Below are 69,181 nucleotides of genomic sequence, written 5' to 3'. Positions count from 1 at the left end.
TCTTCCTTCACGAACTTTGTCAAGTGAGACGTTTTGTTGATGACCTTTTTATTCTCAATATTCTTGATTTCCAAGACTTTATGTATTTAAACCCTACCTCTCTAGGTGAAGGAATTTATCCCAAAAAGTTTTGTGAACTTAATTGTATATTCTCTTTTATAAAAGGATTATTGCTTTAGGAAGATTTTAAGCAAAGTTCGTTGTTTTTTTGAATTGAAGTAAATATATATTTGATATTTTTGCTTTTGGAATGTTAAGATTATCAATAATAAGTTTCACAAAAATGGGGAGCTTAAAAGCTCATTTTTTGTTTAGATCATTTTAGCTCTTAGTTGTTATTTATCATTTCTTCTAGTCTTGCTTAATCATCCCTTTAATAGGGAAGTGATTGTTTTACTAGTCTAGTTGTAAGTGCTAGCCTTCATCATGGTTGAGTTTGTACTTCATCTTCAGAGAAGTGATAGAAACTCTCTTTATATAAAAATTGTGTCCTCTTGGCTAGGATAATAATTTTCATATGTCAACTTGCACCTACTCTTGGGAATTGATGACATGAGTAGGGATGTCTTAGCATCTAGTCCATGCTATGCATGATGGAGTTGATAATCTTATAGTTCATGATTGGACAATCTTTGAGGTAAAGTTTGCACTTTTTGTATTCTTGTCTTTGCTTGTTTTGTTTTAGTGAATTAGTCATTTAAAGTTGTTTTGTTGTTGCTAATTAGTCATTCAAAATTTGCTTAGCTTGTTTATTAGAAATTCTTTTGTTGTGGAAGAATTTGTATGTGGGTGTTTGTGATTTAGTTATGTATTTGTCTAGTTTTACGTGTTATTATTATTATTTCTTCTCGGGTGTCTATATTAAGCTTTCCTACCTTGTATTTGTTTTTTTTTAGTGATTATCTTCTTTCTTTTAAAATTATTTGCAAGTTTAGATTCATCTGGCCTCATGATGGTATATGAATTATGTGTATATATGTATGTATGTGCGTACGTACGTGTATATATATATGTGTGTGTACATATATTTATGTATATAAATATATATGTAGATATATGTGTGTGTGTGTGTGTGTGTGTGTGTGTGTATGTGTGTAAGTACGTATGCACATACATACACATAATTCATGGCCAAACTACATCAATTGTATAACAATGCAGAAAAATTGATTTCCAATAGACAAAGAGTGAGCACAATCCATTAAAGAACACAAGGTGAATTGTAACATTGTCGCCACGCTTGGGATCTTTTCCTCAAACCTATGCTAATGGTGATTTTGTTTGCTTAAAGTCTTTCCACTCAAGTGCTCATTACCCTAGAGCAAATCCAGGATTGAAGCTTCATAGTTGCTCCACATTGACAACATAAGTTAAGTGATGTGTGAGGTGATGCATGAATTGGTGAGGAGGGGTGTGTGGAGCACTGTGTGAAGGTGGCTAGCGATGTGTGAAGCAATGAGTAGTGTGTGAAGTGGTATGTGAAGCAAACCCAACACCACTTCCTCTCCTATGCATATCTTTCTTTCATCTTCTTGAGTTCACTCACAGAGACATGTTGACTTGAACAAGAGATGGCACCCACAAGCCCTGGTTGAAGTGGACCTAAGTAAGGAACTCCTAGAGAACCTAGTCATTAACTTTGGTGATTTTTGTATTGAGGAGCCTATAGTTTTCAAAAATTTACCCAATGCTTGCTTCCATTGCCATAAGCAGGGAACATTGTTTCCCCCACCCCACCTGAAAAGGGTATGCAAAGCAGAGCCTCCTCAGGAAAAGGGCATCAAGGCACTAAATTCCCAAGAAAATGATGTTTACAAAGATTCTATTATTCAATACTAAGGGGCTGACTGACCCGAACAGAGCTACAATAATCAAGAATTGGTTGTTTGGAGAAAGGATGGCCCTTGATTGTATTTGTTTGCAGGAAGTTAAGGTTACTAGTTTGGCAGGATCAAGTGCTGAGCTATGGCACTCTCTGAGATAGCTCAACCGGCCGGCCTATGGTTATGGTAGGGGATTTCAATATGGTGGAGGAGCTACATGACAGATACATCGGTTTGGGGCTTGCACTGAAAGGGAAGGAAATGAGCTTAGGGCATGGTTACATTGCAAAAACAACAGCATGATCTGGGAGATATGGATCGCAGCCACATGAGTTCACCTGGTCTAATGGCAGAACTGGTGAGCACATTAGAAAGGCCAGATGTTATGCCAGCAGGTGAAAGCTCTCAACTCCATTCAGTTGATCTCTTTAAAGAAGTTAGAACAATTCACTAAGGCTGGGTGGTTCCATGCTGATGCTAGCGTATTTCACCTCCCTTTGGTGCAGGCTGGTATTAAGGATATTTTTGTTCATGTCTTAATTTCTCTGGATTGCCTGCTCAGGCATTGACGCCTGTGCCAAAATTGCTCAATGCAGAAAAAAGACAGTGCCTCCTTCCCTTAGAGCTTTCTTGGAGAGAGACATTTCCCTACCTCCATTAATGAAGGGGTCATCAAACTCATTCACAAAGGATGACTTGGCAATTGGAAACCTATCACCATGCTATCGTCTACCTACAAAATATTTGCTAAAGTCTTAGCTTGAAGGCTTTCTTGTCATCTTAATGATTGGATCAGGAAAGAGCAAAAGGGGTTTATTAAAGGGAGATTTATTTTGGATGCCATTATTAGTCTTTAGGAAGGGTTTTATCATGCCCAACAAACAAAACAAGACTTTATTTATTTTGATAAAGCTTATGACAAATTGGAATGGGGATTTGTTCTTCAATCACTCACTGCATGATATGGGTATAGGGCCTAGATTCATTAAGGTTGTTCATACCCTATTTGGTAATGCCAAGACTAGGGTTGTTATAAATGGGTCTTTATCTGAACATTTCTCCCTTAAAAGGTCTATCAGACAAGGATGTCCCTTGGCCCCCCTCCTCTTTGCCTTGGCAGGTGATGCTCTTGGCTAGTTGGTAGATGATGCCATGGAAAAGAATCAACTCAAAAGCATTTCTTTACCGAGGGGCAAGCAGATGTGCCTTCAACAGTTTGCAAATGATACCAACAGTATGGTTAGTAATGACCCTCAATTTATCAAGGCATTCTGGGAATGTTCGCACACTTTTTGTGTTGCTTCTAGTTCTAAAATAAATCAAACAAAAACGGGGATCAAAACTCTTATCAAAGATCCTTCTACTTAGTTGTGTAAGCAAGGGTGTAAGATTATACCTGAGGGTAGGATTTTCAGACTGTTGGGCATTCCGGTGGCATCTAGTGTTAGCATCCACCAATGTTGGGAATGGGTCCTTAACAAAATTAGGGCTGAATTTGATAGATGGAAAGGGTACTAGCAGGGATTTGCAAGAAGAATTCTGGTTCTAAAGCATATTTTGATCCCCTCTAGGATTTACTTCCTCTCATGTTGGAGGCCTTCCAATGCTGATATCAAGACCTTGGAGACCCTGTGCAGAAACTTCCTTTGGAGTGGGAATGAAGATTCCTTCAAAGTCCCTAAAGTTTCATGAAAGGTGTGTACTTTGCCAAAAAAAAAAAACAGGGTGGTCTTGGAATTCCTAATATAGAAGAGATGGCGGATAGGATGTCTGCAAAGTGGATTATTAGAAGTCTGTCCCATGCTGATGAGGATTGGGATATTCTTTTGCATCGCCATATGTCTTCCTTCTCAGTGGTTGGGTTGCCTAGATGGAAGAACTTAACCTTTCTCACCCTCTGTGTCAGTAAGGTTGCATTTAAATAGAAGGGAATTGAATTGGTCACGATCTTGTGGAAGGTATTCATCAGAAGTGGCTGTCTCGAATAGAGTTGAAAGAAATGTTCAGGTTGAATAAAGATGACCTGGACACTGTGTCTAATAGAGTGGCGCTCTGGAATAAAGAGTTGGCTTAATGCATTCAATTGAGAGGCCTCTTCTTAATTAGGGCCATCACCTGGTCAGGCTATGATAAGTTGCTTCCGATTTCACATTTTACAGAGACGAACTTGTTGCCTGTCCTCAACAAGGGATGGGTGATTAGCTAGAACAACCATCAATGGTGCTTTAGATTTGAGCATACGTGGGCCAAAGTGATCCCCCCAAAAATGTCATGTCTTCTTTGGCTCATCTTGCATCAGGCCCTCTGGACTAATTCTAGAGCTTTGAAGCTTCACCTAGGCAAGGAAGGTGCAAGATGTGCATGTGTGACATTGAATCCATCCCTCACATCTTTCTCAACCGTGGGCAAATTCAGAATGCGCGCCTTTTTCTCCAACAGTGTCTCAGTCTGAACCACCCAGGCCCTTCATGGAAAGAAATTCTTCTTGGAGAAGCTCCTAGCTATTCCACAATACTTTTTTTTTCAAAGAAAAGGCTATTTATATTAAGAAGTTAGAAAGAGTTACATCAGATAAAGAGCTTTCACCAGCATAATATCCTTGGTGATAATTGTCTCTCTCAACAACATCATATCCTCGATTGAATTGATTAGCTTGTCATCCTGTCTGACCTTTGCTCTCTTGTGTAGCTGGGCTATCTTGGTATCCAAGTCCCACAATTTCCCCTGCATGAATCTTTCACTTGCATGTTTCAAATGATCTTTTAGCCATATGTGGTGAGCAGGCTTACTGTTATAAATGAAATCCAATTTGTTTAACCATATGCACCAAAGCGTTTCAGATCTCTACACAGCCCATAATTCCATAGAGCACCCAATGCTTTCCCCCATAACCAGGTTTTTCCAGCCTAGGGACAGGCCATTCCAAGCCTGTATACAAGATGCTAGAGAGCAAAGCATCTTTTGGCTTGTGGATAGGATGAAGATATGTAAGGACTATCCCCAATGTTTATACTGAGAGCTCTCTGATGGGTCCAGATGGCTCTATGCATTACCAGCCATGCCAGGTAGGGTTTCTTTGGCTCAACATACTTATTCCACAGCTTACCAAAGAGGAAGTACCATTGTGATCTGTCCCACATAAGACCCCATCTCTTGTTGAGTTTGTAGTGCATTGAGGGAGCCCTATGCTCGTGGGTAGCAGGTTAGTCTGTGACCTCCACTTGAAGGCTTTAGGGTGAGGTAAATCACTAATAGAGAGCAACCAATAATCTGTCCCCGACATTGTCAATCCTTATCAACTCTACTCTAGATAGCCAGGTGTTATTAGAAGTATCCCACACATCCCACCAATTGCATATACCTTTCTTATGCATCCTAAGAGCAGTCTCAACCTGGATATCTTCTACTGGGCGAAGGCGCACACAAGGCCACCACAGAGAGTCTCTGCCATGGAGGCCCCATGTATAGCTAGATTTTTTGGACAGGATTAGGTCCCCTTCCACTGCATTCCATGCTGACCAAAGGGACATGGGGTGTTTTTTAAGTTTGAACTGGTTAATATTCCTATTAATCACCCAAGCCCATTCTTTTGAGGGGTTGAGAAAGCTTCTCATGATCCACTTAGTAGCCATTCTATCAGCCAAGTTTGTCACATTTATGAGGCCTATTCCCCCTTTTCCAGTTTTTATACAACACCAATCCCATTTGACCTTGGGGACTTTCTTAATCCAAGGGTCCCCCCTCCATAGGAAGTTCCTACACAACCTAATGAGTTTTATTAGATCGACATCTGGGGTCTCCAGCAGCTCAGAAAGTAAATGACTGAGGGGACTATGAAGTGATTGATAATCATTTTTTTGCCTACAAGATTAAGCCGCATTTTTTGCCATCTAGTGAGTTTATATTCAACTTTGTTGAGCACGCATTACCACCTCTGTTTCAGATTGACTTTGAAGCCCATTGGGATGCCCAGAAGTCTTAAAATCACCCCATCTTCCAAGGTTTACATCTTGCCTGAATCAGCCAGTCTGGAGGCATGTTATTTATCGTCTATGTGGTTATTCAGGAATCTTCATGTCTTTCAAAATTAAAAATACAATCTGTTGGCAAGTGTGAAGTTTCACATGAATGTGCAGATTAGGAATAACTTGAAAGAATCTAGAAAGAAGTTGGCATTAGATATTCAAGACTTGGAACTCTCTCATCAGTATTTTATGGACGTGGACAATGCCAATGCTGATTCCTCATTGGAAGCTGCTATTCTGGCAAAAGAAGGAAGTGGTGGCATCCTCAATAAAGGATAGGAAGTTGGAAAAGCACATTTTGGAATTAGTACAGTTGCAGGCTAAGTTAGATGCTTAAGTTTTTGGTTCTTTTCTGGTGGATAAGTTGGATGTAACAAAATGGCATTTTGCCTAGCTTTCCTATATGTGGAAAGGAATGATGTTGCTTTTTTTTTCTTTACCTTTAATCTAATTTTAAGGCCTTTTCAAAAAATAAAGTGAAAAATAAAAGAAACAAACAAAAATACAAAGAATATGTGTGTGTGTGTGTGTGTGTGTGTGTGTGTGTGTGTGTGTGTCTATATATATATATATATATATATATATATTCATTGATTTATTTAATTAAAGAAAGGGAAAATTGAGAGGGGGGTTATGAAAAATAAAAAATAAAAAATAAAAAGAAAAAAGAGGAGAAAGGGAAAAATATTTAAAAAAGTAACAAGAGAAAAGAAAAAAAGAGAAAAAGAGAAAAAAAACATTTTTTTAGGAAAAAAGGGAGGAAAAAGAGGGGAAAAGAGAGGAGAAAAGAAGAAAAGAGAAAAAACATTTTTTAAATAATAAAATAAAACAAAAAAGGTAAAAAGGAAGAAATATTAAGAAGAAGGATAAAAAAGTAAAAAAGAAAATTTTAAAAAGGAGAAAAATGGAAAAAATAAGAAAGAAGAAAATAACAAGAAGGAAATTAGAAGAAAGGATAAAAAAAGCAAAAAATGAGAAAAATTAAAGAGGAGTTAATGAAAAAAATAAAAGCAAAAGAGAGGGGTGGGGGGGAAAGATGAAAGAGGGGGGTGACTATGTGCGCACAGGCGGGAGTGCAAGTGTGGGGCACATATGCATTTGAGGGGTGTACGTGCATGCGCATGTGCAAGCAGATGGTGTGTGCATAGGTGTAGAAAGATGGTGTTATTTGAAGGTCCTTTGTTCGAGTCTAGGAATGGTTTGTTTCTTCCAAGGACGGGTCCAGCCACCCCTAACCCCATCTTGAAAAACAAATAAAAGTGTGAAGATGGGTGCCCAAGGTGCAAATGTGAGTGTGTGGGTGTACATGCATATGGGAGTGTGGCGTGCAAGATGTAAAGGAGTAGGTGCACGTGCAGGTGACTGAATGCGTGTGCATGGTGCAAGTGCACATGTGGGTGGGTGCACACGATGTGCAAATGTGTACGCGCGCATGAATACAAGGTGTGTGTGCATGTGAAGGTGTGAATGTGCACGAGAGGGGGGTGTGATGTGCATGCACGTGCAAGTGGTGTGTTTATATACATAAACACGGTGCACAATGTGCAGAGGTGTGCATGTGCAAATGAGTGTAAATGTGTTAGTGAATGAATATGCACAGGCGAGGGGTGTAGATGTGTACACGTGCACGTGTAAAGGTGTGTGCATGTGCGGTGTAAATGCATGGAGTGTGTGCAACTGCAGAGGTGAGTACATGTATATAAACAACGAGGTTTTTAAGACCCAAACAGACGAGTTCCCTTTGCACACACCAACAATCAAGGAAGCAAGAATAAACCTACACAAGCCTACCCCCATAGCCACAAGAGAGAGAGAGAGAGAGAGAGAAGGAGAACTCCAATGTGATAATGGGATTGTCCCATTTCATATTTCATAAGTCACTTATATACATGAGCTCTCTTTTTACAATGATCGGCCACCCATTTAACAATTGGGGGCCCAAAACTGATTTCCTAGCTCTATGTACACCTAGGCTTATTCTTATGCTTAGCATTACACAAGTCATAAGCTTGGTCGTCCCATACATCTTTTACATATAAAGTGCTTAGCGCGATTACATAAAAATGAGTTACATGAAGCATAACCATGCTTTAAAATAATGTTAACTAGTGTGGTTAACATACCCTCCTCCCTAATTGAGATCCATCCTTGGAACTAGCAAAAGGATAAGCAGTAGTAGTAGATGGAATATGTTTGGATGAAGTCATACCGCAATTTGGGATGCAGGGGGATCTGTGGAAGACTTTGTAGCTAGTGCAGAGTGTTTTCTCCATCATGTTCTCGAAGGTTTACAATCGCCAAGTAGGCATCCATTGGATGCGCTCATAATAGCTGAGAAATTACTTCAAAGTCGGGCCTTTGTTTTGAGGTCAAAGGCAAGGCCTTGACTGCCCTCCTGGTAGTGGTCCCATTCTGGAAAGGCCTCCAGGAGCGTGATGATGAGGTTGAAAATCAGATTGTTGCCACGATGGCAAGGTCGAGAACCTAATCATAGCCGGCCAATGAAAGCGTGCATCTTCGTTAGCATGGTGGCCTTGGTGCATGGGCTCTGAGACGTCGGTGGGGCAAACCAGAGAAAGTTGTATTTAATTTAGGGTTCACTGTCTGCTCTTGCCAGAACAAGTCCCAAGCCTTGTGTTTGCGGGAGGTAGGCAGGATAAATCTGCAAAGGTGGCGGGGTGCCTTGCAGTATTCCTCCCAAATATAGGGCTTCAGTAGTAGAAAAAGTTAATGCTAAACGGGCTGCTCGCCCATGAGCTTGAAGGTGATGGGGTGAGCATTGGAGGGGGGCCACTAGTAAACCATCGCGTTGCCGATGCGGATGTTGGCGCTTTCATGCGTTGTGTTTGGCATCGAGATAAGGCCGAAGGACATGTATGTCCAAACAGTCAATGAGCTTACTGATAGGTGCTTTTTGGAGTTGTTGTCGAGCAAGATATTGATGACCTGCTTGAACTCCGTGCGATCCAAAGGGGCGCTCCAGTTAAGGGGGTTGAGTGGCGAGTCCACCTCTTCGTGTTTCTGTTCGGGTGGCAGGGGAATCTCACCTTCCTCCAAGGGTGTGGGGGAAGGGAGGTCAGTAGGGAATTGTGCAAGAGTGGAGGGAGCAGTTAAAGTAGAGGTAGCGGTGGCGAGGGTGGCATCGAGGAAAGGTGGGGGCCTTGCTGATGTAGAGGGTATATTTGTGAAGTGCTTGGAGAGGCCCAATTGAAGATGGAGGGTGGGAGGTGACGATGGAGGGGGAGAGGGAGAGGGAGAGGGAGAGGGAGAGGGATGGGAATGGGAATGGGAATGGGAGGGGGTGTTGAGGATGGTGAGGAAAAGAGGGGTAGGTTTGCGGTGGAGGAGGTGGGGGGTGTCGAGGAACGATGATGAGTACTAGGGTGGGGTGGGGGTGGAGAGCTTGGCTTGGCCCTGGGTGGGATTGGTGATGTGGCAGGGGTGGAGGATGATGAGGAGGAAACTGGGGGGCGGTGGGACGTTGGGGTGCTTGCTGGGGCCTACCTCGCTCTCATCATTATCATTGTCGTCGTTGTCAGAGCCACGGGTGGGGAGTTTGGAGTAGAAGAAGGCTCGGGCTGCTTCTTCCTCGTCATCGGAGATGTTGGAAGGGTATGCCACATGGGAATCATCAAATTGTATGATCCCAGTGGTGGAAAGGATGACCTGCACCTGAAGGTAGAAGCGGTGTTAAAGGACGAGAAGCCCATAGAGGGAATAAGGCCCAGTAAACCATCTCTCACCCCTGGTGCTCAAGGAGATGGAGGACTGCTGTGGATTTTGAGGATGGGTAAGGGTATGGGCAGAGGCCATGGGGAATAGCAAGGTCGATGGGACCGTCATCATCCGTGGGATACCCATAGCGGATAAGGTTGGCCCATTTGAGGAGGTTTGCGGTAAGAGGGTGGATGGGAAGTCTAAAGAGGGATGCAGGTTTGGAGAAGGAGATTTGGGTTTGGAAGAAAAGGGTGACGAGAATGGAGATGGCGTTGGAGGGAAGTTTGGTGAGTAGATAAGAGAGGGTGGCAGGGGAGATGGGGTCGTCGAGGAAAATGTCGTGTTGTAGGAGATTGAGGTGGAGGGCATGGTGTTGGAGGTCGAGGAGTTGGTTGGGGTTTTGTGGGGGGTGTCAAGGTGCAGCAACTCTGTGGCTGAGTCCATGAGGGTGTTTACCTTCCTCTCGACGGTGCTAGATACCGGCCTAGAGGGTGGGGGTTGAGGTTGGATGGCACGGGCTTCCGCAGCTTGCAGTTGGGCATCTTTCTAGCATAGGGTTGCTTCCACCACCTATTGGTATTGGCTAAAAGAAAGCCGGAGGCGGTTACTTTCATCCTCAGCCTGTGCAACTCTCCTCTTGAGCTCCGTTGTTTGGGCAAAGGGAAGGGCTTGCTACTATTTAGCCTCTTGAGCGGTTTGTAATCGTCGTTGTTGGAGCTCTGTGAACCATGGTGAAAGTGGTGGTGAGGGTGGCCTCTCGATCCTCCAGGACCGCATGCAGTTATTGGTTGGCTATGGTTTCTTCTTGAAGAGCTTCTTGGGTTTGCCACTGGTCTGCCATGGCCAGGAGCATCTACTGTACTGGGCGGCTGTCACCTATTCTTGCTGACATTACATGTAATAAATCATGGAGGAGATGAGCTCATGGCAGGCAAGGTTAGAAAAACCTTGGGTGAAATCCGGTTTGGCTTCATGTGTGGATCTAATGCCTTCAAAGTAGGCAGCTTGGGAGCAGAAATGGCCCGCGTGGACCCAGCGCAGCGTATCCATTGTATGCCTTTGAGAGGAGGAGGGTGATGAAGTGCCTTCTTCAGGAAAAGTCCGGCGTAGAGAGGGGAAGTAGTGGCCTCCGGGGCTTGGGGTAAATCTCATCAAAGAACTGCGTGGTGCAGCGAATGTCCTCCTCTTTCTAAGCCTTATACAGGGAGCTTTGTCCTCATGTTCAGCATTGAGCTATGCTTCAGCCATAGTAGCAGCCTGTTTGTGGGCTTCCTTCTATTGGTGGGTCTCGACGTGATGGCGTTTGGGGGGAGGAGAGGTTGGAGAGGGTCTGGGTGTTGGGAGAGGAGTTGGAAGGGTAGTTGTGCTTTGAATGCAAATGGGTTGTGGGGCAACTCCTGCTAGCTGGCTGCATGGTAGATCACCTTTGTTAAGAGAGAGGAGGCGATGAGATTTCCCTGGGGATTGGAGCAGAGTGAATGAAGCTCTTTATGGATATACTCTACCCAATTGACCTGGACCCCTTGATGGATGCAGGCTAGGGTGGACAGGTTGCAGGCGATTAAACCTGTCAGTCGAGCGGGTGGTGTGTTGAGGAGGAAGGTCAGGGCTCTGGCGAGCATTACGAGTTCAGGGCGAGAGATGTGGTGCCACTCCACACCGTCCTTTGCGGTCGGCCCCTATTAGGCATCGCGCACATATGGCGCATAACATTGGAGAGCCAAACATTGGGTTGTTCGATATGCGGGAAGATGAAGGGCATCCCCAGAAGCAAGGTCCAGGCTAAGGTGGATAGGCTCTCGTTATCAATGGCCTACCCTATAGTGTGGTTGGCATCATATGTCTCCATGAAATATAGGAAGTTGAGGAGATCAGGGCCCTAGGGTTGAAGGGTGGGTAAGCCATCGAGCCCTATCTGCTTGCTCCAGGCGGGCCACAATGGTGGGGTATACTATGGCCTAGTAAAAAGGTTTGGTGTAGTAGGGTAGCTTGTGCTCAACCTTGTGGGTATTCTTCATGAGGTTGTGAATGGTGTGGCCACTGATATGCTTCATGAGGGTCGCACCTAGGTGGGAGAGTTGAGTTGGGTGCTTCCCATACTCCTCAAAGCGGTGGGCCGGTAGGTCTCTTCTTCTTCTTGGGGATATGAGGTAGGACCTCATAGGAGGAATCTAACTATGAGGGAGCTGCCATGAATCTGAGGAGAAAAAGCTGGCAAGAGAGTGTAAGAGCTCGGGAGGAAAAACTGCAAGAGTTTGGCTAGAGTGAAGGGAGAAGAGTGGGTGAAATGAAGGTGGTGGACCCTTTATATAGATTTCCTAGGAAGGTACAGGTGTGGCTTCGCAGAGGTACGGCCATGGCTTTCAAGAGTGAATGGCCATGGGGTCACAGAGTGAACGGTCGTGGCGTCGCAGAGTGGATGGCCGTGGCTTCGGAGATGGAACAGTCATGTCTTTCGAGAGTGAATGTTCATGGCGTCGCAGAGTGAACGGTCGTGGCTTCGGAGATGGAATGGCTATGGGTTAGCAAATTGAAAGTGAACGACCATTGGGTTATGGGAGTGAACGGCCATGGATTAGAAGATTGAAAGTGAACGGTCGTGGATTAGCAGATTGAAAGTAAACAGCCGTGGATTAGCAGAGTGAATGGCCTTGGCTTCTCAGAGTGAACGGCCATGGGTTAGCAATTAAACGACTATGGGTTTGAGTGGGATTTTTTTGGGGTACCCTGCAAATAGGTTTTGTACCCTAAGGCTATAGAGCCAGGATCCCATTGTAGGTTTTGTATTGACTCCTTGCCCAATTTGCGAGAGTGAGAAGGCGAGTCCAATTGGGTTTTGGTGAGCCTGGTGACCCCATCGGGAACTTGGCAACCCCGTCGAGAACTTGGAAACCTCATCGGGAGCTTGGACGCTTCATCGGAGGGAGCAACTGGGTAATGGGGGGTTATAGAAGCAAATGGTTGAGTGAGTCGGATGATAAGGGCCAGTGGAGTAGCTGAGGTTGAAGGTATATTACTGGAGACAGTGGATGGGGGTTGTATGGCTGTGGCTTCCTCCTAAATCTTTGCTTTCCCTTTATCCTACGCGGTAGTATTGCTGGTGACAACAAAGGCTATCTTGGGCCACCAAATTGGAAATTTTTGGTGCCAAGATCGCTAGAGTAGGAACGGTGCACGTCATGTAACTAGATGCGCCCATTGCCTTCATAGAATTGTTGAGCTTGTAGGAGAGGTTTAGGGACCCACCTGTATAGGTAGTTACGGTGTGAGGATGAGGCTGGTGGCAATGACGGTTTTGCTGCATTGAAGGTCTTCACCTAAGGTTCTCCTGCATCTTGTGGGCTTGTGGTTGTCTTATTAGAGGGCGGCGAGCGGTACGAGTAGTTTGTTTTACCAAGGTATAAGTGGGGAAAGTGGATTTTCAAGGAATCCACAGAGTTGTAGACCCTCATAATAACCTTGGGCTATAAGGGTCTCCTTGGGTACCCAAGAGTGAGGATTATTGGGTTGGATGCAGCAAGGCCAAATGTGTACGTGCGGTTTGTTAGTTGTGTAAATGGGATTAGCAGTGGTAGTGGCCTCTTTGTTATGGGCTTGAGTTACTATAGAGCTTGGTGTACATGAGGCTTGGTGAGGTGATTGGGTATTCAGGAGCGGGAGGAGAGGCCTCTTTTTGGGTGGCATAGTTTTACGTTGGTAAGGGAGTAGGGTGATTGGGTTTAGTGGAAGAGAGTGTGGTCAACTTGGGGAGGATGATTGGGTGACAAGGGCTCTTCGCCCGTCATCAGGACTGTAACAAGCCTCGAGGCCAATTGGAGGGTGGTCCTCCTTGCATCCCAATCAATCTGACATTGGTTGTGTCCCATATCCATCCATGCCCTAGAAGGATCTCTTCATACATTGTTCTGCATAACATAAAACTTTCCTTCCAAGGGGTTATTGCCAATGTGAAATAGAATTGTAATCATGCCTAAACATTGGACCAAATGTGAAGCAACAGTAGTGACAGTGGTGGCTAGGGTGTTCATTATGTTGGTCTCTCGAGGCGGTGCCATGTGTCATAGGACATCAAATTATGATTAGCTCCTGTATATCGAAAAGTGCTAATTTTTGTGTGAAACTTGTCAGGGTGATCATTCCTAACCACAACCATGCGGGTTTTAGTTCCTAGTCCTCTTCTTCAAGGTCCACTACTTGGGCCATGTTTACTATGATGTGTTTGCCCCTAAGTTTTGCTTGCCGTTCTTTGACTTCACACTGTGCTAATTCTTTCATTTCCTCGTGCTGATTTTTTTGCTATTTTTTTAGGTGAATGGCCTTTAATGTATTTTGAGTGAGTAGTCCATAGTAGAGTTTTACCTTGCTACTGTTGAAATGTCCTTCCATCTCGATGTTGTCGAGGGTTTCTATGCTCACTCTGCCTTGGGGGGTTATTTCAGTGACTAGGAAAGGTCCCGATTCTTTGTATTTGAGTTTCTTTTTGTGATTCTTAGTACTGTAGAAGAGGACCATATCTCCCTCACCCATTTCCTTGTCTTTAAGTTGGTCATCTAACCACTGTCATTTCCTGGTCTTTAAGTTGGTCATCTAACCACTGTTTATGTCGTATATTTTCTACGATCATACCGTACATAGCTATGAGGCATGTTTCTTCAAGCTTTTCAAGTTCCAAAAGTCGGCATCTTAGGATATTACTCATGAGTTTTTCTTGTATCGCTATTCTTAAGCTAGGTATTAAGAATTTCATAGGCATGACAGCTTCAGTACCATAGGTTAAAGTGAAGGGTGTGGCGTTTGTGGTGGCTACTTTATACGCTATGCGATATGCCCAAAGTGTTGCTGGCAACTCTTGTTCCCAATCGTTTTGGCTAGCCTCTACTATCTTGGTTAAGATATCACATAGGATTTTATTCGTGCTTTCAGCTTGGCCATTGGCTTGGGGGTAGTAGGGGGAGGATTTCCTGTGGCTGACCAAGAATTTTTGTAGCAAGAATCGTATAACTTCATTGATGAAGTATGTGCCATTGTCCCTCACTAGCTCAAGAGGGCACCCAAAATGAGTGATCACACACTCGTAAAGAAATTTCTCCGTGGATCTTGCATCAGCTTTGCTGGTGGCCCTAGCTTCGACCCATTTCGTACAAATAGTATGTTGGCCACTATAATATATCATGCTTGAGTGTGTCGAGCCGCTAGATTAATGGGTCCTACAAAATCAATGCCCCACTTCTCAAATGGTTATAAGGACACGACTGAGTTCAAGGGCATTCTATCCTTAATTCGTGGAATTACCACTCATTGGCATTCATCACATCGTTTGATGTATTCAACAGCATCTCCAAACAAAGTGGGACACCACAATCCTGCTAGTAGGATTTTTTAAGCTAGTGATGTCTGTTGCGAAGTGCCTGCCTGTGATTCCACAGTGGGCCTGCTTTAGAATAGAGACATATTCGTTCTCTTGGACACAACATCTCATGATTATGTCTACCTTGCCTGTAAAGTTGCCCTGCAATCAACTGATAGGAGCCAGTCTTTTTAATGAGGCGTCTTGCTTGGTCTTTGTTGATAAGCGGTTCGGTGGGTAGGCCATTAGCGAGGAAGTGTGCAATTTCATCTCCTAATTCAAGAATCAAGCATAGTTGAAACAAGGGGGCATCTGGCACGTCATCATCAACACCCACCGGTGGCTCACCATTGGGGATGCACGACATATGGTCGGCCAAGACATGCTGCAAAACTTTTCGCACCGTGATAGTAAAGTCGAATTATAGCAGAATTAGCAGCCATCTAGTGATTCTCCCAATGGTAAAGGGTTTATTTACGAGGTAAAGGAGAGCCTGCTGGTCCACAAAGAAAATGAATGTGGTTGCCAAAAGATAATGGCAAAACTTTATAACCGTGTAGATCATGGAAAACCCTTCTCTTTCTGTGGTGGTATAGTTCCATTCTACCTCGTTTAGTTGGTGACTAGCAAAGCTAATAGGGAAATCCCTATTGTGTTTGCTGGGTTGAGCCAATACACACCCAATTGTAAAGGCGGAGGCATCAATGTGAACATGAAATATGATTTCCCAATTTAGAGATCTCAAAATGGAGGCGCTTGCAAAGGCTTTCTTCAGGGTGTCATATGCATGTTGGCACTCCTCTGTCCATTCAAAGATTATTAGGAGTCTATAGAGGGGACGAGCAATGTCGGCATACATGAAGATGAAATGTTGATACTACCCGACGTGTCCCATGAATTGCTAGACTCCTTTGAAATTGGTTGGAGGAGGAGGCTCAAGAATGAGTCGTACTTTATTGTCTTCTGGGGAGATTCCGTGTTTTGAGATAATATGTCCTAAGATTATCCCATGCCAAACCCAAATTTTGCACTTGAGAGGGTTGAGAGAGATTCGGTAGAGTCAGCATCTCTCTAGCACTTTACGTAGACACCATAAATGTGCTTACCACATAGAGTTGACACAGAGGTCATCCATGAAGACTTCAAGGAATTTTCAAAGATATTTCTTATAGACCATGCACATTAGGCATTGGAAGGTGCTTGGGGCATTGGTCAGCCCAAATGGCATGACTTAGTACGCATACGTGCCTCATTTAGTAGCAAAAGCTGTTTTATGTTAATCCTTTGGATCGATCAACACTTGATTGTACCCATAAAATCCGTCAAGTAAGCTGTAGGCTTTCTTTCTTGCGACTCTCTCAAGCACATGCTCTGTGGTGAAAGGCAATGGATAGTGATCCCGTACTGTGGTGGCATTGGCCTTTTTGAGATCCATGCACACTCGCACTTTACCATTCTTTTTGGGCACTATCACTATGGGTGAAACACATTCTGTGTGCTATATCTTGTAGATGAATCCGGCATCTATAAGTCATTCAATTTCCTCCCATACCATCTTGGAATATTTGGGGTGCATAGGGTAAGCTCTTTGCTTCACTAGTCTCACTCCCTCTTCCATGTTTGACCACTTTAGGAGGTACACCCTTCATGTCTGTATACTTCCATGCGAAGAAATCCTAGAATTCTGTGAGAAGAGAAAACATGTCTTTTTCTTCTTCTACAGAGAGAGGTCTTCCTCTATGTAGATGGGTCTTGGATCTTCGCCTAGGCCTGCCAAGTTAAGTTCTTTAACTTTGGCCGGACCATCATAAGATGTTCCTGGCTCCCCATCGTCGTGGGTTCTTTGGGCCGCGTCATATTGTACAAAATGATCACGACTTTGAAGGCCTTGAAGTGTTTGGGGACTTTTTTAGTCTCCTCATCTTTAGCGCTTTCTTCTTCCATCAGTTTTTTGGCTTCTTTTTCTGCAAGTGCTAACTTTTTGTTTCGTGCTTTGCGCACGAAACAGCAAAGCTTTTAAGATTTAGGTTGGGAATCAATGGGTTCCTTCAGCTGAGGTTACCATATTAACTAGAATGGGGCGTCAACGAGCTCTCTTTGCCAAACTTGGGAGAAGTATGCATGTGTGTCAACAACCGACATATTCTAATAAATGTTCTTCTGACTTAATCAAGAAGATGTATGCCTCTTTTATGGGAAAGCCATTGGGTTTACGAGTTTTGTGCAAATGGTTTCTCCATAATGGTCCTTCCTCACCACCACTCCCAAGCTCATGGCTTGTGGCATCAGGCATGCATGTGACACTTAGCATGTATAGGGATGTGATTTTTTGCCCGTCAGTTGTAGCAAAGCTGGTACCTATGCGTCTTGGAAGTATGTCCAAGGTGGCAAGGATATGCATCCAACTCTCAGAGTCTTCTGGCTCTAGAAGGGGTGCAAATTCTATGCTATCCCGCTCCTCATCGATCATCTTATGGCATGTTTGACATAAGTGGGCTGCAGTGGATCGGTTCATTATTACTGAATTCTCTACGAAAGGTTGGCCACTTATAGGATGAACTTTCCAAGTGTGCAGGTTAACCTTTATTGTTTGATCTTTATTTTGAATGTAGATATGATCCGTGTCCCAGTCATGGATCATTTTGGTTTCTCTCCTGAAGGGATGTCCTAGGATGCAATCATAAGAAACAAGCTCTTGGCCAAAGTTCATCACCACAAAGGTGTGTCGGAAGTTGGTTCCGAGGAGTTTTATCTTCAAATCTTGCAAAAAGCCTATGGGCCTTGTGGTGGCTCCATCAACAAGTTTCACAAGTAAGGCTCTGTCATCCATGGCAGGTGTTTCCCCAGCATTGTGTATCCCGTGCCTCCATCCAAGATGGCGGTGACTTGAAGGCCATCAAAGGTTAGGGGTAGTGCTGCATTGAGTTCATCTCCTTCAAAGAATTTCCCTAATTTGTTAACTCATACAGTGGGGATGTTGGTGATTCCATATGGATCTATGAATCTATCCTCATCAGTCTCGTCAAAGCTTCCTAGTTCCATGGGATCTTGCATTCCCGCTTTGAGGCATTCTTCCATCCAATCTTTCAAATCTTTCCATAGACTTGGGTTTCCTTGGATTAAGGTGCCAATGGGGATTTGGATTTGAGAAGGAAGGAGGAGAGACCTGTAATGTCTTTAAGAACGGATGCAATTTCTTGAGCTGGATCACACTTGCTTGTGTCTAGGCTTTTGCGGGTGTAGGGTATTGGAACATGGACTTCCGTGTCCGTTCTTTTTGGGTGATCGTCTCTCAGGTTTTTGAGATACTCCGTAACAAGGTTTCCCTAGTGAGAGGTATCCATATCTATTGGTTCTACCATTCAAGGAGGTCTCTCAGAGGGTGCTTGGTCATTGGGACCTCTGCTATATTCTTGGGTTTCCTCAGTTGGTATTATGTCGGGGATAGGGGGACATTCTTCAAGGGGCGATGTTTGAGGGTCCTCCTCTAATTGAGCTTGACAGTCCCTGACCAACTCCTGAGCGACCTTCAGCCTTTCTTCCTCTTCAATGTCATTCAAATAGTTAGCTAACTTCTAGGGTAGCTGATTGGGGTCTATTTGTCCTCTGAACGAGAGGGGTTGAAGGTAGCATCTTCTCCTCACATCATCAAATGAGGAGGTCGACGCATTGGTGGTTGTACCATCATCGGACCCACTCTTTATGACGACGCAGCTATCCCCTTTGCCTATCTTTGTGGCCTTTTTCTTTTACAAGCACCTTGTTGTGCGTGCTTGTTCTGGGACTTCCTTATGGGATAGAATCTTTGCATGTACTAGGTGTCCCTGACTTTGTGAGGTCGATGCCTCAGCCGTATGGATGAAGCCATCTCGTACACTTAGCAAGTTAATGCTAGTGCCTTCCCCATTGTGCTTGTTATTAGTGGACAATCCTTGTAAATATGGTCTATTCCACACCGTGTTCGTAAGGGAGTTAAGGTGGAGGTACTCACAGGAGTACTAGCCATCCCTTTTTTGACTAGACACCCAGCTATTCGATGAGGTCCTGTATAATGATAGCATTGCATAGGTGGTCGCTTGGCCATGTTATTCAAGTCTCGTCCCCGTGGGATTGGGGTTGCTAGGTACACTGGGTATATATGTCCTCCCTCCATCACATAGTGACTTAGGATCTGGGAGGGTGGACTGTTTGACTCGAAGGGCTCAAAGGTGGTATTGTTAGCGGTTTCCCCCTCCTCACCTTCTTCGAAGATCTCTATCAAGGTTAATTGGTGAACGGGGGAAGTTCAAGGTAATGGTGGTTGTGGTGGTAGTACCAGGGGTGGTAAGGGCACTTTGGCTACCATAAGAATTTCTCTCAGAGCCACTTCATGGCCTGGTTGAGGTGCATTGTATAGTGCTGATGCTGGCAAGGCCAGCGGTTGTCTAAGGTTTGGGGGCAAGGCTTGGGTGGTAGGGTCTCATGATTGCTCCACCTTTGGCAGTAAGCATAATAGAGAGTGGGTCAGGGTCTCAAGTGCTGGTATGGTTAGCTCAAAAAATTGGGCACCATACTAATTTCCTCTCTAGGTAACGATGGGGTTGCCTAGCTTGATCCTGACCTTGGCATGTTCTCCAATGCTGGGTCGTTAATCCTCATTCGCCACCTCTCTAGCGTCAATGCCATCCATTGGCAACCGTCATTTCATTTGGCTCGTTGACATTAAAAATACTAACATTATATATTTTACATGTATGATTGCTACGTGTCTATGAAAGGCGTGCCACGAGATTAACTATGGAGATTTCATTCTTAGATTAAGTGTTTGCACAAGCCAAGGCGGCCCTGGATAGCCATGGAACTATTTTTTAAGTATGGCTGCCCAAGGTGTGAAGGCTAGGGGGGCTAAGATAAGGATCATTTTGTATTCTCACCATTCATTCTCTTATGCAACTAATAGAGTGCTCTTCTTCTCTACTCTCTTTGTCTCTTGTGTGTCTTGCTTGTAATTAGAGCTACTATATGCTTATTGTGTATGTGTGAGTGCATGTGAGAGAGGGAGATTGAGTGAGAGGAAGGTCTAGCTTCCAATGGAGTGTGGCGGGTGTGGCCCTATTGGAGTGGAGCTTGCAGTGTGGCTGTGCGACAACATCATCTCCTACAAGAATTCGAGCACAAGCATTCACGAGATGAAGTGACACATGCAGTGATTTGTATGCTTCTTGTTTGTCATTATCAAATGCTGATTGATACTTTGATTCAGGTGCTACAAAGCACATTACTTCCTACAAGAAGCTATTTGCCACCTTGCGAGATGCTCCGTCAGAGGTGGTACAGTTTTGTGTGCTTATAATGCATCCTATGCCATTAAAGGCATTGGCAATGTGGAGTTAACATCACGTAGTAGGGACACATATACTCTTGCACAGCAGGTGACACTTTGTATGTGCCTGGTATCCGCAATAATCTAATTTTTTGTCTCAGCACTTGCAAAAGCTAGCCTAAACATCTAGTTTTCTAATCATTGTTGCTTCACTTCTAATGACAGAATTGATTCCAATGCGCTTTTGCTTTCTGGCAATGGCCTTTATAGGCCTGATATGTATGATAGGAGTAGTGATTCTCATGCTGATTTCTCATGCTGATGCTATGATTGCTTCCATATCATAGGTTATGCGTGATACTGAGCTATGGCACACTTGTTTTGGTCACCTTAACTTCCCAGCTCTTATGCGATTATAGCATTAGTCTATGGCTCAAGAGTTACCACCTATGCAGCTCCCACAGAAGCATGTATGCGAGGGATGTATTTTGGGAAAGATGCATTGTTAGTTCTTTCCAAAAGATGGCACTATGTAAGCTACTCAGCCATTGCAGCTTGTACATAGTGAATTATGTGGCCCTATGAGGGCGTCATCTTTTTGCATGACATTTTTACTTTATGACTTACATTGATGACTACACCCATTTCTATTGGGTTTATGATCTGAAATCCAAATTGGATGCCTTTTCTACTTTTTATCAGTTTGTTCCTCTAGCTAAAAATTCTTATAAAAAATGATTATAAGCTTATGACATTGCGGACCGATCTAGGGGGGGAATACTTGTCACATGAGTTTACAATTTTTTTGCAGTCCCGTGGTATTTATCATTAGTGTACTACTCCTTATACACTATAGCAGAATGGGGTGTGACTGAACATCAAAATTGGACACTCATGGAAATGGCTAGATATATGCTTTGCATTCAATGTAGAAGCAGGTGCTAGTTATATAGGGATGACAAAGAGTTTGGCTAGGCCAATGTAGATGGTCACATGTTCGATTACCCACATTCTTTGGGGGGGAGCATATGTTGCTTTTGTGGGTAGTTAGGCTTTAAGACCCATTTTCAATATGATGATAGCATATTGGATAGAGAAAATGTAACCAACAACCAACACCCAACAATAAACCGACATATACGATCCTAGGGGGTGATTCTTGATATCACCCAAATTGCAAAAAAAAGGAAATTGAAAAAATCATCAAGATTCAATCTAGCTAAGCACTAATGCACACAAGCAATGGTCGAGGTAATCGATTCTGAGCAATAAATTGTCTAAAATTCTTTCTTTTTTTATAGATAGGAGGATTATATTATAACATAACGGAATACAAAAGCATTTAATAAATTGTCTAAAATTCATTAAGGCACTAATCACAATCTTGCATGGTAGTAAAAAATAGCCGAACAATATCCGAATAATCTGGATCCATTTGCTGTCCAGATCCATCCATAGCTATAGAAGAACTGTAGAGCAGGGACGTCTAGACTATCCGATGTAGAAGTATCTTAGAAGCACACAAATCTTGATCAGTAGGATCCAGAATGCCTTGAAGATCTTTGTTATCTAGATTATTTGGTGGCATGAGCTCTCTAGGTTCTTTCAATTTTATATTATAATTTCTAAAGTTTACAAACAACAAGAGAGGGTGCTTTGGTTAGTGTGTTGGAGATAGACAAGTGTTGAATTTCTTAATGGTGGAGTGTGTAAAAGCATGCTGCATCATTTTAATTTTTTACGATAATATTGAGATGTCTCGGTAGTAGAACCAAGTGTTGTGCATGGCATTGATATTGGCATAGAGCCAAGCTTTCCTTGTCATGTGCATGCTTGGTCGTATGGTGCATTGACATTAGAGCCTTGCATCTCATTGTCATGTGTGATGGGAAAGAAGTAAAAGAAGAATAAGTCTAAGCTTTGCCTTGAGCATAATCATGGCATAAAGAATTGCCAATTTTATTTGTGCAAGTTTCTTAGTGAGAGGTCATCACAAAACTTATTGTCCATTAGTTCTTGAGGAGTTTGATGATATCTCTCGTGCATCTTATAAGGCTATACCAACAAGTGGCTTGCTAGAGTCAAAGAGAAATTGTCAGATTTTGTGGAGTTTTTAAACACTACTCATAGCTGGCATCTTATACATAACAGCGGCACCCATGCCTCGTGTTTCCATATCAAGTAGTGAATGTGAAAGTGAGAGTGATGATGATGATGAGTATGATTACCCATAATTACATGATGTTGAGGAGAGTGACCTTGATTGTCATGATGATAGGATGGATATGGTGGGGGTTGAGGGAACATGGGAGAATGCGAAAGAAGTGGAACGTGGGAGGAGTTCTCGACCCTAGCTTCACATCAGGTGTTTCCCATGGTGTGGAAAATGGTCAAGATTCACATAAGGGTGATATTGGGCATAGTATTGATAGCATGGTTGCTAATAATGATGATATGAGTAGCATTGTTTCCAGATTGGGTGACATTCCTATAGTTCCAGATGATGATGGCGGTGAGGATATGCATATCCTTGTTCTAACTTCCAGATGAGGAGGCTATCATTGAGCTTCTTGATGATGATCTCGAGGAACTAGTTTTGGCTAGCATTGATGTAGATATGATGACTCTCTTTAAGAATACACACCATGTTTCAGTTTCTCCTGATCCAAATTTGGAGGTTCCATTGATTGAGCTTGATGGTGGCAATCACATTGATGTGGTCTCATTTGATTGTTCTCCAGGTTCTTAGGATTTCATAATGACCATGTTGATGGTGTTATGTTGATCAAAGTTTGCAAATTGATGATGCACTTACTTATGATGATTCTCTTCATCATGACAATGATGATGATGCAATGATTATACAATTTTTGCTTTCTCTTTATCATCCTGGTGATTATACTTCTGTTGATGATGAGCATAGTCATTGGCTACATGTTGCATTGGATGTTATGGTTCTAGTCCTTAGTGCTCATGTGCTTGATGTAAATGAGGAGGATGTTCCAGATGCATTTGATCTAAATGAGGAGGATGTAATGTGCATGGCAATGATGCTCATATTAAGCCTATTCTAGATTCACAAGTCTTTGAGGATGATATTCTAGATCCCAAGACCATTCTGAATGGCGTTCTTCTTGATCCGATGGCCGGTATGACATTCTTCTTTATCTGGATGGTCTAAATGTCTCTATCCTTGATCTGGATCCAGCTTCTACATGTGGAGGTTATGTTCTAGATGATTTAGCCTTACTTACTTTTCCCCCAGATCCAAAAGAGAGGAGTGGTGTTAATATTCATATTGATGCTCATGGTTGTACGATCAATTATATTGCTACATCTTGCAGAGTGTGAAAAAGCATGCATTCCAAGCGAGAAAGCACCTCGACTTGGGTCCTAGCATTGCAAAGCTCATTGAGAGGAATGTGATTACCAGTGCTATTGCATCTCCTACAACAAGCAAATTGGTCAAAGAAAGAGTTTGTAGGAACACCAATGCATCATGTTCCCAATGTAGTGGGCACAATACAATAAAAAGATCTCCTGATAAAACCATTACAATGGAAGATGATAATAGATCCCATTGGCTAGAGTGCATGACAACCTCGAATTGTTTGTGGTCCAACCATCAAGATAGTAAGGAGGCAAATCTACCTATTAACTTAGACCAAGGCATCCAAAGGGTCAGGGAGATCGATATTCATGATACCATGTGGGCAATAAGACACACAGGTACTAATAGAGCAGGGTTATGTACCAAGCATAATTAGGCACGGGCAAGCGCTTTCGATAACTTGATACAAACATCAATTCTAAACTTTAAAGCTAGTCACTTTTTTTAAAGCTTATCACTTCTCGTCCTTATGCTGGTGCAACCATCTACACTGACCTACCCAAACTCTTTGTCATCCCTATATCACCAGCACCACCTGCTTCTGCTCCCATTGGATGCACCCAATCGATGCCGCCATCTTTATCACCCACAATGAAATCCATCTTTGAATGCAACCACTAAAGACCATGGGTAAAATCATAAAGTAGGATTGCCAAGTGTTGAGAGGCTATCCTCAATGTGGGTAAAATCATAAAGTAGGATCGCAAACTGTTTAGAGGCAATCCTCAATGTGGGTAAGATCATAAATTAGGATCACCAAAGTGTTGAGGGGTAATCATTAACATGAGATTTGCACAACGAGTAATAGAATTATAAGAGAGAGATTACATTATATGTGTAGCAAGATAAAGATAGTTGTGATCCCAAAAGGCCTGTATAAACAGATGCATATATTTTAAGGTTAATGATCCTATGTGTGAGAATAATAATGCCCATCATAATGACTATATGTGAGAATAATAATGAACCTATGGGAGAATAATAATGACCCTATGTGTGAGAATAATAGTGTCCATCATAATGTCTAAGCTAATGTATGAGTAATGTGTCCAGTAACAGTGCTTGTGTGTGCAGTGAGATGCGAGAAGTGAAAAAATAATTATAATACACATAGCGAAATATGCAAGTGACGTGCATGGGCAATGGGTGGAAGGTGTGCCTCTGTGTGTGCACTTCTCCAATACGAAGACTTCTCCAACTCATTGCTTAGTTTGAATCTCTTTTCTACTTTCTTTGACATTTTCTTGACATCCTTTTTTTAAGGGAGTCAAGATCATTAGATTATTGTTTTGAGGCATGGCAATAGACTTTTCATATGACTATGTCCACAATTGTAATGGAGCTGAGAAACCTTTGTGGCTTGATAGATTTGGTGTTGACGAGCATTTAGGATAGAGGCAATATAGATTGTTGGGGGAGGTGGTCAAAGATGAGGCCAAAAAAGGTATTTGTTGACTTTAGGAAGGTTCAGGTGATGGGTTGTACCATGGGGCCGGGCTTGCACCCACCACCATGGTCTCCCCATCCTGGTGATGGAGTTGGGTGCCCTTTGTGGCTCAATGGATTTGGTGTTGGATAGCATTTGGGATAAAGATAGTCTAGATCACTAGGGGGTGGTTGAAGATGAGGCCACAAAAGGTTCCTACTGACTTTAAGAAGGTCTAGATGATGGGTCATTAGGCTTACACCCACCATGGTCCCCCATCTAGAGATAGACCTATGGTTATCAGTCATGGGGCTTAATGCAGGTTTGTGAAAGAATAGTGCCTATGTGTCTATTATATATAGAGCCCATATATATATTGCAAGCGGCATACATGGGCACTGGGAAAATGGTGGGCTAGTGCATATATTGCACGTTGCATGCATGGGCATTAGGCAAAAGGTGGGCCTATGTAGATGCTTCTTTGATGAAAATGCTAAAAATTATAGATGCCATGCATAGGTATAGGCATTGGGCAAAATGAAAGAACCCTAGAAAGTCCAAAAGCTTCCACTCGAACAGCCTAAAACCCTTTGCAACTCACCATGCCACATCATCTATGCTTGGCATTAACCCACGACATTGCCTACATATAGCAACCATCATGCACTTACCAAAAACTAAGAATTTAATCCATTGCACAAGGAGCCTTTGTGAATACATCATGGTGGATGGTGCCACAATCACATCATTACCCCTATTTAGGGAGAATTAAAGGCGGCCTTTGGATCTTCCAGATCCTTTTGTCAAATCCTTTCGTCAAAATGTCCCTCATCATTCAAGATGATGACTCCTGCTCCCTCAACCCTAAAATGCTCCACACTATCCGAGAATGCCTTCTCCATGCCAAAGTCAAAACCTGCCTCAACGATAATCTCTTTAGGGTCGCCTGATTATCCAAAGTTACCCCTTACCTTGACAAGCTTGGCGTCATGGCCTTCTGTAACCAATCCCCACCATGAGGTCTGGATCTCCCTCTTACCCTACACTGCATTGAGTCCTACCATAATACTAACAATTCAAGAGAGGTTGAGGAGCTGGATGGGTCACTTTATCGGATCTCACTCACCAAGGATCTCATGCACATGAGTCCTACATCTCCTAGTCATGCATCCAAATTGCACATTGGGAAGGGCCATGACCAAGGTTCTGCACCAATGATAACCTCAATTCAAATGAGGCTAAATTCCATGACATAGTCATCTCCCGATCCCATACATCCAAATTCCATAGTGGGAAGGGCCATGACCAAGGTTCCACACCTAGTCGTTGTGTTAATGATAATCTCAATTCCAATGGGGCTAAATTTGATGACATCATCATCTCGAAATGGGTGCCACTGACCCATGTGCTCACCTTTCTCACTCACCAGAAGACTCCAGACTACCATAACATGGTGTCCCCTCCCATCCTTACAAAACTGCTTTTCAACCTTAATTCCAATGGGGTTAAATTTGATGACATAGTCATCTTGGAATAGGTGCCACTGACCCGTGTGCTCACCTTTCTCACTCACTAGAAGACTTGAGACTACCATAAGATGGTGTCCCCGCCCATCCTTGCAAAGCTGCTCTTCAACTTATCGACACATTGGGGTGAAGCCTTCACAAACTCTTGCAAGAACATGGTAGAGGCAAGGTACATTGGGTACATATTCTCACCAAGATCCTATGGCATGCCATTGATAAAGAGCTTCCACCCCCTACGCCTTGCCTAACCCACTTTTTATCCTTTATGGGTCCACTTTTGGTACAAAACCCTTGTCTAGTGGCATCACACACAAGCTACCTAAAAAAAGAGTCAAAACCAAAGTTTTACAATTTTCATCAAAAAAGCTTCATGGGCTAGTGCGGAGCCAAAATGAGTAGTAAAAGGAAGGCGATAAAGCGTTTATCTTTACTTACTGGTTGTCGAGAAGAACAGTGATGTCGGTATTGTGTTGATCGGTTTGCCAGAATGTTGAGAGCATCCAGATGAGGTACATTTTCTTGCTCATGGTTTCTTGTCTCAATGACAGTGTTGCCTTGTTATCGATGATGTAGTTTTAGTGTTGCCTTATTATAAGCAACGATTTTGGTGATATACCAGTGGGTGTGATGGCTTTGGGATTGGCATGCCAGTGTCTCAGTCTTCTAACTGGGGGGCTAGCTTTTAAGTCATGCTGATGATGAATACGTTGGTGCATTGGTGCATTGAAGTTGCCTGGGGGATGGTGCTTGGCCGGGCATCGTGCACATGTGCTAGCAGCATGGTTGGGATGCCACTACTAAAGGTGACTTAAGGTGGTGTTATAGTGGTGTGGTTTTGCTTCAGTGTGGATGGTATGGAGACATCTGGGTGATTTGGTGGTGTTGGTGTTGTAGCATGGTCGAGAGGCCATTCTTGTTCTCTCCCTCTCTCTCTCTCTCTCTCTCTCTCTCTCTCTCTCTCTCAAAATGTCCTTGGCTTTATGATAAGAAATGAGGTAAACATCTAAGAGTGTGTGTTTGAAGTGAGCTTTGGAGCAAGTTTTTTTGACAACCACACTCTCTGTATATACCCATACCTCCCTACTTCTTCTCACTCTTCTTTCCTTCTCCTTACACAACCACTTCTCCTCCAAACCTAGCCCAGCATATCTTGGCCCGACCTAGCTCACCCAACTCTTCAATATTCTCTCTCTCTCTCTCTCTCTCTCTCTCTCTCTCTCTCTCTTTATCTTTATCTGCTCTTTCTCTCTCTCCCTCTCTTTTTGTCTCTCCTTTCTCCTCTTCTTCTTTTTCTTCCTCTCTCTCTACTCTTCTTCTTTTACTTTCTCTCTCTATATATATGTGTGTGTGTGTGTGTGTGAGTGTGTGTGTGTGTGTGTGTGTATCCTTTCTCTCTCTCTCTCTCACACACAAACACACACACTTTTCCTTAACCCTAAAGGGGCCTTCCCAACATTGAAGAAGCTTCTTATCTAGCCCTTTCTCCACACAGCTATCAAACCTCATGGACCAAGCTTCCTTACTTGAGTTCTTGCTTCACCTTCTTCTTGCCTTGCATCGTTGTTGTGCCTCCTCCAAATTTTAAAGTGCCTAAAGTTGCTTCTCATCCAACGTCTCAAGCTAGGCATTGGGCGTGAGTTTCTTCCTTATTACTCAAGTGTGCAAAAGATGCGAAGATTCTTGTGATTTCTAACTCTATTGGCCTCTACTCCATAAACTAGTTGAAAAGATGTGAAACCAAGAGAGATCTTATGAGTGGTCCCATAAGCCCATAAGACCTCCATTGAATGCACATCCGACTTTCTCTTCACATGGCATCCACTAGCTTAGATAAAGATCCACAAAGCAAACCATTAGTCTTTTCCACTAGACCATTCCATTGAGGATAATAGGGAGTTGACATGGTATGATTTATTTTGAATCTATGTACCAAAGACTCAATCAAGTAAGACCTCCCTCTATATGTAAGAATCTCTAATACACACCCAAATCGGACACATATGTGCTCCCTGAGAGAAAGGATGCCAAAGTCAAAACTGCCTTATTATTGATAATGGCCTTTGCTTTTGCAAACCTTGTTGCATAGTATGTGGCCACCAATATGTAATACTTCCCATGTGAGGAATGGGAAAGTGGGCCCACAAAATCTAATCCCCACCTTTCAAATAGACTATATATTGGGATATGATTTAAGAGTCCACTTACTTGCACCCATATGTCCACTTGCTTGGCACACTTCAAACTTTGGTACCGCTCATAGACATCTTTACTGAGTCAAGGCCAATGATACCTATGTTGAGGATTCTGTAAGTTGTGCTAGTTGAGGCAAAGTGACCTGAACATTCATGTTGAACTAAAAGACCAAAACATCTACATGTGACATTGGAGACATGGGCATAAGGTTCAAAGGTCTAATAGCCTTAATACAAATAGTAGACTATGGTCAAAGAAGGATCCAAGAAGGAATATTCCATGCGCTTAGAGCAAGTGGGAGATGGTTCAAGCTTACACCAAAATCTAGGAAATTTTGGAGATCTTAGAGGTGCTCACTTTAAGAGATAATTAGGGTTTTGCTCAAGGGTTAACCATGTCCTAATCCATTATACTCTAGCTTATTTAAAGGAACTGAACTAATGCATGAGTACACCACCATTATCTTATCTCTTTGAGTCACTATGTTGTCCATTTTATTATGCATGTAGTAAGTGATAATCACTTTTTATTAGCTTGCTTGCAATGATCTCACCATGACTTTAATCATTCTAATCAAGCCTCCATAATGTCAACATGGTATTAGAGCCCTTATCCATGTCTACTATCTCTAGGTCATCATCTATGAGATAAATACGATTAACATTAATTAGGTTTATAATCTCAAAAGCCATGAAACCTTCTCTTTCTTCATACCCATAGCCATGGGGAGCTTGAAAGAAGCAACCCACATTGAGCACCATTGCTGAAGCAACTCATGGGGGCCTAGGTGCAATCCTCCCCCACATCAATGCCTCGAGTAGTAAAAACAATGGCATGATTTTGATTTTCTGATTTACCCTCACCCATTATAGGATCCCCAAGCAGCTTGATTCTGTAGACTTCCTGTGGTTGCAAACAAGCAAGGATGAATATCAAGCTTAACAGAAAAAACAGTTATAACAAAGAAAAGATCCTCGTTTTCACATCACTTTTTTTTACTTACAGATGCTATACTTTTGTGAGCTAACATGAAGATTTCTTGGGGAGACATTCCCCTGGTTTGACTGCAGCTAGGATCAAACAAGACCAGAGCACCGGTAACAAGAACGCACAGCAAGTTTCCATCACCATCATCGATTTGGTCAGAAGAGGAAAATCAGGCAAATTAAGTAAAATAAAAAATATTGGCAATGAAATGGTCTAATTCCTCAGAGGTTCAAGGGTTTTCGAGACAGTTGCGAACACGCATGCATCATTAGAATCTTTAAAAATGACATGGAGAAGTAGCTACAACACAATGATCACCTTTGGTAAAATAGAGATTTATGCTTGATATTTGAGCTTTTTGATGTCATTAGGTCTTTCAAACTCAAGTTAATCCTCTGCTATAACATCATAATGAAGCTTTTTGGTTTAAGATTTGGGAAAGGCCATCAATCTCATGCTCCAAGTGGTCACAATTTTGTTGCCCAAAATAGCGAGTTTTCTCTCTAATCCTTGTCTTTGAAGGATTAATCCTTGATTAATATAGGCTAGTCATGCCTTCCTCATGTGAATCATAAAAATGCAAAGCAACTCAAGTCCAAGAGAAAAGGCAAGAAGTCAAAGACCAAAAACGAAGGAGATACTAAAACTTGGTACTATCACTATGCCAAAAATCAAGGTTTTTCTTGTTTTTTGTCTACCCACATGCATCTTTATGGTGATGGGGGTTTTCAGCATCTCATAAATCTTTGTATGAGGGTTTAGACACTATCCTTGGGATTCCAAAGCCAAGTGATAAGACCTATCACACATAGCCCGTTGAGTGGCATACATGGGAGCTCGACTGGTTATGAAGCCTGAATGCCAGAGCGTGGAGTGACGGTGGGTGCAATTAGGGGTGAGGGCACCGATCATAGCCCTTGGGCGATTAGGCAGGCTTATGGGTGGGTAGGCCCCTATAAGTGCTTAAGAGTGTTGTTACCCACACTCCCCTTTATGGTTGGGTGGGTGACAAGAGCTCCTTGTCCTCATGGTTATGGGCGACATCTCCACGACATTAATTTGGCGTGACATTGGTATCAAAGCGGTGCTTTAATCCATCATCCCTCTCTCCATGTTCTTCGCATGTGACTGGGCTTCAAAAGAGATAAGCCTTATCTTAAAATTTTATGGTTATCTTTCTCTCTCATTTTTCTCTTTGCTTTCATCTCTGTATGAGCTTACAGGAAGTAATTAAATAGTAACAAACTTGTGAGTTATAGTAGGTTGGATTATCATGATTGCACACACATATTGAACTCCATGAAGGTTATTTTCCATGGGTTAGGCAAAATGTATGGGTAAACAAGATTAGTAACACTACAACACGTTGAGGGCATAGCAGCGTTTTGCAAACGGGGTATGTCGGGGCCTTTTAATGATGTTGGAGCAGTGAAATTTCGTTGCTATCTTAGCAGCAAAATTTTGTTATCTAACAAGAGGCGACCTGCAAAATGTGTACTCCCACCTATTTTGTCGTTCGCTGTCACTGCCCGGCGAAAGATAATGTTATTCAAAATGTCTTTGGGATTTTGTGCAGACAGGTCTCTATTCCATCTCTTCCACCTCTCCCATCCTATACTCATTTGAAATGTCTTTCGTCTCTTTTGGCTTTTATGCTGCAAATAGGTATCTATTCTATCTCTTCCACCTCTGCCATCCTATCCCTAGAGAAAACCTCCAATCTTGAGGTGATTATGCTTATTTGTGCATTTCAACACAAAGTCTCGCATCTCTTGAAATAAACTAGGCCAATAATATTACAGCCCACTGAACTAGTGTATAGGTCTTTTGCACACCTGGATGAACTCAACACTAGGACTCTTGTGATTTTCAATAAAAAATTGGTGCCTAAAGTCACCATTAGAAGGCACACATACCCTACCCTTGTAAAGTAAGTAGCCATTATCAATGGAAAAGTTTTTGAACCTTTCCCCCTAAGAAACTTTATCACCCCCATTTGAAATAAGGTCAAGTGAGTGTGAAAGGTCCCCCCTTGAGCTCTTCGTCGTAGTACATAAGCCAAGAGATTCATTTGACCGATCAATTCATTTGAAAAGCATATATGCTCGATATATCAAGCGACTACTCTGGAGCATGAAAAGCATATACACTGGATATATAAGGTGACTACTCTAGAGCGTGAAAAAATCACTTTATCCTAGGGTTTCTCATAGTTCACATAGCCCTTTTATATAGCATACAACCGTTGCTCTCTCTTGTTTCTAGTTAGCTATTATAGAATCTTCATAACAAAAGCACACAATGGTTGCTATCTATTATATTGGCATATAGTAATCAAAGATTATTTATTATCCATATTCTTTATGATTTCTCTTGTTTTTCTCTTATCTACAAAGATCCTATCTTCCACTATCTATAATTCTTAAATAGTTAACCATAATGCGAACAATAGCTTCTCCCTCTTTTATGCAAGTAAATGTGCATAACCTTTGCTTCCAAACACCCAAAATAATCAACATTAGACTTTCTTCCATACATAACCTCATAAGGTATCTTATCTTGCAAAGCTCTTATATGACATCTATTAGCAATATGTGTTGCAGCAATCACAATTACATTAGCCCAAAGATTCCTTAATAATACTTGAGCTTTTAACATAGCGTGTTCCTTCTCTATAAGTGTGTTATTCTTGTGCTTAGCCGCAACAATTATAGTTTGATACTTGATACCCTTGTTAGGCATGCAGTAGGAGCTTGAAGCGAAGGAATGACAATAAAATTTCCTTCGAGCTCGAGTTGGATAGCATGAAGATCAATCTTCCCAGTATAGCAAGGCCTAGGCCAACAAGTGAATGAATCTTCCCCCCACGCTAAGCTTCGAACAAATATAGGAGCTTGGAGCGCTTCGCAAGCACCACCTTCTCTAAGCTTGATGTCACAGGCATGGACTTGAATGATGCAGCACCCTTTGTTAAAGCCTTGATCTTCATGAGAGAGACTTCTCCATCAGAGGAGCATACTTTGTGAAAGACAATGATGTCTTGGAAGATCTTGCCCAATATACTCCTTCAAAGCTACATCTTGGAGTCTTCCTCTGCCACCCCTTGTTCCACCAGCTCTTGATGCAAACTCATCGACATAGATAATTTCTTGAAGAAAATATTTACATGCAAAAATAAAATATCCAAAATTATTCCAAAATACAATTGCATGAAAAAAAATATTTTCAAATGAGTTGAAATTGTCTATGCGGGGCCTCATGGGCCTAGGGACCCCACACATGTAATCTGGCATGCCTCGGTTATAAGTGCACTTAGGCATCATCCACCTCAACTTAGGATTTTGCATCATCATCGCTTTAGCTCATAGCTTCCATGGCCACAACTTGGATACTCATGTTTTCCAACATGGTATCAAAGCCTTCCCTCATACCCATAGCTATCTCACATTAATCCATTTTCTTGCATTAGCCATTCCCCATCCTCATTAGTTTAATCTCGTATCATTAGTCACTAATCACACTTGATTAGTGTAATCTTATCCTCTCCACCTCCTTGTGGCTTGGATTTGCAGGAGCTGGTTCTCCTCACACACACCACCATTTGTCAAGCCCTTTTAGGGGCATCTTCAACAACTCAAGGCATTGCTCCCTCTCCATGGAATTAGAAAAAATCATCGCCATTAATTAGCCCATATGGTGCAGAATCATTGTTGCCTAGTCTTTTGATCCATTCGTTGCCTACACATTGAATTACCCTGATTACTTTTAGGTATAAGGACCCCACAACTCAACTTTGAGCTCATTCTATCCATGAGTATGAGCATGGGAAGTATAAAACTTCCTTCTCAACTAGAGCAACATTCCAATCTGCGGGTACAAGATCAATTGAGACCTCCATTTTCACATTTCCTTAATCACTATGATTAAAGCTTAAATAGGATTATTAACAACTAATTAGCTATCCTAAGAAAAATTTAAATTTACATTTTCAAGTTTGGGGTTATTTTAGTTTTAGAGAATCATGATTTGCATCCTAACCACCTTCTTGTATTGCATGATTTTCATGTTCTTCAAATCATTTGTATTACTAGATTATAAGAGGAAAAGACACTACCTAAGCTAAAGCTAGGTAAAACTGCCCCAAAATGACAGTAAGCACTTCATCTATTGAGAAGTTCATTGGGGAAGGGTTCCACACTTGGGCTACACAAATGAAGTACCTCTTAATATAAAAAAAACTATGGAAGAAAATGCACAAATCATTATCCCAAGTATGCCAAAAGCACAAGTGCATAAGATGACCACATTACAAACCACGACATCCACACATAATGCATCAAAGGGACTTAAGAAAGTAAAACTCAGTCACTATAAGCATCGAGCATAAAATTCAAAGAGCACTAAGTCCACATCAACAAAGCTATCAAAGAGCCAAGAGTCAAATCAAGGAGCAAAGATTAAGAGCCAAGAAGCAGTCATAACAAGAAGATGGACAAGGCAAAGAGCCAAGACAATTAGGATGAAGCTACACGAAGAAGCATGAAGACAATCACACAAGGTCTTCATCAAGTAAAGTAGAGGAGACCATAAGCACTTCACTTCTCTAAGTAAGCAATCAATAAAACCTTACTACCCAAACCTACTTTTCAACCTACATGTTGTAAAAAGGAGTCACCATATGAGTAGACACCCATCTCATCTCATTTCTATTGTTTCCACCACACCTTACCACCTTAATTAAGTAGCTATGTTGGCACTAAGGGGGGGGTGATGGGACATATCGTAACCACACTGTACCACCTTAAGTAGCTATGTTGGCACTAAGGGAGGGGTGATGACATGTTCTAACCAAACCTTACCACATGAGAGTAGCAAATCAAGCACCCATGGGGGGTATTGGAGTTGTAAACCTCACATCCAACCACCTTGCAGTAGCCTAAGAATATGGCACCAAGGAGGGGTGTCGAGAAATATGGTGCCATGGAGCACAAGGAAGGTAGGGAGTAAGTGTAAGCTAGCAAGCTGTCACATAAGCAAGCAAGAATTCTCCCACATGAGCTAACAAAGCCAAGATGTATCCACCTCATATAAAGGGGGTCACTTTCAATCAATCAAATAAAGGGGGTCACTTTCAATCAAACAAATAAAGGGGGTCGCTTTCAATCAATCAAATAAAGAATTCTCCCACATGAGCTAACAAAGCCAAGATGTACCCACCTCATATAAAGGGGGTCACTTTCAATCAATCAAGAAAGCTCTCAAGATGTACCCACCTCATATAAAGGGGGTCGCTTTCAATCAATCATATAAAGGAGGTCGCTTTCTCAAATCAAGAAAGCTCTCAAGTCTTTCTACGAGTACAAGTCTCAATCTTGTAACCTAACTGAACTTGAGAGTCTAAAGCTTAATTAGTTCATTTTCTCATCATTCACTAAGGCATCATCCACCTTAGCTTAGGATTTTGCATCATCATCACTTCAGCTCATAGCTTTCATAGCCTCAACTTAGGTACTTATATTTTTCAACATTTGTTAAATAAAGCCACTTTTTTATGCACAATTTCTTATGATTCTTATTGCCACTTGCAACACTTTGAGGCTCAAGGCATGTGTAAATGAAGGGTGGCTCATGTACTTGTGGATAGTGGGTTCACACCCGCTATGTACACCCACTATCCACAAGTATTCATATACTTAAGGATAGCGGATGGATGGTAGGCGTACATAGCGGGGGTGGATAGCAGGTGTATTGTTATATGCACATTATGTGTGCATATACTAGGAGGCTAACCCACATTAGGCTTGTGAGCATGGGAACAAGCTCTAGTGGAGCATGGGTTAGGACTAACCTTAAGGGTTAAGGTTAGGGTCAGGCATCCAAGGGTCACACATGTGAAATGGAGAGTCAAGAGTCACTTGAGGGCCCTCCTATATACTAGGGGCACACTCAAGGGAGGCTTGGAGGCTTGGGCTTGTGAGGCCAAGGCTATGTTATGCTCTCTTGTGTAGATGAGGTATGATGTATTTCATTATATTTCATGTGTGCGTCCCTTGGGCTCGGGGGTGGTCGGGTGGATGAGTTTATGCCTTATTTATACATGTTTATGCATAACAATTATCTAGAGAGATCTTAGGGTTTTAACAGTGGTATCAGAGCAATCTCTAGTTAATTGTTGTTAATTTTTTCTTATTATAATTTTTTGGTATTTTTTTGAAGTAAATTTTAATATTTATCAATAAAAATATTATTTTATTGATTTATGTTGATGATTTGCACGTGGATCATCGATATAGCGATTCGAACGCGTGTTACCTATTCAATGGACGAATCGACGTTGCAGGGAAATTCTATGAGTTTAATGCTATTTTTTTCTATTTTTTATAGTTTAAAATAAGCATTAATGGAAACTTTTACTAAAATACCACATATTTTATTGTGGATATTTTTGGTAGAATGGATTCTCTAAATTTCTAGAATTTTAAAGAATTTTTTTCTAATTTTTTAGAGCATTTTTATGGTTAAAAATATATTTTTAATACATTTTTACGAGTTTTTTCACAGGTATGCGATCAAATTTCTGCCGATTTCCTGCCGAAATGCAATAGGGGGCAGCATGTTAATGCATGAAATGCTCTCTCGTACGCGTAAAGTTCTTCCCTTCTCCAAAATCTGAAATTTTTTTCTTCTATTTCTGTCTCATGCGTGTGAACGCATTTTAATAGGATGATTTAATTAAATCATAATTAAACTTAATTATGATTAATACAAGACTAAGTAGTCCTTAATCATCCATCTCTAGATCTCTAACAGAGAAGAGAAGGAGAGGGTGGAGAGAGAAGGTATTGGAGAAGGTGGAGAGGAGAGGAGTGAAGAGAGAATCATCTTTCTTCCTCTCTCATTTCAGCGCACAAGCCGTTTTTGTTATTTACAAAAAAAAAAAACTTTTGAAATTGTTTCAAAAAAGCTTAGAAAAAGCCTTAAAAATTAGAGAAAATTTGAAATCTAAGGAAAATAAATTCTCTGGAAATTTTTGGAAATTTTTTCTTGATGCCTTTTGGCTTTTCATCTTCCGGGAAACCTCTTGGCTTTTTGCTTTCCCGAAACCTTTTAGCTTTCCGAATTTTGAAAAAACTTTTGACCTTTTGGATTCCGGAAACTTTTGATCTTTTACATTCCGATTTTTTTTGTCTTTTCATTTTCCCGAAACTTTTGGCTTTCCGTATTCCGAAAAAACTGTTGGGATTCTAAAAATTTTTGACCGTTCGTATTCTAAATGCACTCGGGGGAGTTAATTAAACATTTCTAAAAATTTCTAAAAACTAGTGGAAAATTAGACAAATATTATTTTAAATTTCAAAAAAATGTGGGGTTGGTGTTTGGCATGTGGCGTGTCCATTCGGGCGCCCGTGTGAGGGTCAAGCATCCAAGGGTCACACATAGGAAATGAAGAGTCAAGAGTCACTTGAGCTTGATGTATCGAGGGATTTCTTGCATGATATGTAGGAAATGCTGACCGAAGCTCAGGATTCTATCATGAGTGCTCAGGATAGAGTACCATTTTATGTTGATAGGTGACGCTTATCTCGATCTTTTGAACCACGAGCGTTGGTTTATTTTTAATGTTCCTAAAGATTCTCAAACTTTGTCAATAGGAAAATGCTCGAATTTATCTCCTAGATATTGTGGTCCATTTCGATTTATATCGGATTGGCACGGTTGCGTATGAACTTCAACTACCTCCACATGTTAGAGTTCATCCAGTCTTTCATATCAATAGATTGAAAGGGAAACTAGGAGGTGAGGATAACATAGTTACTCCTCAACTACCTCCACATGTTAGAGTTCATCCAGTCTTTCATATCAATAGATTGAAAGGGAAACTAGGAGGTGAGAATAACATAGTTACTCCTCAAGAACTCGTTGAAGTCGAAGAATTATCCTATGTTCCACATGAACCTGATAAGGTACTTGAATTCAGGGAAAGGAAACTTTGTAGTTGACTAATCCTTGAGGTTAAAATTAGATGAAAAGATAGAATAGAGGATTCGACTTAGAAGTCGGTTGATATTGTTCAGTGCAGTTCTCCTTCTTTTCATTGCAAGAGTGCAATGTTTTGAGAGAGGGGAAGTATGTTATATGCACATTATGTGTGCATATACTAGGAGGGTAACCCACATTAGGCTTGTGAGCATGGGAGCATGGGAACAAGCTCTAGTGGAGCATAGGTTAGAACTAACCTTAAAGGTTAAGGTTAGGGTCAGGCATCCAAGGGTCACACATGGGAAATGGAGAGTCAAGAGTCACTTGAGGGCCCTCCTATATAATAGGGGCATGGGACACACTCAAGGGAGGCTTGGAGGCTTGGGCTTGTGAGGCCAAGGCTATGTTATGCTCTCTTGTGTAGAGGATCATATCTACTCACTTACCATTTCACACTATAGCTGCATGCTATTGGATTGGAGTTATACCTCTTGATGGTATGGGACATCAAAGTAGAGGTATGATGTATTTCATTATATTTCATGTGTGCATCCCTTAGACTCGGGGGTGGTCGGGTGGATGAGTTTATGCCTGATTTATGCATGTTTATGCATAACAATTATCTAGAGAGATCTTAGGGTTTTAACATATACACCCACTATCCACACGTATACATGTACTTGTGGATAGCGGGTGTACACATAGTTTTGTGAATGCCAAGGCATGCATAAATTGAAGGGTGGCTCATGTACTTGTGGATCATGGGAGTACACATAGTTTTGTGAACTCAAAATTGTTGTGCAAAGACTCAATTACAGCCTATTACTTTATGAACTCAAAATTGGTGTGCAGACTCAATTATATCCTATTTCTTTGTCTTCAATGCACAAAGGTGTGTCAAGTGGAACATGGGAAAAAAATGGATTGCATAAAGGTTTGTCATGAGGTTGATTTGATGCTCTCTCAAGTTTACACATGATGCAAGGCTAATTTGTTAGTGTTGGTGGGCATGGGTTCCATTGACATCATACTGGGATGTGATTGTTTGTCCACTCTTAGTTCTTTTACCATGAATTTACGACATGTTTCCATATGTTTTTTACATGGGAAAAAGAGCATTACATTGAGTGAGAATGGCGTGTTGAAGTTTTCCTTGATCAACTCCAAGCAACTAAAGGAAGTATTTAAGAAAATGGGGCACATGTATGTATTATAGCTTTGCAAAAAACAGAGGAATGATGTGAAGAAAGAGGTTATGCATGAGGATATGGATAACCTTTTGTAAGAGTATAAGGACGTGTTTGACATGTCCAAATGCTTGCCACCTAAGAGGGGTATTGAGCCAAATGCCAAGCCGGTGAACAAACCCCCTTATCGCCTCTTAGAGGTGGAGAAGGATATAGTTACCCAAGCAAGATGGGTGGGAACCAAGTAAAGCTCCATTTACTTCACCCATTCTCTTGGTAAAAAAGAAAGATGGTTCCTTTCATATGTGTATCGATTATAAGGGTCTTAAAAAGATCTCTATTAAGAATAGCTACCCAATATCTCATATAGATGACTTACTTAATGAGCTTAAATGTGCAAGGGTGTTATCCAAGATTGATTTGAGATCAAGCTACCATCAAATTTATATAAAGGAAGACAATGATGAGCGGAATACTGCCTATAGAACCAAAAGCTTTTTCACTTTATGGTGATGCCATTTGGTCTATGCAATGCACCTGTCACTTTCCAAGCCTTGATGAATAAGGTTCTTTAGTCCTATCTCTTCAAATCGGTCCTTGTACTTTTGATGGCATCTTGGTATATAGCAAGGATGATGAACACTTGAGGCAGTGTGAGCGAGGTATCGGATGTGATGAGATCCTGCCACCTTTATACAAAGAAAAGCAAATGCACATTCATGGCTCATAAGATGGAATACCTTGGTTATATTATGGGCAACGATGGCGTTAGAATGATCCAAAGAAGGTAGAATGTGTTAATAATTTTCTTACAACTAAGAGGGTTTATTGGTCTCTCATCATTCTATATGCACAAATTATAGCCCCTTTAACGGATAAATTGAAGAATGATGCATTCTTTTGGGATGCCACAGCTAACAAGAGCTTTGAAGAGCTGAAAAATATGCTCACTTTACTTGTGTGTTTGGATTTCTAAAAACCTTTCAATGTAAGGGTGGATGAATGTGAAAGAGACAATGGGGCCGTCTTGTATGAAGACCATGGAGTGATGATTACATATGAGAGTCTAAAGTTAAGAAGTAAATGCATGTATACAATCACGAGATGATTGCTATCTTATATGCCATCAAGAAGTGGCATCACTACCTCTATGGGAGTAGATATTATGTGACGAGTGATCATAGGGTGTTGAAATATTTATTATCTTAGCCAAATCTCTCTCCAAAGTGAAGGAGGTGGGTTTCGACTCTTCAAAATTATGAAATATTTCTTATCTTAGCCCAAAATCTCTCCGAAGCAAAGAAGGTTGTTACTCTTTAAAATTATGACTTCAGGACAATGTGATGAAATGGCATCTCAAACGATGACCCTTCTCAAATCCAAATCCAAAAAGCTTCAACAGGGTGTTAGATCAGTGTGCTGACTTAAGATTGAAGCCCATAAATGATGACTCTTCTCAAATCCAAATCCAAATCTAAAAAGATTCAATAGGGTGTTAGATCAGTGTGTTTACTTAAGATTGAAGCTCATAAACTCAACATTTAAACCTTATAATCACATACCAAAACATGATTTTGTGGAGTGCCCATGTTATGACAATAGTAGTTCTGAGAGCCTAGAGAGCTCAACCATCCGGACAAGGCATGGACAGGGTTCAATGGGAGTCAGTATGGCCAAAGCGTGAGGACACGTGGTGGTGCACATTAGGGAAATGTTCACACACAGTTAAGGGAGAAGTTGGCTAAGTGTGCCCAAGTAGCCCAGAATAGCAAAAAAGGTGTCCAAGGATAGCTTGAGGAGTGGCATGGTTGGGTCGAGAATCTTGGAGCTCTCAGCCCTTTGGAGGTCGGCTGGTTTGGCTGGCCTAATATTGGTATCAGAGCCATATCGCATCCTTTGCAGCATTATAGTGCCACAGCACATCATGCACCATCGAACAAAAGCAAAGTATTTCGAGACCGGCGGCCCAATAGACCTACAACAGCACCGTTAACCATATATCGGCCGTCTGTTTCTGTAGCACCGCAGACGGAGCAACCTGTATCGTTTCTACAGCCCCCCACACAAACCTGGGTATAAGTCTGTCACCTTTTCGCTCAGCCCGTCGATGAGTTGTAGAGTTCCCTTGTCGTTGTTTTGCTCAGCTGTCACTAGAGTTCGAGTTTAGATTTTTTTTTAATAAAGAAAAACAAATTTCTTTAAAAGCCTTTCAAAGGTTAAAACCTTTGCAAATTAGCGGATGTTCTTGTGGAGCTTTCAAGTGGCATTTTGGGGTTCTTCTTATGAATATTTGAAGGTGCTTTTCAACATCGCCTTTCAAATTCTAGCATGGCATCGACAAATTCACTTCTAGCTAATACTTACAATTGTTTTCCAAGAGCTTGGACTTGAGGTTGGTTCTTGTGTGCATTCTCTTGCATATCGCATTTATAGGGTCCATATGGAATCTATTAACCCTCATGAGCCTAGAAGTGGAGATCCTCGTGGTTTGTTAGACACGAGAACGACATTTGACAATCCCGATGTCACAATGACAGATGATGACCTTCTTGATGATCATTTGGTCATTACAAAATAGTTTAAGGCTCTAGAGTCCCGTACTTTGGACATTGAGGCCAAGTACGATAAGATACTTCTCTCTCTCCAAGAGTTAAAGAATAATATGCAAGCTTCTACCACCGTATAAGTACTTTAGTGGGAGGGATACCAGTAGCTCCCGCCCAAGGGGGCAACATGAATGTTGGTACATCTCACCCTAGAGATGCTATTGCTATTCTAAAAGACCTGAAACCTCCAACTTTTAGTGGGGAGGTGATGGAAAGCAATAAGGATGCGGTCAACACTTTCTTACAAAAGTGGTAGGATTTGCATCGATTGCGCCAAACTTCAGGGGAGATATACGTGCTTGAAGCGAGCTCAACTCTAGGAGGTAAAGCATATAAGTGGTGGATGAGCTTGGAGTCTGAAACTCGGCCTACTACGTGGGCTGAATTTGAAAGTGCGTTCATGAAAGAATTTCTTCCTAAGAATGAGATGGATCATAATTAGGAAGCATGGGAAAATTGTGAGATGAGGAATCTACGTTGACTCAGTACATCTCTAATTATAGAGAAATCATTCTTAAGCTGAAAGGAATGGACAAATTTCAAAAGATTTGTGGATTTATTCACGAACTATAAGTGTCAAGTTAAGCAAAATGAGCCGAAAACTTTAGAAGAAGCAATTAAGTTTGCTCAAATTTTTTACGATGCCATCGGAAAGGAAAAAGTGCGCATAGACTGCACAACGGACACGTATTGTGTCCGAGAGTTCAAAGCATCAAGGTCAAAATAAGAGGAAGAGACCTAACCAAAAGAATGACCAATCTAAGAAGTCTAAGGAACCACATACATTTCTGAAGCATGAGGATTTTGAAAGAGCTAAAAAAGAAAATTTATGTTTTCGCTACATGGAAAAGGGTCATAGTAAACTACAGTGTCCTAAACTTAAAGAGAATGAGAAGAATCAGGGTGATCAAAGTAAATAAAAGTAAGTGCACACTATTCAAGTGCTCCCTCTAGAGACTTCTCGTAAGTTTAAAGAGGTTCAAGTTTACCATGCAGATTCTACTTATGAGTGATGTGTCACGTCATCGATGTGGATGCTAATGTTTGGACCACATGAGTTGGTTCGAATGTATGGTCACATTAAGGGTCACAAGGTATGAGTTATGATTGATGATAGTGCCATGCACAATTTCTTGAACTATACTTTAGTCAAGAAATCAAAGTTGCTAGAAAGTTCAAGTGACCATAAGTATGTGGTTTCTTTGATTAATGGTTATGATAAAGGTGTGTGGGATACAGTAGTTCGTGATGTCCCATTGGTCATTCAAGGTAATGAGATGCATTTGGATTTTCAGGTTATGCATATCACTCGAGCTGATGTTATTCTAGGTCGTGAGTGGTTATATAACATTGGTCCATCTTTGTCTAAAAGTTATTTGCATAATTCTTTTGAGTTTGAAGTAGATGGTAAGAAAGTGCGTTTGTTGCAAGGTGAACATGATGTACCCTCCTCACCTCTCATATGCTCTATGGAACTCAATTGACTTGTAAAAGCTAATGAAGTAGAAGATCTCTTTTTGTGTTACATGATTCTTGATGATGTTTTTTATTTTTTCGCATGTGAAAACATAAGTGGTTTAAGTGAGCGCAGTGTTTACATGACTTCTTTTCAACCAAAGCATGTTAACATTAAGAAGGTTAATGAAACCTTAAAGCAATTGTTTCAACAATTTAAAGATGTGTTTCTAAATGAATTACAGGAAGGATTACCATGTGTCTGAGATGTTGAGCATCCAATCGACGTAATACCTGGCTCAAAGCCAGTAAGTAAGCCTCCTTTATCGGCTTAGTTTTAAGGAAGCACAAGAAGTAGAATGACAGTTAACGGAATACCTTAAAGGTGGATTCATTCAACCAAGCACTTCGCCTTGGGCTCTTCACCGATGCTATTGGTGAAGAAAAAAGATGGGTCTATGAGACTATGCATAGACTACTGTGGTTTGAATGCAATCATGATTAATAATAAGTATCCTTTGCCACGAATAGATGAGTTGTTTGATCAACTCCAAGGGACAAAGTACTTTATGAAAATCGATTTACGATCTGGATATTATCAACTGAGAATTTGGGAAGCGAATGTCTAAAAGACTGCTTTTCGCGAACTAAGTTTGGTCACTACTACGAGTTTTTAGTGTTAGAAGTCATCTCATGTCTAGATTTATACACCAGGGCCTTTGTTGTGGGTGTGCCCACCCTTATCAGGTGTTTTATCATTTTTCCTCACTCCCCTTATTTTTCCCCTATTTTTTCCCATTTTTTCTGAGGCTTGGGAGGGTTGCCAGAGGGTGCCAAGAGCAGTACAGTGCTGGCCGACTGGGTGTTGATCAGTCGTGGGCACTCTTGCTGCTGGCCGACTGGTTTTCATCAGTCGTGGGCACCAGTTTGCTGGCCGACTGCATTTATGCAGTCGTGGGACCTTTTTATCAGTCGTGGGCTTTTTTTTTATGCTGGCCGACTGCCCTCTAGGGAGGTATATATAGGACCCCATCCCCCATACCGCATTTGTATCATTTCTTGGGATCTTCTTGTGTATATAGAGCAGAGTTACACGCCTACATCTCTCTCTCTCTTGTGCTGTTTTTCTGCTTGCGTTTTTGCTCGTGTTCCTTGATTTGGTCATCATCTCCGCTGCGTATTCTGACATGGTATCAGAGCCTAGGCTCTAGATAGTTCTTGGGATTTGTGTGAGCAAGAGGGGGACTGTTTTGTGGCTGATTGGTGGACTGTTTTGGGCTGATCGGGAAGAGGAGAAGCAAGAGGAAGGCGGGCTGATTTGCTGGACAGCCACTTGCAGGTATCAGTTCTTCTTTGTTCCCACCCAGCCACCCTTTTCAGAGTACATCCCCGCTATGGCAGATCTGTTTGAGATGGCCGAGAGACATGTGAAGATCCCGACACTCCCCACGTTCCCGGTGGACCGTCAGTTGGACGGGAGCAACTACGGCATATGGAAGGTGATGATGGAATCCGTTCTGGAGTCCTACGATCTCGCCAATTTCGTCGTTATTGGTATTCCACGGCCGGAAGTAGAGGAAGGGGAGTTACCGTCAACCCGAAAGGATCGGGAGGCCCAGACACAGATGTGGGATCGTGTCAACGCCAGGGTCCGTTCGTTTATTTTCCTCAACTGCACACCACAGGTAATCAATCATGTAAAGCACATGACGCTGGCCAGAGGTATATGGCAGCATTTGGCCTCACTTTACAACAGGGTATCGCCCATGAAGAGGATTTCCTTGGAAGTACAGATGCGGGTTATGAGCCCTGCAAAGTCGTCGACGATGCGGGAGCATATTAACAAGCTGCAGGCTCTTAAGCAGGAAGTTCTTCAGGCTGGGAAGGAGATATCGTCAGAGGACATGGCCATCACGTTGCTGTCACATTTGCCCTCTTCGTACTCAGCATTTTACTCGTCTTTGATTACCAGTGGGGCAGGCTCAGCACCATCACGTGGGAGGAGCTTGTGCCCATGGTCCTGGACCAGGAGGAACGATTCACGAACCCTCCTCAGGGTGGAGGTTCGGAGGCCTTAACTGGCCAACGGTTGAAAGGCCGTAACTCGGGCAAAGGGAAGGCTTCATCAGAGAAGTCTTCTGAGAAGAAGTCCGACACTGACCGCAAGAAACTGAAGGCAGAGAGGACCTGTAATGATTGTGGCGAGAAAGGCCACTACTGGAGGCAGTGTCCCAAGCGGAAGAGCGAGAAGGGTGAAGATTCCTCAGCAGCAATCATGAAGACTCCGGCTTTTGTGCACCTGGAGGTGATGGACACCGATGTTTCATTTTCTTCAGGCAGGGAGGAGATTGGAGGACTCGCCGCGGATACTCGGGAGTGGATTCTCGATAGTGGTGCTTCCAGGCACATGACTCCTTCCCGTTCCGGTTTACAGGATCTTTGCAGGTGTTCTGGTCATATTCGTACTGGGGATACGTCCACTATCCCAGTTCACAGTGAGGGCAGGATGGAGATAGTTCCCGATGGCAGAGGGGGGAAGCTTTCCTCCCAGGTGTTGTATGTTCCGGCACTTGGTTTTCATCTGTTTTGTCAGTGCATCAGGTTTGCAAGACTGGCGTACGGGTGGAGTTTGATGAGCATTTTGTTGCTCTCCGGGACAAAGCAACAGGCCAAGTGGTTTGGGAAGGTGGAGTGGAGAATGGAGTTTACAGGCTTTCAGCACTCTCTCTCCCAGGTCCTCAGGATTGTGATGAGTGGCAGTTTGGTAATGGCTACTCAAGTGTGGATACGCTGCAGGTGCGGGCTTTCCGAGACCAGGTGGTGGATAGCTTGCCAGTAGATGGCAGTACAGTTGGCAGGAACTTTCCAGTACTGATGTTGGTAGTTCTTGTGTTCGTGAGTCAGAGGAAGCTGAACAGGTCACTTATGCTCTGATGTCTCGTAGTGTTCGGGACATAGAACTTCCAGTAGTTGAGGTTGTTCTTTCCACGGGGACCTTTAGGAAAGCCAGGCAGGTGACAGGTGCTTACTTGTAGAAGGAGGTGGTTTCTCCAGGCTTTGTGGTTCCGGATTCAGAGGGGGTGGTTGACAGGTTTCATCAGGTTTCTAGGACTTGCTTGTGCACCGTAACAGGTGTTGATCCTTGTGAGCAGTGTGATGTCTCTGTGACTCAGAAGCTGTTTGGTTCATTGATCTGGTTGATGGATACCGGATTGGACGGGAGCTTCCTGATGATGCAGTTGAGCTCATGGTTGCAGATGACTCTTTGGGAGGCAGGATTGCGTTTCTTGTGGTTTCTGCGGCATGCGAAGGATCATGGACTCTTGTACACAGGAGGGGGATTGTTGGATGGAGTCCGACTCCACGGTTGGAGTGACTCAGTTTGGGGAGGAGATTCGGACACGAGGGGATCTACTTATGGCCCAGGAGCAGTTTTACGGAGCAGGAGGAGGTTACATTGCAGGTTTGGGCTTCCACTGGAGGAACCCATAGTCATCCAGAGGCACTTTGTTCGTGAACAGATCGTTGCTGATGACATCTTGCTGTTCGACGGAGGACAGTACTGTGGACCTCTTCACGAAGTCGCTCTCTCAGGACTTGCTCGGGCGGCACCCCAGCTCCCAGTGGTTGGTTACACAGCCAGGAGCTGAGAGGGGGTGTTAGAAGTCATCTCCTGTCTAGATTTATACACCAGGGCCTTTGTTGTGGGTGTGCCGGCCCTTATCAGGTGTTTTATCATTTTTCCTCACTCCCCTTATTTTTTCCCTATTTTTTCCCATTTTTTCTGAGGCTTGGGAGGGTTGCGAGAGGGTGCCAAGGGCAGTACAGTGCTGGACGACTGGGTGTTGATCAGTGTGGGCACTCTTGCTGCTGGCCGACTGGTTTTCATCAGTCGTGGGCACCAGTTTGCTGGCCGACTGCATTTATGCAGTCGTGGGACCTTTTTATCAGTCGTGGGCTTTTCTTTATGCTGGCCGACTGCCCTCTAGGGAGGTATATATAGGACCCCAGCCCCCATACCTCATTTGTATCATTTCTCGGGATCTTCTTGTGTATATAGAGTAGAGTTACACGCCTACATCTCTCTCTCTCTTGTGCTGTTTTTCTGCCTGCGTTTTTGCTCATGTTCTTGATTTGGTCATCATCTCCGCTGCATATTTTGACATTTAGTCATGCCCTTCGGTTTGACTAATGCGCCGGCCACATCAATGATGCTCATGGATAGTGTCTTAAAACCTTATTTAGGAAAATTTGTCATGGTTTTGCTAGACGATATCCTGATCTATAGTCGCACCTTCGTAAAAGGAATCCAATACTTGCGACACATAATCTCGGAAGATGGCATTTATATGGATCCAGTGAAAGTTGGAAATGGCCACATCCCACAAGCTTAGGAGAATTATAAGTTTTTCTTGTTTTGTTAGCTTTTATAGAAAGTATGTTCGAGCTTATGCTAAGATAGTTGTTCAGATGACGAATCAGCTTAAAGGAAAGGGAAAGACCTTCATTTGGGGGGATTCCCAGCAAAGAAGTTTTGAAAAACTTAAGGTAGCTATAGCTACGGCTCCCGTTCTAAAAGTGGTCGATCCGAATCAACCCCTTATGGTAGAGATGGTTGCAAGTAACGATGCAGTAGGCGCAATCCTCTTACAAGGGGGAAAACCTATTGCATTTGAAAGTAAAAACTTGGACAAAGCTCAACAAAATTATTTAGCTTATGAAAGGGAGTTATATGCTATAATTCATGCCTTAAAGAAGTGGATGCATTATTTATATGGTGCCAGATTTGAGATAGTCTTTGATCATGAGAGCATCAAATGGCTATCTAGTCAAAGAGAGTTGAAAAGACGTAAAGCTTGATGGGCAAAGTTGCTCCAGGAGTTCGACGTTCAACTTAGATATAGAAAAGGACGTTACAATGTGGTAGCTGATTCACTGAGTCGCATGCACATAGTTAACGAGTTGAGTTTTAGTCAAATTAAGAGTGATTTTATGGAATCACTTAAGGGGAAGTGTGTTGATGATCTGCGCGATATGCCCATGTGTGGAGTGTCGTAAAGAAGAGGGATCCCTTGACTATAAATAAAGATAGCCCCGTTAACGAGACAGACACTTCCACTAGCGGTAAGTCTCGAGAGATATCTCAAGGGGACATGTCACTTACAACAAGTGATGAAAGAAATCGTTGGAAGATTTTTTCCATCGATAACGGTTACTTACTTTACAAAGGTAGAACATGTATACCTTCGGACTCAAACATTAGGCGCCGTATTTTATATGAATGTCACGATAGTTCGAGTGCTAGTCATCCTGGAATACAGAAGACATATGCACTAACTAAGAGACAATTTTATTGGTCTAGCTTAAATAAGGACGTCCAAGACTATGTCTTAAAATGCTAGGTCAATAAAGTAGAATGCCTAAAAGTAGGTGGTTTACTAAGTCCACTAGAGATCCCAAATGGCAAGTGGGAGAGTATCTCAATGGACTTTATAGTTAGATTACCTAAAACGAACAAAGGCCACGATTCAGTTTGGGTAGTCGTGGGATAGGTTGACAAAAATGTGTTGGTTTATTCCAACAAAAACAACAGTGACTACACCTATGTTAGCACGGCTGTCCATTGAGAATATCTATCGACTATATGGGTTACTTTTGCCGATATAGTTAGTGATAGAGATAAAGTTTAGTAATCATTTTTGGCATGTTATGTTCAAGAGATTAGACACCATGCTAAGTATGAGTACGACTGATCATCCACAAAGCGATGGTCAAACCGAGAGAGTCAACCAAGTCCTGGAAGACATGCTACGAGCATATGTAAGCAAAAAGCAAACCAATTGGGAAGAATACTTACCCATATTAGAATTAGCTTACAATAGTGCCAAACATTCAACAACGGGATTTAGCCCATTCATGTTGATGTATGATTTTCAACCGCGAGTCCCAGTGGGCTGTTAGACTCGATAAAGAAAAGATACAAAAGGTTAAAGATTTTCTTCAAGATCTCCAGGAGATAACGATCGCAAAAGATAATGTTAAGAGAGCACAAGATCGTACTAAACATTATGCAAACAAAGATCGTAGACAGATCATCTTTGAAGAAGGTGATTAAGTGTTTTTAAAGGTTCCTAAACACTTCGAATCTTTGAAAACAGGGAGAAGTCCGAAGTTATCTCCAAGGTATCGTGGTCCATTCACAATACTTAAAAAAGTAGGTAGTGTTGCTTATAAGTTAGCTTTGCCAGAAAGCTCCAAAGTTTCATGTTAGTAGACTGAAAAAGAAATTGGGAGATGACGATAATCTCGTCAGTCAAGAGATCCTAGTAGAACTTATCGAACTCCCATCCTTACCACAGGAACCAGAAAAGGTATTGGATTTCCAAGAGAAAAGGACTCGACACTCTGTACGACAGGAGTGTTTAATCAAGTGGAAGGATAGACTAGAAGAAGGTTCTACTTAGGAAAAGGTAAGCACACCCAGATAAAGGTTCCCAAATTTTATTTTCGAGGACGAAAACTCCTCTTAAAGGGGGAGTAATGTCACGGCAAAAATAGTTTTGGGAGCCTAGAGAGCTCAACCATCCGAAACAAGGCACGGGTGGGGTTCAGTGGGAGTCAGCATGGCCAAAGCATGAGGACACGTGGTGGTACGCACTAGGGAAGTGTTCACATAAAGTTAAGGGGCAGTTGGCTAAGTGTGGCCAGGTAGCCTAGAATAGCAAAAAAAGGTGTCCAAGGATAGCTTGAGGGGGTCGTGTAGTGGCGTGGTTGGGTGGAGAATTCTGGAGCTCTCAGCCCTCTGGAGGTCAGCTAGCTCAGCTGGCCTAATACCCTAGCTTTGAATCAGCTCTGCTACAAATCGTTTTTTGTGATTCTGATGCCATTGGCATGTTCGCAGTCCTCGAAAACCCTCGTGTGGGTGGAGTGAATTAGATTTCTTTGCTTTGGATAAGCTGCATTTGGTGTGCCTCCCAAATCTTATCTTCTTTGCAAATCCACTACTGTCAACTATATATGAGTTTGGCAACAATTGAGCACATGGCGGGCTTTGCCTTTAAGCCGAGGAGAGGCTCCAACAAGTGGCCTTGGCCAATGGTTGTGTATGGGAGGAGAAATCAAAGCTCCAATGATAGTGGGTTGTGGAGGAGAAGGAAAAAATACGTAAAAATGAAAAAATGGATTATGCACCAATTAAAATTACGCCAAAATGATTAAAGAGTTCATTTGTGAGCATAATGGTTGTGGATCAAGGGTGTGATACCATGTTAGGAATCATGGTGTCTTGAAAGTGATAAGTCATATGATTTAAGCATGGTGTTACCCTAAGAAAATGATTAAGATTAATCAGAGTGATTAAGCTAATGACAAGCATAATGATATCATGGATATGAGAATGTGAGTTGTGTACTTCCATTAGATGTGTGCCTTTAAATAGGCATGAGTATATGGAATTAAGAGTGAGATTAAGTGTTAATCTCGTCCTAGAATCTCTCAACCATCCTTCGTGATTTGAGCACCTTGAAGTGAACACCTTTGTAAAGATTTGGGTGCATAAAAGATCTTCTCTCCACTAGACCTTCACAAGTTTCTCTTTCCGAAGTGGAGGGGTGATATGACCATATGACAACTTGGTATGATATGATATGATCTTGACCTTAGAACCATGTGCCCTTAGCCCTATGTCACATACATGGATGTTTTGGTGTATATTTCAACAGTTATTAACACGGCTTTATTTGCACATAGCGGACTTGCTGGTTATGTAACTTTGTTTTGTTTTCTTTGGGAGGACACTAATTGCGCAATTGCAACTTGTTTAATTTGGGATATATATATATATATAGTTAAAAAAAGGCGTACAATGAACCATAAGTCACGAGAAACATCAAGAGTTCTCTATCAACAATCTACACCAACTGTAAATGCTACTGCAAATCATCAGAACATAAATGTGTGAGAAAGGCAAAAAAAAAAGAGAGTCTCAAAACCTATGTAAAGGCTACTGGGGTGGGTACTATAGCATGCTCTACCTGCTTCGATGCAAAGCTCATCCCTCCCAACTCCACCAAGGGTGGGTTAAAAGAGCGTGTGTGGGTAACAAATCATCGCAAGTAACACCTATACATTTTTTCGAGACCACAAAAAGGTCCGATTTTCGAGGTATTTTTTTTATGAAATTTAAAAACACACACATGCCCGAAAGAAATGCAGGGCTTACTTCAAACGATGCAATGACATCCATTCCTCCTAACAGCTCAGAGCTCGCCTTTGCTGCTGAAACGGGCCAGGGAGAGAGCCTGGTCCAAGCGACACCCCAGCCTGCGCGCCTTCACGTGTCTCAGAAGAAGCAAAAACCCGTGCCAGAAACCCTAGAGCAGAGCTTCGAGTCTCTGAACTTGGAGCGCTGCAGTGCTTTGCAAAAGACCAAGACCAAGAGCAAGATGGGTGTGGTCCGCCTCCGCCTGGCCAGATTTGGGCGCAAGAACGCCCCCTTCTACCGCATACACGCAGCTGACAGCCGAAGCCCCCGCGATGGCAAATTCTTGGAGAGAATTGGGTATTATGACCCTAGGCCAGGTAAGCACCCCTTCTTCTGCCTGTTGAGTTGAGCATTCTCTATGTGCATATTCCTTCTGAGCTGCAAATATCTCCATTCCCTTACGCATGTGCACTTATGTCCATTTATCATACGCATGCATGGCTTCATGTACAGGCACAATACACATGTGCGTAAGCTTCTTGAGTTGTTATATCCGATGAGCATGTCATATGCCTTTTGGCTCGCAAGGTGCAATGAAGTATGTGCATACCTCGTGCAATGTCCCATGAGCATAAACATGAACATATAAATAGGCGGCTGATGTAGGGCTAGGTATTTTCCTGTGCTGCTGGTCAGCCAGTACATTCCCCATTAATGTTAGGTATTTTGGAGCTCGCATGTGTTTCCATCCTCTGTATGTACCCGTGTTTGTGTACCCACTTGTGTTCGTGGAACTGCCCCGAAAAGGGCTATGTAAATGTGTGTCCACCTGTGTGTGTGTGAGACCTTGTTCATATGCGTGTGTGTGTGAACACTTGCCTAGGTGTGAACACACCCTTATATCTAGATAAGATAAGTGTGTGCCTTGTGGCATTAGTCTATTGTAGTGTGTGATTCGATTGAGTCAAAAGATAAGGTTCTAAACCTACAAAAGCATGTACTTGATCTGAAGTAATACATCACATCATTTTGAGCTGTGCAATATCATCTCTCTAGAGCATTGTTACATTCTCTCTCTCTCTCTCTCTCTCTCTCTCTCTCTCTCTCTCTAGTAGAGATGGAGTACCACCCTCCATAGCTGTTCCTACTGAACCCTAACCCTTGGCATGGTCTTCAAATGGTATCAGACCTAGGGTTACTGCACATCTAGAATTTGAGCTTCAAATGTTTTTGGCTGCTCTCTCTGGGTCATCCATGGTCTTCCACTGTTGCTCGCTCAAACCTTCCCATCTACAGCCCAATAGGCCTCTGTGCCGTCCGCCCAACAACGCTGTGCCTCGCTGGTTATTTTTCGGCCTTATCATCGCTCCACCATTTTTTGACTCTTCTCACTTTTGCATGCACTTGTGAGCCCTTTGCCGTTTTCTAGCCTCCCGCCAATGTCCCTCATCGGCGTGTCCTTGCTTGGTGATTTCCTTCTTGCCGCTCACTAGCCGGCGTTCTTCTCTTGCATCAGATATTGAGTCTCTCGTATGCTCCTATCTGGCTAGACCTCGTTTTCGCGCTTTGGTGCTTGCTTTCTTGGGCCATCTTTCCTTGCTATAGCTACTTGTCTGCCTTGCTCTGTCAACCCCGCCACCTGTTTGTGTCCTTCCGATTGATGGTGGTGACCTTTATCTTAGCCTTAACTCTTGCGTCACATCTCAAAATTTGGAAATTTTGGGGGTTGTTTTGAAAATCAGCTTTCCTCAATCAAATTGATGCTACTTGATCATTATAAATTGAGGGTATTTAAAAATTGAGATAATTTGACCCTAATTGAAGCCTTTCTAGCATTAAAAATTGAAGCTTTTGTATCATCCATAATTTGCCTCATAGTTTGAAGTTGCTGTAACTTAGAAATTGGGTTTTTTTACCCATTTTGACCTTTTAACCCAAAATTGAAGACTCCAGCCTTGCAGTTTTGAGAGTCATGGGCCAAATGCCCTAAGTAGTTGTTCCCATGGGCTATATCGACATTATTTTCTGAGGCATTCTTGTCGAGGACTTCCTCAACAACATCATTGAAGAACGATAGTGTGCACACATGTGTAACAACGATGCGGGGATTTTAATTTCTTAAATATTTATGTTGTGTGAGTGTCATGGGTTCTATGCCGGGGATGTCTTCCAAAATGAGATGTAATTGGGTTTTTTATCCATTTTGACATTTTAACCCAAAATTGAAGACTCTTGCCTTGTAGTTTTGAGAGTCATGGGATAAATGCCCTAAGTAGTTGTTCCCATGGGCTACATCGACATTATTTTTCGGGGCATTCTTGTCGAGGACTTCATCAACAACATCATTAAAGAACAACAGTGTGCACATGTGTAACAACTGTGCGGGGATTTTAATTTCTTAAATATTTATGTTGTGTGAGTGTCATGGGTTCTATACCGGGGATGTCTCCCGAGACGAGATGTAATAATCTCTTTGTGAGTTTTACCACCTTGTGTTACAAAAGGCTCTATATTTTTTCCCGGTTTATTCCAGATAGGAGCTAGGGGGTGACTAAGTGCTGGCCTCGTTGCCTTAGGCTTGCCCTGATACGAGAGACTACCATGGCACGGGTGTCACGATTGTGACTTAATCTCTCTTCATTATTGTTAATTATCTTTAATTACTCTTAAATCATTGAAAGAACACTAGTGAAGGGTCACACCTTGTCACATGGGTCATCACCAAAGGATACATCTCTTCAAAGGGACACATCTATTGATTAAAGGACACATCTCTACGTCGAAAGGACATAACTATTCATTCAAGAGTCACACCCTTTCATCAAGGATGTGCCTCTTCATTCGTACCTCTTCAGGCCCTATTTAACAAGGCCTTGTGTCTCAATGCAAACAACATAGCTTTCTGCTCTCTGTCTCGTGTTTACTCAAGTATTTAAGCATTAAGATATTTTAATCATGTTTAATTAAGCTAAAAGCTTGACAATGGTATCATAGCAAACAAACTCCAACCTGTAGCATGTCCACAGCCAAACCCTAACCCTACAAATTAGAAAAACCCTAACCCTAAAAATCAGCCAGCCCTAACCCTAAAATCAGCCATAGCAGGGTCTGTATGGAAGAGCACGAGAGAATGCCCCATGAAATTTAGTCCAATTTTGCCAATTTTTACTGATTAATGCCGGTGTAGCAACCCATATGCAAAAAAAACATAAATCAAGACAGAAGTGATGAGACACAATAATTGAGGTGTTTACCTGCTACCCTATGTCCTTCGGGAAGCGTTGCACCCTTTCCATGTGCCTCTCCAAGCCTCAAGTCGCCTCTCTTCAAATTTTTTTTTTGGGCAAGTTTCATAAAAAGCTTACGTGATGAATTTTTTTAAAAATTAAAAAGCCTATAAAAGGCTTTACTTATTAAGCCATAGCGTTTTTTAAGGCTTTACACTAAGCCCACGGCCAACGACAAAAAAAAAGGCCGGCGTTTACGCAAACAGTCCCCCTTTCGGTGTTTTTTTCTCCTGCGCAAACCCTCTCTCCCCCCCTATTCGATGGATTTCAGGTAGCCCCTCTCCTCGTGGCGATTTCACCAGTCACTTCTCCTCCTCGGTGGCTTCTTCCGTGCGACTTTTTGCGGCGAGCCCAGAGAGAAAAAGAAATACAGAAAACAAAAAACAAAGCGGCCAGCCCCTCTGTGCTTTTCTTGGTGGTTTCTCTAGCGGCAAGTTCTCCTCCTCCTGCACATGGTTCACACACATCTCATGTGTGATCAACCCATATACCTTGCTATTTTTATCATTAAAAAAAAACACAAAATAAAGCACAAACAATAGCCAAGACAATGTGGCACTTTAATGTTCAAGAAAGAGCCAAGGCACAATTCATCATCATACGGGTACCACACACTTTAGGTGTGCAAATCGGGATCTTAGTCTACTACTGTGGAGGATGAAACCCACCAGCCTGGCAATCCAGCTCTAGCGGATTGGCAACAAGCTTTGCAGCAAATGCAGCAGCAGTTTTAACAGCAACTTCAAGAGTCCATGGCCACATTGGCTTCTCAGATTCAACAGTTGTGGATGAATCGCCATTCTCATACCAATTTTGTACCAACAATTGACATTATAGCATTAGTACTAGACAATGAAGACAACATTCCCCCTGAGGTGGAAGGTGACGATCTTAAGACACTATCATCTTTTGCAAGCTAGTAAAACAAAGAAATTGGAAGTTAAAACCCCTTGAGTCCTATGGAGGACAACGCAATAAGCGTACACTTGAACAATGGCTTTATAAACTTCGCGTGTATTTTGACTCGATGGTCCTTACTGATGCCAAGAAGATTACTGTGACATGTGAGAGCTTATGACCGTAGTAATCACAACCTTAGTCTAACTAAACTGCACTTAATGATGTTTAAGAGACAAGACAGATATGTGTCAATGCAATGCAGCTATATTATATGAATGAATGCGGTTACAATGAGGTCCAAATGGATCTGTATTGCTGAATATGCTGCCTATATGCTGAATATGCGGGATGAACTGCTGTCCACTCTTTCCCTTGTCTCCTGGGAAGGAAACGCTGAAGGGAGGCTTTGGAACAGATGCTGAATGCTGACCTGGATGATGAAACGCAGATCTGATGGGCTGATGATGATGCGTTTGCTGAAGATGATGCTGAGGGTGATGTGTTTGCTGATGATGAGGCTGAGGATGATGTGTTTGCTGATTATGCTGCTCCCAATGCTTCCTGGAGGAGATGCGTCGGAGAACACACTGCTGAATGCTGCTATGATCAACCTGAATGGCTGAATGGAGAGGCGCCTGAATATACATGCATGAATGCTGCTGGTCGGCCAGCATAAGGGCTGTCGGCCAGATGCATTGTCCATCACTTGCTGTCGGCTGCCCCATAAATGCCTGAAAATGCCTATAAAATTGCATAAATGCCAGTAAACTACCTGATGATGTCTATGATGCTAATATGATGCCATAATGATGCCATGTCACTGTACACCTGACTGGTGTGCACGTGACATTCCCCGCTGCTAAACTGTTGCTGGGTGGATACCTGGCAACCTTCGACTCCTCTGTGATCCTTCTCCTCCGAACCACTGCCCCCTTCTGTCTTCTGCTGGGACTGAGGTCGTCTGCAGGAGTGAAATCCTTTGAGCCAAGACTCCATGTAGTGCGGGAACTGAATGGCAAATACCTGAGTCACCCCTAACCTGACTCTGGAAACCTTTCACCTACCATCTCCGTCGTACCTGAAGCTCTGAACCTCTTGAGGCGATGTTGAGCAAACTTCCGTCTTCTGTGGAAGAGAAACCCCCTGCTGCCAATTGAAGCCCAAAACTTATGTGCTCCTTTGATGATGGATGTCCTTCTTCCCTGAGAGTTCATGGGTAACATGTATGCAAGACTGACTGCTAAGATGACTGCTAAGATAACTGCTATGATGACTGCTATGCAAGCTATGTGCAACCCTATATGCTGTGCAAGAATGCAGATGGATGGGTTACTGATGCAAACCTAAGGGAAAATCCCTAAGGGTGGCTTGCAAAATTTTGAGAACCGGGTTTAACTGTGCGGAAGCGATAAAAATGATGTCTGACTGAATGACTGATGAACTGAACATGCTCTAAGGCTGGTTACCTTGTAACGCTCTGATACCAATGTGACATGTGAGAGCTTATGACCGTAGTAATCACAACCTTAGTCTAACTAAACTGCACTTAATGATGTTTAAGAGACAGACAGATATGTGTCAATGCAATGCAGCTATATATTATATGAATGAATGCGGTTACAATGAGATCCAAATGGATCTGTACTGCTGAATATGCTGCCTATATGCTGAATATGCGGGATGAACTGCTGTCCACTCTTTCCCTTGTCTCCTGGGAAGGAAACGCTGAAGGGAGGCTTTGGAACAGATGATGAATGCTGACCTGGATGATGAATGCTGACCTGGATGATGAAACGCAGATCTGATGCGCTGATGATGATGCGTTTGCTGAAGATGATGCTGAGGGTGATGCGTTTGCTGATGATGAGGCTGAGAATGATGCGTTTGCTGATTATGCTGCTCCCAATGCTTCCGGGAGGAGATGCGTTGGAGAACACACTGCTGAATGCTGCTATGATCAACCTGAATGGCTGAATGGAGAGGCGCCTGAATATATATGCATGAATGCTGCTGGTCGGCCAGCATAAGGGCTGTCGGCCAGATGCATTGTCCATCACTTGCTGTCGGCTGCCCCATAAATGCCTGAAAAATGCCTATAAAATTGCATAAATGTCAGTAAACTACTTGATGATGTCTATGATGCCATAATGATGCCATGTCACTGTACACCTGACTGGTGTGCACGTGACATTCCCCGCTGCTAAACTGTTGTTGGGTGGATTTCCTTCGCAGTCTTCAAAGTCTGTATGGGAGGGGAAATTCCTTTGGTGAGAGATTCTGCAATCGCCGACATCACCTTCGCATTGTGAGCATCCCAATCCACAAGAGATTTGAGAAACTACTCCTCCTGAAGACGTGTGAACCGATTGCTATCCCTTCAAGGACGTTCCTCCGAGCCATCAACAATGTCCCATAAGCCTTTTTTGCTAAACCATAGCCTCATGATCAAGTTCCAATTTGCATAATTGTCGCCATTCAGTTTGTCGTCCTTGCTCGAACACGGGAGACCCATCTCCTTCGTCAATCCGATCCACCTCTCCAAAAAAAATGCAGCCCAAATCTTGTCCAACTTCATGCTGAAAATCAGCAGCACTCCTTCGGCTGAAAAACGCAGATTCGAAGGGGTTCTCCGCGATGAAAACGCTGGTAGATCCGATCAGCCCCCCTCTTATAGCAAAAACGCTGGTCTAGGGGTGCTTCTCGCGATGAAAACGCAGCAAATCAATCGCTCTCCTGCCGGCTGAAAAACGCAGCCGAGATCTGCCTTCTCCTCGCGCTCCGGTCCCCTAGGCGTTGACGTGCCTTGGCTCTGATACCATGTCAAAGTTGACAATGCGGAAGTAGTATTGCGTTAGTGAGAAAACGCTAAGGGAGAGAGGATGAAAGAAAACGCAGGCAGAGAAAAGGGAGAGAGAGGGTACACAAACGCTAGAGAGAGAGAGTATTGGAACCAACACAACAGCAATGAATTAGATGAATTTTTACAATGGAGCTAGGGTGCTTATATATCCACAAATGGACTTGGCCGACCTCACTTGAGATGCATGCAAAAAATTTTAACATCGCCTTGTACTGTGCCGCCTGCGCCAAATTTGACAGATCTGCGCAGCGCTGCTTGCGCCTCAGATCTGTGCACCGTGTGCCTCCGCCGTCTGCATCTCATACGCCTCATATCTGCGCCGCCTTGCCTAGCTGCCCTCTGTACAGATCTGCACCACTCGTGCAAAGTGTACCTGCACACTGGAAAATTCGAGGTATTTGAAAATTTTCAAAAAAAATTCAATCCCATACAAGGTTTCCAGGTTAACTTCGTGAGATTTGCAAATTTTTGACCTGAAATTGCACAAATTGCCTGTTGAAATTTGGGGCTTTTCACAATTAAACCTGCAATTGCAACATTGGCATTGATTTCAGCAGATTTGGTGCATAATTTCACCAGAAATTTGGGGATTTTGCAGAAATTGGCACTACTTGCAGGCAATTTTGGGTATTACAGGCACATTTGGTTGGCATTAGGGCATTTCCTCCAATTTTTGGGCATTCCAACATTTGGTACAGGTGACAATTGCATTAGCAGATTTACAGGTGCAAATCCGGTTAAGATCTGGTCTAATTGGTTGCCTAAAAATTAGGGCTTTTCTACATTGAGCCCATTTTTGGAGCATTCGACCAATTTACCTTTGATTTTACCAGGATTTGAGCACTTGCAGCTTTTACAGGTGTCAGCTGATCGTGTTTTTCACGGCACATGTATACATTTGTGGTTTACTGCAGTATATGAATGCCATTGTGGACACTTTGACAGATTTGCATCATCGTGCAGTACACTTGCAGATTTGGGACATGAAATGTATTTCTCGTGGGGGAGGAGTTCCCTTTCAGTCCATTGATTATCTTGCTATTTATCTCCCGCATTCTTACGGTTTTGCTGGGCATTGCCTACTCGTGGTGACTTGTGAGATTTGCTGTGTTATCATGGCCAACAGTAACAATGACCTCTTTGGAATGCTATCTCAAGAGGACAAGCTCAATGGGGATAACTACCCTATGTTGGCTTATATGATGCGTCATGTTTTGGTTGCCAAGAATGTATGGCTGTATGTGGATGGCACTGAGAAGCGTCCTCTTGCACCTGCTCCAGCGGAAGGTGAAGTGATTCCCGCTCACCCTCCTGCAGGTCTACCTCCTCATCTTCCTCCTACTCAGCGGTAGCATACTTGGGATGCTAGGGATGCTCAGGTCCATGCATTGATTGCTCTCTCGTGCCGCAGGCATATCATTCCGCACATTCGTTCCTGCACCATTGCAAAGGGTGCTTGGGATACCTTGGCGGCGTTGTATTCAGGTCACAATGAGGCTCGTGTAGCTTACCTTCAAGGCAAGCTTGAGACTGACTGCATGCTTGAAGGTGACTCTATCGATCAGTACCTTACGCATGTGAAAGACCTACGAGAGCAGCTCATCAACATTGATGAGGTCTTGACAGATAGCTATCTTGTTCAGACTGTTTTGTGTAATTTGCCTGACTCTTATCAGACATTTGGCACCACTTTGCAGTTGTTGGCTGGCAATGCACCTAATGCGGTCACTTTGACAACCTTGTGACTCTCTTGCTCAGTGAAGAGCAATCTCGTTCCAACAGGAACAACATGATGTCTGCTGAGTCAGCAATGGCTGCTCCCTTTCGTGGGAATAGATCTGGGCCTAAACCTAGCCCATCGGATCCTCCCAAGATAGAAGACAAGCCTGAAAATAAAAAGTGCTGTAACTATTGCAAGAAAACATGGCACACCATAGAGGAATGCAGGAAGCGTATTGAGAGTGAAAAAAAGAAGAAATTGGCATCTTCTTCCACAGGTACGGATCAGGCCAATTTGGTTACACATGTGGCAGCCTTGACCCTTAAATCTTCATCGCCTGCAGAGATGTCTTCTGATGCCGTTGCTTTGATGACTATGCTCTATAGTCTGTACTCCGTGGTATGCATTGTCTTGTAGATGCATTTCAGGGGGGGATTTTACTTGCCCACATGCAGGTGGTGATGCCTCATGGTCACTTATGCTTGTTGACCCTTATGTTGGTCTTTGCTAGATGCTTTCTCTTATGTGATGTCTATTGGAGATGCCTTTTATGATGTTTTCCCTTGCAGCAAGATTGTTTCTAGAGTAATGACATTGTCACTTTCTCACATGTGATGTTTACTGGGAGTGCCTTCTACACACTTGGCCAGTATTGGCTTGCTCTCATGGTTTTGACATGTCACATGGATATTATTCATTGTGGGATTATGCATCTTTACACTTGCCATACATGCCACTGATCTGTCCCGAATACTACGAGACATCAGAGCATAAGTTACCTGTCCAGTTTCCTCTGACTGACGAACACAAGAACTACCAACATCAGTACTGGAGAGTTCCTGCCAACTGCTGCCATTAACTGGCAAGCTATCCACCATCTGGTCCCGGAAAGTCTGCACCTGCAGCGTATCCACACTTAAGTGGCCATTACCAGACTGCCACTCATCACAAACGCGAGGACCTGGGGGAGAGAGTGCTGAAAGCTTGTAAACTCCATTCTCCACTCCGCCTTCCCAAACCACTTGGCCTGTTGCTTTGTCCCGGAGAGCAACAAAATGCTCATCAAACTCCACCCGTACGCCAGTCTTGCAAACCTGATGCACTGACAACAGATGAAAACCAAGTGCCGGAACATACAACACCTGGGAGGAATGCTTCCCCCCTCTGCCATCGGAAACTATCTCCATCCTGCCCTCACTGTGAACTAGGATAGTGGACGTATCCCCAGTAAGAATGTGACTAGAAAGCCTCTGTAAACCGGAACGGGAAGGAGTCATGTGCCTGGAAGCACCACTATCTAGAATCCACTCCCGAGTATCCGTTGCGGAGAGTCCTCCAATCTCCTCCCTGCCTGAAGAAAATGAAACATCGGTGTTCGCCACCTCCAGTTGCACAAAAGCCGGAGTCTTCATGATTGCTGCTGAGGAATCTTCACCCTTCTCGGTCTTCCGCTTGGGACACTACCTCCAGTAGTGGCCTTTTTCGCCACAATCATTACAGGTCCTCTTTGCCTTTAGTTTCTCGCGGTCAGTAACGGACTTCTTCTCAGAAGACTTCTCCGACGAAGCCTTTCCTTTGCTCGTGTTACGGCCTTTCGACCGTTGGCCAATTAAGGTCTCCGAACCTCCACTCTCAGGAGGGTTTGTGAATCGTTCCTCTTGGTCCAGGACCATGGGCACAAGCTCCTCCCACGTGATGGTGCTGAGCCTGCCACTGGTAATCAAAGACGAGTAAAATGCTGAATACTGAGAGAGCAAATGTGATAGCAACGTTATGGCCATGTCCTCTGACGATATCTCCTTCCCAGCCTGAAGAACTTCCTGCTGAAGAGCCTGCAGCTTGTTAATATGCTCCCGCATCGTCGACGACTTTGTAGGGCTCATAACCCGCATCTTTACTTCCAAGGAAATCCTTTTCATGGGCGATACCTTGTTGTAAAGAGAGGCCAAATGCTGCCATATACCTCTGGCCAGCGTCATATGCTTTACATGATTGATTACCTGTGGTGTGCAAATGAGAAAAATAAATGAACGGACCCTGGCGTTGACACGATCCCACATCTGTGTCTGAGCCTCCTGGTCCTTTCGGATCGACGGTAACTCCCCTTCCTCTACTTCCGGCTGTGGAACCCTAACAACGACGAAATTAGCGAGGTCGTAAGACTCCAGAACAGATTCCATCACAACCTTCCATATGCCGTAGTTGCTCCCGTCCAACTGACGGTCTACTGGGAACGTGGGGAGTGTCGGGATCTTCACATGCCTCTCGGCCATCTCAAACGGATCTGCCATTGCGGGGATGTACTCTGAAAAGGGTGGGTGGGTGGGAACAAAGAAGAAATAACACTTGCAAGTGGCTGTCCAGCAAATCAGCCCGCCGTCCTCTTGCTTCTCCTCTTCCCGAACAGTCCCGTACGGTCCACCAATCAGCAACACAGCAGTCCCCCTCTTGCTCACACAAATCCCAAGAACTATCTAGAGCCTAGGCTCTGATACCATGTCAAAATATGCAGCGGAAATGATAACCAAACTTGGGTTGACAAGAGCAAGTAGAGTGCAGAAAATAGACAGCACAAGAAACACAGGGAAATAGGTGTGTAAACTCTTCTCTATACACAAGATCCCGCAAATAACTGAATGAATAAGTGGTGGGGGGCATGGGGCCTATTTATATGCCCCATGCATGCAGTTGGCCAGCGCTAGTGGCTCTCCACGACTGCATGAAGCAGTCGGCCAGCAGTAGAAAGCTCCACGTCTGCATAAAGCAAGTCGGCCAGTAGAAGAAAACTCCACGCTTGTTGAATAGGCAGTTGGCCAGCCACACGACTTCTGAATGGACAGTCGGCCAGCCACCAGAAGCTCTTGCCAACATCTGGCATCCATCCACACCACCGAAAAATGGGGAAAAATAGGTGAGGAAAAATGATAAAACACCTATACAGGGCGGGCACACCCACAAGAGAGGCCCTGGTGTATAAAAATAGACAGGAGATGACTTCTAACAGTGTGTGATCGGGACTCCTTCCTATGTGCATTAACCTACATTTGGAAAGGCTCATTGTTTAGGCCATTCCTGGGCTGAATCTTACTCCTTGGGAACTCCTTTTTTCTGATTCAAGTCTCATCCCCATAATCTACCTTGGTCACTTTCGTACACCATAGGCAAGTCCAAGGGCACAGGGGTTTTGCCTAGCTAGCAACCTTTTACTCTTTTTTACCTCGGGTGCAGGTTGATAATGGCAAGCTTAGGTGGCCTTTCACCAAAGCTAGCCCTGCAGAACCTGGCTTGGAAAGGGAGTACCTTCATGTTAGTCCATACATGCAGCTTCGCGGCTTGCATTTCTTCTCACCTTTTGGTTCTTCACAGCTGCAGAAGCCTGTTCTTTTTCCTCCTCCTTGGAGATTGACTTTTCAGGTAAATTATCCTCAGGTCATCTATGTAAGCGAATAATTGGCTCATAATCAGTGTTTCCCAAGGCAATGAAGTTCCCAAGCATGGCCTTGGTTGTGCACTAGCGACACCCTCAAATAGTGGGCTCTAGTGGTTCAGGGTTTGGGTGTCCGGGGCCTGGTATCGATTTAGCCTCAATGGTCTTGAGTGTATTAATATAGGATACTATTTTCTTTGGGATGTCTGCATTTGGTGGTGAGCAAGCCTTAGGAAGTTTTGGGGTGGTCAAATGGTTTAGCTTAGAATCTCAAAGGATTCTGAGGTTATGAAAACCACAAGCTTTCTCCCAGGTATAGCATGCCTCATAGAATTACTGTGGCAATCAATGAGGTAGCTTATAAATTGCATTTGACAGAAGGGTAAGTATACGTAAAAACTTTGCAGACAATAAAGAAACTTATGTGAGAGGTTGAAAAAATGCTTAGGTGCGAAGGTGTTTGTGCAGTACCTTTAGCTAATGGTGAATCTAAAGGAGGCATCTGCATGGCTTCTGCAGTGTGATAGCATAACAGGATGGTTGTCAAAGAATCGTTCCTTTAGCCATACTACTTCATTTAAGTGTCTATGCATGCACTTTGTCAAGTGTTGTTTGGCCCGTTTTCGTGATGCATGTTTAAAACTGTGCAAAACGAGGTGTCATGAGATCAATATCCCTCGTTATCCTAAGATCTGATTGGTACCACTACTGCTCTGCTACAGGGGAGGTCCCATGTACTCGTTGAGTAGAGATACATGAAATCTATTGTAAATAGTCCAGTGGAGTGGTACTGCTAGTCCCCCTATTCACAATGCCATGACCATAGTGATGGCAAAAGGGACGAGTTTTGTGATCAACAATGTTAAGGCACTTCTTTCTGACTCACTTGAGTCTTTTTTTAGTGATGTGAATATAGATTCAGTCACCTGCATATTTTTCAAGTTCACTAATGCATTTCTTGGATCATTCCAAAAACTGTGTAGGGCACTTCAGTACTGAATCATGACATTGATAACTAGTTATTGGGAGAAGTGCTAGTCAACCAGTTAGACCATTCCTGCATAAACTGGAACAAAGCTTTTGCATTTGTCAAGTTTGTCCTTATCAGTACTTTTTTGTGCTGCTTTTCAGGGAAGGATGGTCACAAGCGGATTGCGTTGAACTTTGAAAGAGCAAAGTAAGTTTTCTTCCTGTTTTGGGATATTTGGGGTGTTTGAGAGGAGGGGGGGGGGGGGGTGCATTTCTTTCTTTTGGAAGAAGGCTTTGTTTTGCTTTCTGCAGAAGATCACTTGCTGCAACTCTTATTGGTAAAATGGCTTAGTTCTGGCCAAGTTCGCCCTTCAAACACACTCCTTTTTGGATGTGTAAATTGGAAGACATGCTTTGCATGTTGAGTCATCTGGAGTTTTGATTATTCAATGCACTTTTGCAGGTACTGGTTGTCTGTTGGAGCACAGCCATCAGATGTTGTCAGACGAATTTTCTTTATCTCTGGCTTACTTCCAAAACCGCCCCTTCCGCAGATGCCCAAAAAAGGTAGTTATTCTAAAGGGAATGAAGGTGCTGGTCTGGCTGCCGTCCTTGATGATGAAGAGATTGATCCTGATGAAGACGAATTTGAAGGCCCCACAGAAGAACCAGAATTGTCTACATTGTGAAAATGTTACTTAAGTGCAAATCTAAGAATATGCTCCAGTTTTCCGGTTTCTAGAAGTTCGTGAAGTACACGTGATAGAGCTGTAATTGTGTTTCCAGTTTTTGTTGCACTTGCTTTCAATCAAAATTGTAGCAAACATTACTTTGTTTATGCCCATCAACTCAGTTTTTGACAGATCTACTGCAAACAAAAACAAAACCTGTCCCCACCCCTCCAGCGTAAATTTATTATGAGCAAACCAATATAAAATTTCTTGTGGGAATGGCTTCAAGTTCTATGTTAAGAGTCTGTTTTTCTTTTTACAAGCCTACTTCACAAGAAGAAAATGGCTGGCCATGGCTTTACACTGAACTGGGTGTCTAAGTACAGTGGCCACACTGCTCTTGTGCAAAAAAGCATTCCAATGGAAAATCTTGATTGTGGAAGTTTGTGGTCAAGCTAACAGGCTGTTGGGAGTCTGGGTGCACATGTGACCCTTGGTTCACAATATTGGGCAAGCCTGCTTGTGACGTGTTTCCCTTTTGTGAATGGCTCTCAGTTTTATGTGTAGACTCCATGCAATATTTATGCTGGTGAGAGAAGGGAAACCCTCCCCTTTCTATGGTAATCCTCTTTAGACAAAAAAAATAACAGTTTGGAGCAAATCTAAGTTTTTGTGTGATTATGGCTCTTTGGAATTTTGAAAAATGTGAGCATGAGTTGGAATAGGCCCATGCCGAAAATACAGTCTGCCTGGCTTCTTCGTAGCTTATTGGAATCCTTATGTGTGTATCCTAAAATCTTAGGCCTAGTCCAAGTGTTGTGATTGAATTATTATTTTTGTTGAATTCAAAGTCGTTGTACATTATTTGCTTTGTATGTTTATCTCCCGAAAAATTAAATGTACTAAATCACTTTTCACTCGATGATGTCTTTCCATTGGTGTCATTGGATGTATGTGTTCTACTTGTCACCAACTTTCCATACATGACTTATTTATGTCCATCTCACACTTCAGTGGTTTGTCATGTTGTACATGCTTTACATTTTTTTCTTAACAATGCTAACAAGCTACAACCATTTATGCTGTACTTAAAGACCCTTGTCATTCTTCCTTTGGGGCCACAGAATATACTTTATTTTGTGGAATCTATCTTCAAAGACCATGTAATGTCCTCTAAAGAATGCACTAACACTGCTCTATGTCATACACAACTATCTTGGAGATTCCACATTAGATAGATCCATGGAAAATATTTTCTATCTTATTTGGGTTGTACATCACAAGGGGTGATGGGCTTGTTAGAAAACTTTGGTATTGGACTCTTATTTGATTGCAAAGAAGCAACCTTTTGAGCTCTATGGCTGAGGTTTTTTTTTTGGGGTAAATTTAATGGACAATATGATAACCTTCCAAACACAGTTGATCCATCAAGTGCTCTTATTGACATATAACACAAAACATGAGCATTTTATTTTATGGCTTCCAAAAAAAGGTCAACCACACACACTGATATTGTGAATGTACTCTCTTTTGATAAATGTCTATTTGCAAGTCACTTTTTAGGAGAAACCACCAACCACAAAAAACCAAAAATGAAGTAAAGCATCACAAAATTAATCGCAAGGGTTAAAGCAAATTTGCAAGCATAAGACAAAAAAAGACTACATAGAACTAGAGTTTCAAGCATGAAGTATTAACTTAAAATATCTTAAGGAATTTAGACAATCTACAAGAGAATTTTAGGCAATCTATAGGAGATGCTAGTTTACATTTTGCATTGGTTTTTATTGGGTTCTTTGTGGGATGTCTATGTCAAATTCTATTTTGAACTTTTGGTCTATGTCATATATATCATGGATCATTCTTATAGAGGTTGCCATGGTGTCTCTTTTTCTTTTAAACAATACAAAAGCACATTCTAGTATTTAAGGATGTGAGGAAAAGGGCTTTGGGAGTAGGTGAGGAATAGTATACAACTATCGAAGTGTCCTCTTACAGTGTTTTCAAAATGACCAAAATTGGAAATGAAAATGGACCCCAAAAAGGTTACTTAAAAAACTTTGTGAGAATCACTCGAGAATGGCACACCTTCATGGAAAATGGGTGAAAAAGCTTCATGAAAAAGAAGAAGTGACAGACAGCTTATGGTGGAAAGAGCTCACTTCGTATCAAGAAAACCCTTGGAATTCCATAAGAGTGCTCCTAAACCTTCCACCTTTACAACAAGCCATGTGTAATTTGGCACCCCAAGTAGATTTTAATTTATCACCCGTGCTCTACCATAGTGGAGTTAGATGAGGTGTCCCATAGCCAAGTTAACTTGGCCATGGGACCCACATATGCTCCCTTTTTGCAATGAATACCCTTCTACTTTTCATATTCCAATGGACAGTTATTTACATCATGATGACATAGTGGCCAAAGGAAATTTGACCATGCACATTAGCATAGTTACATTTTGAATAGCCAAGTTGCATTTAAAGTTCTCATGGCCGAGTTTATTGGGTTGTTGGAAAAGACCTTAAACACAACCATTTGCCCATGATTCTTGCAATTGCATCTCAAGTGCTTTGAAGTCAAACTAGTTGTACTTTGCAAAGCACCCTATAAAACCTCTACCCCCTTGTTTAATTCTAAATGGTCAGTGGAAGTGTATTCTAAGAGGTAGGGAACTCTTCACTCATGGCATCTCCTACAATTGTCTGTACTACTAACATTAGGTATCCTGCTATGGTGGGCTCCCCGAGGCTTATTCTATCCCATGATTTTTTCCTGCGATTTATACGAGATATATGTAGGTTGGTTCACGATTGGAAAACCAAACACATATGTATACACAAGGGCAACCATGAATTTTTCTTGTGATATATATGAGATATATGTAGGTTGGTTCATGATTGGAAAACCAAGCACATATGTATACACAAGGGCAACCAACACTTGAAAATAGGGAAGAATCATCCCATGGGTCGAGACATTCTTGCCAATGAGTCTAATAAGGAAGACTCATCCCATGGGTTGAGGCATTCTTGCCAAACGAGTCTAACACAACGACTTGATGATATCTGTAGAAGCATCCAACATATAATCTCTCACCGTGTTAATTAATATCTATAAAGCTTATAATGGGATGTTGGATGGTGAAGATGAGAACCTAGAATATGAGCACAGCCTAGAGCCTGACTACTCTTAAGGATTGGATTCATCTTATGGCAACAATGGACACTCTTTCACATAAGCTTGGGACAAGGTTTGTATGTTTAAACGGTGTTAACATCACATCCATGTTTGTGCTAGTAGATGTATTCAAAAAATAACTAGCACAGTGAAACCTTTTTGCCTTGAGCTAGAGTTCCCCCAGAAAGACCAGCTAGCCACATGGCCTACCTTGGTTAACACCATGGCTAGCCACAACGTGTTGTCTTAGGAGACAGTAAATCCTTTTCTCCTCCAGGTGCCTATAAGCCAAAGGTAAAATCAGCCCACTCTTCAAGCAAGGATGCTGAGAAGAGTGGGTGATAATCCTAAGAGAAAGTCGAATGCCTTTTCTCAGGGCATGTATACAACAAACTAAGTCAAACGCCTTTTCTCGGGGCAGGTATATGACAAAGAAAGCCAAACGCCTTTTCTTAGGGCAGCTATAAGCGAAAGGCGAAATCACTCCACTCTTCTAGATCAAGGATACTGAGAAGGGGATTGATAATCTTAAGAAGAAAGTCAAATGAAACCATTATTGGAAGCCATGCCATTATATCAATGAATGCAAAAAGAAGTCAGCGAACTATGCAGAGGATGATTGGACATTCATTGTGCATTAAAATTGTGACCCTTTTTTGCATGATGTATGCATGTCAGTGATAGATCAATATGTCTAGCATTTTGATTACTGGTGCTAACAAGCCTATTACTTCTTAGCGTGATTTATGCTCCTCAAGAAGTCACAATTACATGTGCAAATAACTTCTCATATCTTCTTTATTTATGCTCCTCAAAAGTCCACAATTACATGCGCAAATAACTCCTCATATCTAGTGAAAAGAGTTGGTAAGGTCGTTCTCACTGCTACAAATGGTGGGACAGTCACTCTCTCAAAAGTCTTGTTTATTACAAGCATTAAAAAGAACTTGATGCTAGTCTCTCTGTTGGTTGGATGATAAGGTAGTAAAATGCATTTTTGTG

General features: G+C 42.6%; 1 protein-coding gene across 1 annotated transcript; it reads left to right on the top strand.

Annotated features, from left to right (window-relative positions):
• The first annotated feature begins 51,149 nt into the window (after positions 1–51,149).
• On the top strand, positions 51,150–65,317 carry LOC147640152 (uncharacterized). The gene is made up of 3 exons (XM_086777860.1): positions 51,150–51,545; positions 64,494–64,539; positions 64,795–65,317. The coding sequence occupies exons 1-3, from the start codon at positions 51,161–51,163 to the stop codon at positions 65,018–65,020; spliced, it is 657 nt and encodes a 218-aa protein (XP_086633986.1). The 5' UTR covers positions 51,150–51,160; the 3' UTR covers positions 65,021–65,317.
• Positions 65,318–69,181: the final 3,864 nt, after the last annotated feature.

This window comes from Cibotium barometz, chromosome 3 (genome assembly GCF_041138505.1).
Source record: "Cibotium barometz isolate CiBa-2024 chromosome 3, ASM4113850v1, whole genome shotgun sequence".
In the NCBI taxonomy this organism is placed as follows: domain Eukaryota; kingdom Viridiplantae; phylum Streptophyta; class Polypodiopsida; order Cyatheales; family Cibotiaceae; genus Cibotium; species Cibotium barometz.
This window is presented reverse-complemented; position numbering and strand designations above follow the sequence as displayed.

What these genes read in the sequence shown, in the direction of transcription:
- LOC147640152 (XM_086777860.1), top strand. Translation starts at nt 51,161, where the DNA reads ATGCCCGAAAGAAATGCAGGGCTTACTTCAAACGATGCAATGACATCC. An exon ending in GTATTATGACCCTAGGCCAG is followed by an intron (nt 51,546 to 64,493) that starts GTAAGCACCCCT and finishes GCTGCTTTTCAG; the next exon opens with GGAAGGATGGTCACAAGCGG. An exon ending in TTGAACTTTGAAAGAGCAAA is followed by an intron (nt 64,540 to 64,794) that starts GTAAGTTTTCTT and finishes GCACTTTTGCAG; the next exon opens with GTACTGGTTGTCTGTTGGAG.